The sequence below is a fragment of the Gymnogyps californianus genome, chromosome 1 (genome assembly GCF_018139145.2).
Source record: "Gymnogyps californianus isolate 813 chromosome 1, ASM1813914v2, whole genome shotgun sequence".
Taxonomy (NCBI): Eukaryota; Metazoa; Chordata; class Aves; order Accipitriformes; family Cathartidae; genus Gymnogyps; species Gymnogyps californianus.
In genome coordinates, this window is record NC_059471.1 from 78217763 (window position 1) to 78289851 (window position 72089).

Sequence of the window (72089 nt, forward strand, 5' to 3'; positions counted from 1 at the left end):
AGTAAGGTGAACATATTAGTGTTTATTATTTTTGGAAGTCAAGAATGGTTTCAGCATGTGTGAATTTTTTGCTATTGAAATTAGAACCCTCACCCTTTTTTTCTTTCCAGAAAAGTGTTAAATTGAACTGATATAGTTGACCTCCAACTATATGTTGTTCATAATCAGTGTAGATTAAGTATGCTATGGCTGTAAAGACATATCTAAACCAGTTTGAGTTCAGGAACGGCATATTCATGTTTAGATCAAATTCTTCAATGTGGATTCACTGTCTCAAGTAAGTAACATACATCACGCTTAAGACAATAATGGGCCGTGTTTGTAACAAGATGAGAAATACCATGCATCTTTAGTAAGGTTTTTGAATTCCTATAATTAAAAAAAGGAAACATCATGTCAATGGAACTTTTTCAGGATTAATGTAAAGTTGTTAAAAAAAAAACAAGGCCACATTAAAAGGATAGTTACAATTCACCATGAAAATGAAAGGAATGTAAAGCTTTTTTTCTTGGGGAGAGGAATTTTCATTAATCCAGTTTCTATTTGATATTTTCATTAACGACATAGATCATAGAAGAGGCAGTGTGAGCATTAAATGCACAGATTAGAATTCTCCAGTGGCCTGAGTCTACATTTAAACAGGAGTCCTGTATTCAGCACAGAGCATTGTACTACCAGATCAACTGTGGATCAACTTAAGAGTGATCAGAGGAAACATGAACAGAACAAAAAAATCTTAAAGACTTTATAAGAAAGAATGTATAAACTGGCATTGCTTAGAAAAGAGAATATTAAGCAGATATATGATAAAGAACTTAAAACGTATAAATATGTGCTAAAGAAAAAGTAAAAAATCTTTTCTACCTGTTAATGGCAAACTATCAGATGCAGCGGGTTTAAACTATAACAAGGAAGGTTTAGATTATACATTAGGGCATTTTTAAAATAGTAGAGAAAGTAGATTACCAGAATAAATTACCTGGAGAAGGTATGCTGTCCCTCACACCAGAGGTCTTCCAGAAAAATTTAAACAAAAGTCTGTCACAAATAAGATGAAAAGAGATGTAGGAAATGAGAATGTCAAAAAAAGGAGGACGCAGGAACATAGATGATCTCTCTTTGTTTCTTTCAATCGTACGACTCTAAACACAACTCCACTATAGTCTTTTCATAGCGACAGGATTACTTAGATTTCTAGAGTAAGTTTTGGGAGATATGACTGTAAATTCTTCTGTCTTACCAATTCCTTCTGAAATTTGGGTAGCTCACTTAGCCAATGTACCTAAATTGGATGACTAGTTGACTTGGCACAGTCTGTAGTCAATTTAAAGAGAAATGCCCTTCCAGATGATTAGTATGGTTACACGAAACTCACAGAAATGAAAACAAACTTTCAAACTTTGAAAAAAAACTTTCATGACTAACAAATATATCCAAAGAAAAAAAAAATATTTAATGTTCATGTGTAAATGTATGGTAAAGATATAATACATTGATAACGGTTTATAATAATCTGCAGTCATTGGAAGGATCAGGCAATTTATGTTAAAAAGTCATCCCATTTTGCTGAAAAAGGTGTTGAAATATCAAAACAAACAAAACCTCAAAAAAACAGATTCATGGATGATTGAAATAGTCATTACTTATTTGGCAATCCAAACAATTTTCAAATTAATTGTCTTGTGAATACACCTATGCATACTAGAAAGGCAGGACTTAGTTTTAATTGGATGAGCCCACAATAGACTCAAATACTTCATAGGTAAGCTAATAACATACTCTGCAGAACCGTGTTTAAGTCAAAGTCAGGGAATGGACAAACTTCCACTGATTTCCACACAGGGAAAACTTGCTTCTCTGTTTGTTTGTTTGGTTGTTGTTTTTTTTTCTCGAGTAAAGAGAAGATAATTGTTATAGACCTTTGATAATATTCTTACAAAAGACATCTAATAACTCAAGAAAACTGTAAAAGAACACTATGCAGTTATTTGTGAGTGAAGTGAGAAAAGCTGTCATTCATAACTGCAGTATTGCATGCAAATGATGGAACTGAGCGGAGTAGTACTTTGGTTAGATTTGGATTGCTTTTTGGAAACTAATATGCAACTAAGGTAATGTATGCAACAGAAACCAAACTACATCCCTAGGCATTTTCTTTCAAAGAATTATCAAAAGCATCATGACACGGGCTGTAATATTTATGACAATACAGATTATAGTATGATGCAGTTTGTTAAAATGGAACAGTTTATATTCCAAGTAGAGAGAAAGGAACATGCAGCTATTTAAAGAGACTTGAGGCCCTGAAAATAATTCTGCTATTCAGTAAACTGATTTTTGCAGCTATGTTTAAAAACACAGAGCAAATATATTTAGAAATATAAATGGAAATTTCCCATTGTTAAGAACATTGCTACAGTATGTGATTATATTACATCCTACAAAGATCCAGTTCAGAGCATCCAAGCTTTCCCATTCTGAACTTCTGGAAAGCATTGATCTCAGTAGAGCTCTGCTCAATTTTACTGTTAAAGTAATCTATCATAATTTTAGATGTCTCTAGTTTTTGTGCATGAGTTAAGATAAATTTGCAGTAGTAGCCCTCTATCTTTTAATAGTCCTTATATATGAAGGAGAATTATGAATACTTATGAATTCAATATCTAGTCAAACAGTGCAAGTTCTTACTATTAGTTACTACCCTTTGAAGCAGTATATGATACCTATGTAGTATGATATCTATCAAGTGCTTTTTTTTTTTTTTTAAGGAGTAATAGTTCTACAATATGGCACAAATGATGTTAAAATTCTCTGAAATAACTTTATGCATATATATAAATGTGTTTGTATGCACGTAAAGCTCACAAGGAAAGAGCTCTAAGGAAAATTTATACTTCTGCTACCATTAATCAGACCCTTCAGAAGGAAACATCCAATTACTGTTCAGTCAGTTCTCTTTGGGACCTGTTTCTTTTGATCTTTCATAGTAGCCTCTTTCCATTCCAGTGCCCATTTCCATATCCTCTCTGGATTATTTTCCACATCAAAGCAGGTCTTTCTTGCCTCTGTAGACTTCTCAATTTTGATCTTTCTACAGTCATCATAAGAGAGAGAAAGCAGAAAAAGTAATACTAATTATACACTATGTCAACCTCTACTGTATACAGTATGTTTACTAAAGCTTCACAGAAAGCAGTATCAACTAAACTAAAATTTTGGTTTACCAAAAGTTTTGCTGCCAAGAGAATTGCTATGAGAAGAAATAATAGATTACTCATCATGAATCTATCAATTCCCCTCCATATTTAACCAACTACTGGTAATTGTTCATTCGAGAGGTCAGTGCCATGAGAAGGAAACCTAATAAGTATTTTCACCTCTAACGCTTTAATAAATAAACCCAGTTCCTGCTTACTAGCTGACAAGTATGGAATTGCTGTGATTTGTTTAGCTGATTAATTCTGATGGACTGTAATTTTAAAGAAGTGGAACAAATAAAATGTCCTACATTTTTAGGGAGAGATTTGCAAAGGAACAAAAATAGCTATTATATTCTCAGTGCATTATTTGTTTATCTTAGATTTATAGTAAGCCAATTTAATTTATGAAGAGGGGGGAACAAAAGAGCTCAAGCTCCAGTTCCAACTTTACAGCAAAAGTTATACTCTCAGCTTTCTAAGGTTTTTTGTGACTATTCAGTCTGTTCTCCAAGTCATCAATCCCACATATTCAGACAGAATAATTGTTATCTCTGGTAACAAAACACAGCAAGTTACAGCAAATTTAGATAAGCCCAGTGACATGTACAATTTTACCAACTGTGATGCATGTGTGACCTTTCTGATTTCCTGGACAGAATGACTTTAGTACATCTATATGGTTGAAGCAATCGGCCAGTCCATTTCTTATAACATACCGGTTGTAATTTCAAAGCTAAGCCCTAGGTGTCCTTTGTTTAATTTTTTTTCGTACAGTAAACTCTTTCAAAGCAAACATAAGATAAAGGAAGAATATAATGAGAAACAAGATTAGGATGTACAGCATTTGATAAAGTGACAGAAAGCTAGTTCAGGAGAAATAAGAAAGGAAATGTGGGATATGCTACTGTGCGACTCCTGTTTTTCTAATATTCATGCCTCCAATTTAACATACAGCATTCAAAAGAGCTTGCTGTTATGTGAACGTGACAACAATATTGCTATTCCATCACAATAAAAATGTTTTATGTTCTGCTTCTCAGTAGTTCTTACAAGTCATGTCTCTATTTTGAGCAAGTATACCTTGACTGAAATTCACAGAGTTCAGCAGATGTCTATTTATTTTTATAGGTTTTGTTTGTTTGTTTGTTTGTTTTAATCAGAAATCTTTGGACAAAAGTTGAAATCTTGGCTATATAGCAGTCATAAGAGCTTTGCCTAACTTCCGAACTTGGGAAGGACTAATATCTTTGGACACTTTCTATTTAACCAAGCTGAGAATCATCTGGAGTCACTATCTCTGCATACTTTATTATAAACAATTATCTTTGGTTTGATGAGATAGTCTCAGAAATAAAATCAGAAATAGCATCACAAAGTCATTGGAATTAGAGTAAGAAATTACATAAGCCTGGGAATCTATTTATTACAGTTACCAGCATACAGCCACTGTAGCAAAAAGCTAATGGAAAGATCAAAAATGCTTGGATTTCTAGAGTAGTTGTTTTTCTCTTTACTTGTAAAAGAGCAATGCTTAGGCAACTTAAAAATTGATCTCAACTTCAGAAGTCGAAAACAGAAGTAATCCTAACCAAGAAGGAGCATTGACAAAATTCTGCAGAGACACATTATTTGCTGTCTTTATACTTTACTCAAAAATTGAAAATAACCTTCCATAAAAATAGTAAAGAAACAAACACACACACTCCACCCCACCCCAAGAGCTGGCATCGAGAATTAAATAGTGTTCTCACCACAAGAATAAAAACTTCAAAACTTATGGGGGGTTATGTGGAAATGCTATCTAATTAAGTGTTACTTGAACACTCCTTTTGGGAAGACAGAATCAGATTAACTCATTTAGAATCATTTTCATTGCAGTGGTATAAATTTAGCCTTTCTGTCTAAATGGATAGTCAGAGAACTTCAGAGCACTCTTGCTAGATATGCTATTTTAAAATATTTTAGATTGATTTAGAGTCAATAGTGTATTAAAGCGTGCCTCTATGAAAGATGATCATTTATCCATTACCAGTTGAATCTGTTTGAATGTGATAACAAAAACAATTTCACATGGTAAGACACAACCAAACACTTTTAGCACAGTAAAATATTTAGAAGGCATTTCTTATAAGCAGTCTTTCCCAATGAGTACTATAGCTGTTATAAAACTGGTGCAGGATTACTATCCTCTCAAGTAGTTTGTGCTGGGAAAGCAGACATCTGATAAGATGCAAAGGGGGATGGGTTGGGGGGGTTGTTGTTTTATAATTTTTAAAGCTATTTGGAGAGCACTAAAATAAAAGGCAATCAGGAAGGATTAGAGAAATTAAGAATATGGTATACAATTCTAAAATCTGTGACATAATAACAAACCTGAGCTAGTAAGTACATAAAATACTAAATATCTATATTTTGGATCTTAGCCTGAAGTGAGAGAAAAATGAGATTAAATAAAACTAGGCTTGTTATTTAGCTTTTTTTTAAGGAACAAGTGTGTAATATAGGAAAGCCTTGGTGTCTTTTTTGGCTGTTTCATAATCACTTTTGCCCAGTGATGAAATAAGGCATTGAAATAAGCATCAATAATTAAAAAAATAACTTGTTTTCAAAGTATAATAATGTGATCCATGATGTGATAATATGATCCATATTTCTAATAAGATGATCCATATGTCTTATCCTCCCTTTAACTCCATTGTTAGCAGTAGTAATGATGCTTGTCGTAATAATGATGCTGCTCAGCCCCAGGAAATCTCTTTTTACAGTTTAGCATCAAATGACCTTGCAATAGATTTTTTACAACTAATTGTTGCAGATGTATCTTTTTTTATCCAGCTAATAAATTCTCTCTAAATTTTGTTTCTTATTTTCATTCTCATAGGATAGATTGGAGTTCCTCAGAAGTTACTATCTGGGAATAATTAAAGGAATTCAGTTTGTACATTTGATTGAAAAAGTGCATAAGAAGAAAAAAAATAAAACTATTCCAATGCTTTATTGAATAGACTACTTGATAGTGTGTTTGTTGATGCCTGGTAATTCTGAATGAGAGTACGGTTTTCACCATAAAATTAAGATGATATTCACACATTTGCAATAGGTAATAAAGTAATTTTGACATCAAATATCTTTATGGATATCAACAAGGACTTATGTAAATGTTATAGCAGATGGCTTTATGGGTTTAATTTTAATTTCAGTTGTGAAGTAGAGTATTAGAAACACTATGGTAATGTTCAAATTGTCTTGTTTGGCTATATTTGAATACTGGTGAGAACGGACTTATATGTACTCTGCTGGACTGCCTGTGTTGACTATATGTTCACTTGATATATTATAAAATTAATACATCCTATTTGAAGTCTCAGACACAAGTAACAGCATGCTGGAATAACCTATGTTGTAAAATATAGTTTCCTGAAGACTGATGAGGTTCTACAGAAGTGACAGAAATGGAAAAATAATAGACATATCTTGATCCTATCAGCAATGTTGCAGAAGCATTATCTTCTCCACCAGATATGTATGTGTATGTGTGTGCATGTGTGTGTATGTATATGTATGTACACATATATGTAAGTGTCTATCTCTTCTCAGGTAAAAATGCTTTAATCTTAAATTATGGAGGTTTTATACTTTGTTTTATTTTGCTGTGGTTTTTAGCACCATAGTATACTAAATCAATGGCTGAAATGATTTTGAATTAAGGATTAAGATTTTTAATTTTTTTTCAGTGTGAATTTTTACATATGGTGTCCTACCACATCAGTACCTAGCCAGAAAATACAGGAGATGACCATGTGATTTCAGACTGAAAAGTAGTAATAAGAGACCTGTAAACCAAATTCACCTACAGAACTCTGTGTGGAACAAGCTATATGAGAGCAGACACACTCTGCGTGGTCTATTTTGAGAAATCTGTTACTGAGAAAGACAAAGAGTCTATAGTGAAGGTATGCATCAACCTTCATTGTACTTGCTACTTGATGGACTATTTTTTTTTCCCACATCTTATCCAGAAGATGATACTGCAACATGCCCACTCCACACACAAACTCTGAAGGAACAGCAGATACTAAATAATATAAATAACATCGAAAAAATAATTGAAAAGAATGTGTTTGACCTTTTTTACCACAATTTGTTAGTGTTTTTTCTTGTACAGAAATTCTTAAGAAATTCTTGGATCCAATCATATTTTGTATATTCACATTTAATTGTTATTGCCTGTCTTCTGTTACCATTGTATAAAAGGAAGTATTAGCAAAATATTGGTAAAATATCCATGGTAATTTGGAGTACTGCCTGAACTATTTGTTAGTAATGGTACCTGTTAAATATTTTGCTACCTATTTCCTTATTTCCAAGTTACTGGAAATAAGACAAATAGACAAAGCATTTGGAAAACATGCTGGTATTCAAAAATTATGTATTGCATATGCTGAGAACATATTAACTGCAATAACAATAAATGGCATTTGTATGCTGCCTTTTATACATTGTGCTTTTAAACTATAAATTATAACTCACTGACATAATCTTTGCAGGAGTCAAGTAAATACTGTGAGATCCTTCTTTATCAATCCAGTTTTCACTAAGAGACATGAGGAACAGTTTTAAAGGGTTTTCTTAAAGCGAAGGGGTTGTTCCTGGATTAGAGTATTAGATTAGGTTTTGGGACATAGAAGTTTAATATTCCAGATCATTCCTGAGTTTTCCCATGACTTTCTTTGTCCTCAGAATTCCCTATTTCTATATTGGTGTGTCAGACTGTAATTATCATGCAGTCAGATTTTGAAGGAGACTAGTGTATTATGACTCCTGTTCAAAAAAAGAGATAATTGTCTTTAATGTAGTAGAAAAAGTTGAATTTAGGTAATGTAAAAAGAACGATTACTGATGTTACTCAGTGGTGTGGACACTGATGAAGGCAGTCATTTTATTGTGACACAAGGCCATGTTCATTATGCTAGAAGTTTGAAATCTGGATGAAGCTCCAAAGTTTTGTGGTCCATGGAGGAATTACGGGCGCACATGCATGAAAGTGATGATTGCAACTACTAATCAATTCCTCAAATTTTGGGTGAAATTTAATAGCTTTAGTAGTTCTTAGTTACCACATTTCTTATATTTGATACTCGTGTTTTATATACACATGGAGGTACAAAAGTTATCCTGAATAATCTCATTTTAAAATTGAAAACATTGATTGCAAAAGCACAGCTCAGTTAAAATTAGCAATAATCTTGTATGTAGGAAGAAGGAGATGCAGGGTTTGCTTGCATTTTCAATTTTCTGCATTTAAAGTGTGAACCTAGTCATACTATTATTAAAGTTTTCCAGAGCTTTATTGATCACTTAATTCATCAACAGCTTTGAAGAAGAAAGCCAATAAAAATCCAATACTCATGTTCGTAAACTTATGTATGGTTTTTTAATACTCAATTCAAGGAGCATATTAATTTTTTATAAAACCCTCCCAAGATGACAAAGATTTTATCTGTATTAAATTTGGAATAATAGAGAGCATATATTTAAATTTTAATATGAAATCTTGAATTTGTACCTCTTTCTAGTAGAAACTGTAAAATGTTTGAGGAGTAGTTTCTGTAAGCATTAGGCAAAATAATATTTACAATACAACCTCTGACTACATGGCTTGTAAATTAGAGATGAAAGAGTCTTCTCATATTAGACCTTTTTGTTTGCTTTACTGATAATGAGATTATTTTCCACAGTTAAAATTCAGTGTATTATATTGTATATTAGTTTGCAGTTCAGTGGATTGACCTAAGCAGATTTGATGCTGAGGTCCGTTACAATGTTAAAATGCATCATACATTCTCATGACAATGACAATTGTCATCCTGTGTCAATGACATTTCAAAAAACAAAAGCTAGGAATAAACAAGAATTAGACCACATATCAGCTCAAAATGCATGTTAAAATGCTACTGTGACATGTATGCAGGTGTGTGGTGATACTGTCAATGCTATGAGACCAAGGCTTGAGATCCTTCTCTCTCCAATGGGCAAGCAGACAAAGAACAAAAATGAGACCTCAGTGAAAATGTGGGACACCAGGACTTGCCGCTACAGACTGTAAGGAGTGGCTGGGAGAAGAAGTCAAGGGTAAAAGGATCTCTTCTCTCTAAAAGAAAAAAGCTAGGTTTTTTTCTAGGGAAAAGGAAAGGGATTTTTTGTATAAAAGTTTTGACATTGGTGCAGCTGATGTGTGATAAACACAAGACCCTGACCAGTGGGCACTTCTCACACCATGGCTTTCTTCCACCTTGACTATGTGAAGTTTCCCTTCCCTGGAAACAAAAATGTTACTGGGGAGGGCTGGTGCACATCTTTCTGATGTTTTGATGCAGGATCTGGACATGTACAGGGTATCTATTGAGAGTGAAGATGTAAATCCAAAACCCTGTTCCAGTAACAACTCTACAATTCGAAACAAGGTACTGTCTGAATACTACCTGTGTGGATCTTCCTCTGGTGGCTGCACAGCACACAGGAATATGGAAAACAGGCCATACCTTCATTTTTCTCTTAATAATTTCTGATTCCTTTCAGCTTGCACTACATTTCCATAAAGAATGGTTTCCAGTGAAGCTGTGTAGGTCAAAACACATAAAAACGTGTTTCTGTGGAGTGCTATTGTATTTTATTGCACCAGAAGATAGAGTTTGGAAAAGATAAATGAGTTTTTAAGCGTCTTGTCTTTTCAAGTTAATTCTATGATTATTTATATCACATCCCTCTGCAATTTTAAAATAAAATTAAGATTTTGTTTAAAAAATAAAACAAAACAAAACTCTCAATACAGTTCTATTGTAAAGAATCACAAATCAATATTTTTAATGTTTTTTTCAATTAAAGAAAAGGGGTTTGAGGTGCGAAGTGTTAGCTTATGAATTCCACTGGATCCAGGACTCTTCCATGGCGGGGGGGGGGGGAAGTCTCCCTTTCAGATTTTTTTTTAAACTCTTTATGTTGACAATTTTTATTTTATTGCCACTGGAATAGAGATAGTATGGTGAGAGCTAACACATAGCAAAATTTTTGTTCTAGAATAACCTTTTATTTTCTACTAAAATTTCTGAGAGATATCCAGAAGCTAAAGTTAATTTAAGTATTATGTCTTGCTTTACACCATATATAGAGTTGCATGGGACATCTTACTGCATTGCGTTATGTGTGTGTTCCCTGAATGAAAACAACCATGCACTCCTTCCAGATATCAAACTAGCTCCTTTTACACTAAAAATTCACTTTAAAATGTATTTAATTTAAAGTGCTGTGTTCAAGCCTAGTTTTTTAAGTTCTTTTACTTTTTAAGTCATTTGTATTTACTGGCAGGCTGGGTTTTTTTGGTTTTGGTTTTTATTTTTTTTATCCTTACTTGGTATACGTAGCGGATGATTGTTTCAGTGGCTATTGCTCCTGCGTAAGCATACACAATATTTCTTGGTATTAAATATATACATTTTTTTCTGGAGGAAACATAAAGACACTTCTGAAGAAAATAGGAATATGTTCTGCCCAAATTGTTTATGCAACTAATACTATATGGATTCTTGTTAGTTGCCCTTTTTTTTTTTTTATTCCTTCAGCAAGTAAATGTTAATATTCCTCTAAAGAGGTTGTTTAATGGTGCAGAAAATCTTGTCATTAATAGTCTGACTCACTGATACTGGATTCAGTAGTAAACCAAACAATTGGCCTGCTGTTAGCAACTTATCTTACCTATTTAAATGTAAATGACACTTCAGATGAATAAATGCATTTTTTCAGTTAATCCAGCTCTCATTTTTTAATTACTGGATGCAGAAGATGTTGGTTTTGTTTCCAAATCATTTTATCTTAAAGCTCTAATGATTTATTAAAATGGGATCCCATAACTATCTACATAAGCACAGAACTTCTGAATCTTTCAAGAAAATTCCCTGGTTATCGAAGAGCTGTATTGTAGCTTTTGCTAAAACTTTGACTCATTCCTGCAAATAACAACTATAATGCACATTTTATAAATAATCCCATTAGAGTAAAGCATTGAGAACAAAATTAGTGCTATTTCTAGATAATCTTTTTTTATTATTATTTTAGGAATACCACTGGAGCTGACATAAAAAAAGAGACTGCTTTAGAAAGGTGAGGGTTAAATGTCTGACATGCCAAATGAGCTTTTGAGGCAGAAAGCATGGTATCATCCTTTTCTGGAGTATTTGTACTATGGTGATATCGGGGTTCCCAATATGGAAACTAAAGAAAAACAGAACTATAATTGCCCCCTTTTTAAGACATGAAGGCTTTTAACCTTAGTCCGAGTTCAATGCACCTTATCAACCATCTCCACCAACACGCGACTATCTCAGGTAGTCTTGATCAAGCTATGGAGTCACTCACAGTTTGCTCTCTCGTCTTGTCCCCAGTAATCCAAGAATTACTAATGCATAAATGAGAGGACTTGTTGTTTAAATTATAATTTCTCTTACACTGTCTAATAAGGATAAGTATATGAATCCAAATAGGCTTTGCAATAATTTTACTTCATTCAGCAAAAAAAGAAGGGATGACATCCCACTTGAAAAATCCCCAAACATTAAAAATAGTGTCCTTCACCCTGTGTCTTCTTCCCCTTCAGATTCTGCTGCCATCAGCAACGTAACTCTTATTCACTGACAGAAGAAAAATAAATTAGGAGTTTTTGCTTTCCTTTTTGTTTTGTTCAGTTCAGTTTTGTTTTGTTTTGTTTTGTTTTGTTTTAATTGTAGAGGAGAGGGATAGGTTACTGGTGACAAGAAAGACTTTTCCAGCAGAATATTTTCTTTTCCTCTTTACAGTCTTTATTTGTTACCTCTGTTTTGTTTCCACAACTTTCCTCTTGTCAACTTTCTCGTTTTTTTCAGATAAGAAGAATCAGCTTCTTGTCTGTTTCAGCAAATGCGACACCCTAAGATGCTGTTAAAGTGATGATCTCCTGTGAAGAGGGACAGAGGAACTTGAATCTATGATGAGGAGATCTGTTTCTGGTTTAGTCTTTATTACTGGAAATTATTTGAAAAACATAGAATCACAGGAAATTCTTAAGCAAACAATTAGTTTGTGACTCCTTTCCCACTGTGCTTTTAAATCTGGTGAGTCACACTTACTTAGTTAGACAACTATCTTCAGAAAAGGTCTTCAAGATCCGTTTTTTTGAGGGAACACCTAATACATAGTCTAGACACAAGATTCCTGCTGAAAGCAGGAAATTTTGGGGAAGTTTTGTAATCTCTCCACTGACTGAATAGAAAGTACAGATGTCTAATATTTGGAATTGGTCTACAGAGACAAGAACTTAAATTTTAGGTGTCGCAATGCTTAAGAAGAAAATGTTTGAGTAGATATTCTATATTTTAATTGATAGCAATGACAAAACCACAAAGTGTTGCTTCTTTGATCCGAATATATTCAAGGCAGGGAGCTTTCGTACGTCAGTAGATTTTCAAAGCATCCTTTCAAATATATACACAAATCTATTCTTCCAATAAAAGATGCATTTTGGGGGGCTTAATTTTTTTCCATTTCTGGTCTTACAAAAGCAATTAGAGGTCCAAATGTTTTTTCTTCCCCCCCCCCCCCCGTGTTTCTAAAATTACTGTTTAAAACAAACTTCATAACTGATATGTAATGCTTTCAAATTTTCAAAATGAGTAATGCTGTCCTATTAAAGTCCATGAGAATTTAAAATAGTGATGAAACATTATGAAGCATAATAATTTTAAATTACTTTTATTTCTATGTGAATATATCAGCATGTTTTTACTTTCCATATCCTTTTTTTCTCCAGTAATTTCATCACAATTTGTAGACTTTCCACATCTAACTGTTTAGAAGTTCTGTCTGTATTTCATTAGAATTAAAATTACTATTTCATTGCTTGAATTCAGTTTTCCATCCTGTAGGTAAAAGATGCTTAATATAGAGTCTTAGTCTATCACCATAAACTTTTGCACTTTCTGGGCTGCACATTCATGTCCTCAGAAAATTAAAAGCCTAATTAAAATCATATTTTGTTATCTATACACTTTATACTTCAGGCAGCTTCTGATGCACTTTGTTAAATGTCATTAGATGCTCTACCAACAGACTAAACATGTGTACAAAGAAGAATTTCTGAAAGCTTATGTAGAGTTTTATTACATTAATACAGCCTTTCATAAAAACTGAACATCCCCTGAATTAGCTTTTATAAATTGTTCTTCAGGAATGTGCTACGGAGTTGCCAAATCTGGTAGCCCAATGGAGGCAAGGATACCACTGCTCTGTGTCCCTAGGTCCAGCCAGTAGCGCAGTTGAGTGCGTATTCCCAGTAGGCACACACATATACAATACATATATACACATATATACACAGCCAGCCATACAGAACAACACAAACAGGCATGCTCAGCACTCAAAAACAAACAGCACCAACGGCTTCACCTTGTTCCCCTCTCTGATCAGGATGAAGGTGTGTTAGTGGGAATATATACACGTGTGTGCATATAGGTGTAGTGTGGATCCCTCCAGCAGCAGGGCTCAAACACTCAGTCTGGCCAGTAGCTGCCCCTGGATCCGTCTCCTCTCCACCTCAGGGCCCCTTGGGCTCCTGTCACTGGCACAGGAATGAGCCGGAGCAGGGTACAATTTGGGCACCCCCATCTGGCGTCATTCCTCTGCGTTCCTTTCTGTGTGTGGAGATTAATTCTTCTTTCATATACCCTAGCAGAATGTGCAGGACATATATTATACTTTGATTTTTTTTTTTTTTTAATAAGGCTGAAGAATCTAACCCTCTGGTTTATTAGGAATATTCAGGGCACATAATAACATATTTCAAAATAGAACTTTATTTATTAAAATTACTTTTCATTTGTACCTTTGATAAAAACATAGGAAAACTACAGTATAAGCCTAAAATAAATGAAAAGCATAAATTTAAAAGAATTTTGCTGGCAATATTAATATCCTTTTAATGTTATCATTTAATGATTTTAATGTTATCCTTTTAATATTATTTTTAAATTTTAAAAGTGTACAATTCCAAAAGAAGCCATTCAACCACCACCAGCACACACACCCCCACTCCAAGTTAAAAATATATTTCATGATATTATTTAGGAAAGGACTTACAAGATTTTCTTTAGAGATGATAATCTTGTCAGGCTCAGAGTTTGTCAGCCACCACCTTTTTCAGGAAATCCTTTAGAAAAGTACTGTGAACACTCCTGTTTGAATTGCTCCCATTGATTTTGGTATGCTTTGGATCGAGCCCATAGATGTCTTATTATTACAGTAAGTCTGCTATTTGATGAATAAACCCTGTGGACAGTTTACAAAAGCAACCAATGTGTGTGTCACTCACTAGCTGTGGAGTTGTCCAAATGACCGCAAAAAACGAACAGGCACTGGCTGTGCCACAACAGACTATGTGGAAATCCCCTTTAATCTGTTATGGATTAGTGTTATGTATATTCTGACACAGTGACAGAAAATAAAACATTTTTTTATCTCCTTCATCATTTAGAGGCTCTATTTTGCCTTATTCCCTTACTCTCTCCCTTTACCATTATCTCTTAAATGAAATGAAAAACATCCAATAGAATGTAATTTTCTAGATTTGTTTACCTATTTGTTCTATTGTCTTTTTACTCTGCCCCCATCCTTTATACTAATCTGAGTCTTTTCTGTCCTTGTTTCTCTATTTAATTTTTATTTTTGCTTTATAAATCTTTTGTGATGTTATTTCTTGTCTTCCATCTGAAACAGTCATTTTTACTCAGCTGTAAGTTTCCAGTGCAGTCATTGGAAAGCTAAAGCAGTTACTATTCTTTTACAACAAAAAAACCCTGTTCACTTATATAAGTTGGGGGCTTTTCTCAGGACATATAAATTCATACGTCCTTGATCCATATGAACTAAAGCTTTTCTGTAAGTCCCCAGAGCATTTTATTCTCTCTACAGAGTACTTTCTGTAAGTGTGCAGCTTGTGTTTACAGAAAGGCAAATTGGGCAAATACATGTTTTCATGGAATCATAAACTCATAGAATGGTTTCTGTTGGAAGGGACCTTTAAAGATCATCTAGTCCAACTCCCCTGCTGTGGGCACGGACATCTTTCATTGGATCATAAGCCCCATCAAAACCTGACCTTGAACACTTCCAATGATAGGGCATCCACAACTTCCACAACTGGGAAACCTGTTCCAGTGTCTCAACACCCTAATTGTAAACAATTTCTTCCTTACGTCCAATCTAAATCTACCCTCTTTCAGTTTAAAACCGTCAACCCTTGTCCTGTCACTACAGGCCTTGGTAAAAAAGCTCTCTCCATCTCTTATAATGCCCTTTATTTATTGAAAGGCTGCAACAAGTTCTCCCCGGAGCCTTCTCTTTTCCAGACTGAACAATCCCAACTCTCTCAACCTTTCCTCAGAGGAGAGGTGTTCCAGTTCTCTGATCATTTCCATGGCCCTCCTCGAACAGGTCCGTGTCTTTCTTGTGCTGGGGACCCCAGAGCTGGACGCAGTACTCCAGGTGGGGTCTCACCAGAGTGGAGTAGAGGGGGAGAATCACCTCCCTCGAACTGCTGGTCACGGTTTTTTTGATGCAGCCCAGGATATGCCTGGCTTTCTGGACTGCAAGTACACATTGCCAGCTCACGTCCAATTTGTCATCTACCACTAGCCCCAAGTACTTCTCCACAGGGTTGTTCTCAGTCCATTCATCCCCCAGCCTGTATTGACACCAGGAATTGCCCCAACCCAGGTGCGGGACCTTGCACTTGGTCTTGTTGAACCTCATGAGGTTCACATGGGCCCACACCTCAAGGCTGTCTAGGTCCCTCTGGGTGACATCCCTTCCCTCTAATGAATCAACTGCATCCCTCAGCTTGGTGCTATCTGCAAGCTCGCTGAGGGTGCACTCACTCCCACTGTCTCATTGATGAAGTTATTAAATAGTATTGGTCCCTCCCATGCACACAGACCAAGGGAGTCAGGGGCCTAGAAACCCCCTCAAACACTGCACGGGGATCTCACAACCCTCGCACTCTTCTCAGCACGTGGCAACTGCTTTATGGAGGGAGATGTTAGCTGAGAGTGCTGCTGCTGAAAATTGGTGAAACCAGCCACTACTTCTATTCTCATAAACTTAGCCTATCTTAGCTACAGACAAGGGATGTAATATGAAACAACACCAAAAATAAAATGGAGGAGCTAATAAGACCCTCGAGAGTCAAGTATTAAGTTTGCTTGGGTTTTTGTATAAATGAGAATTTTAATTTAAAAAAAAATAATCACTTTATACCACACTTTCATTTGCAGTTGTAGTCTAAAGACTGACAGTTTTGATGGAAAAATCTTGTTTAACATACTCATTCCCTTTGCATTTACAAGACTGGTTTTGCCACTTTCGTGGCAACACACGCCCCACCCCCCCAAATGGAGTGGGGAGGGGAAAACACGGCCTCAGACCCACACCCCCTCTGGAATTAAGCCACAACTATTTCTCTTAACTGCTTAACCTGGACCTGCTGCGGATCACAGGGAATCTCTGTCTCAGTGGCAGAAGATTCCTGGCCTGATGTCACCATATAAAGACATACTGTAACCTTTTTTTTTTTTTTTTGGCAACAATAAAGATGAAATTTTTAGATACTATTAGAAATCACAGAACAAGATTAAAAAATATTCTACCCATTCTAACAAGAACATCTAATGAACATCCTTATCAAAATTGTTCTAGCAGGATATCAAAGTAGAATGGCAATTTGTATAAATCCCACGTGCACCAAAGTCATCTTTAAATCAGGTTGCTTCTGTTAACAGAAATCCTTTTATTCGCTCTATAAATGTCAAACTTTTAGGATATTAATTGTCATTTATCTTTACAATGTCATTTATGCCTCCTGTTGCACAGTGCTGGGCAATGTATTTAACAACCATCCCATCATTACATATTCAAGATTGCAAATGTAGTATCGGAAATTGTTTGTGCAATACTTCTTAACGATGCTATTAAGAACTGTTCCCCTGCAGTGAAATGCTTAAATAACAGCGAAATAAAAGTCAACGCTTCCAGAAAGCATACCATAAATGTAGTAGAATGATGATTCTTTGATTCATTCTCTTCAAGGTGAACATGCTTTTTATGCATTCTAAAAAAAACCAACTACAACTTCAAAATAATTTTATCTTCTTTTGGGATTCCTCAGTAGACCATATCCTATTGCTATTAGGACTCCAGGTATTTCTCATATGCTGGAGATCTGCTGGTGGTTCAGTGAAAAGGTAAGATCTTTTTTCTTTTTTGTTGTTAGTTTGAGCTGTTATCTTCCGTCTCTTCCTTCGTTAAGCTATTGAGTAAATTCATACAGGCCACAATATAGTAAATAATAGCAGTCATTGTACTGTTCCTTAATTGTTGAGAGACCAACTTATTTATCTGTCATTCTCACATCTCTGAATTGAAATGCCAGTTTCCTTGACTTCAGAGTGGCCAAGATTTTAGCCTCTATCTGTTCTTTCAGAGTATACAATACTGAGAAATACCTTGAAAAAAGTACTACCTCCTCCTGATTTTGATTCCTATGAATTTAGAAAAAAGTATAAGGTAAAAATAGGGCTAAAATGCTGTAGTTATGTTATGGAGGTGCTAAGAACTTCCTTTTGGGTACCCACTATGCTTAAAGTTAGAAAGACTGAAGGACTGAGACAATCTAGCTACCTAAATAAGTGCAAATGTAGAAAGAAAGGAAAAAAATAGAAATTCATACTTGCTAAATGAGAAACTGAGACAAACATGGATTTTTCTCTCCGAATTTCAGACATCTAAGGAGTAGACCTACATCAACGATAATTGCCCAGACTCCTATGGGAAACTGCTTTGACCTAAAGGGCTTCAATTTCCAGCTTTTTAACTCATAACATTGCAGTCTCCCCTTTCAGTTCATAACCTTCCACCCACATGCCCCTACATACCACTGTAACTACCTTTTACCCTCATACTCCAAAGTATATTTAATCTTCTTGTTTTGCACTGGCAGGTTCTGAAAACATTGCTATGGCCATAATGTCATTTTGAAGGAGGTGGTTGCAATTAATGTTTGAATTCCCTTTTCTTTTTCCTCCTCCATTTTACACACCTTGCTTCATAATTTTTAGTTTATAATCTTATACTAGGGAACAAACAGAACTTAGTAGATAGCATTAGTAAAGTAGCCATTTAGAGAGCCATAAGCATTTCACAATAATGCACATGTAGACGGCTTTAAAAGTCAATTAGCTCTGCAACATCCACAACTGATCAAAGCATGCCTCAATTTAGCACTATTACTTTAATAAATCAGAGCAACAAGATTGAGGTGATCCTATGGAAACTATGCAGTTCCTTTGGAAAAGGTTTTTGGAGAGAGCATTTGTTGCACTGGAGAAGATGCCAAGAAGAGGATATTAATCTGGAGAGATTTCCTTTTTTTGTCTTCATTACTGGTCACCGGGAAGATATTTTCCTTTCCTTTCTTCTTCTCTCTTTCTCCTTTGTTTTTTTCATTGTCCTTGAAGGTAACTTTTACTGCTAGAGTTGATGGGTGCCATCAGCTACAGGCCCCATAAATAAATTGTTGTACATGTAAGCCTGTCCCAACATCCTCTGTGGAACATTCCTTTTACAGTTGAAGGAGGGAAATAGGCACTTCTAGGGCCTGAGTCATCTTGTCTTAATGTAGAAACCTAAACCAGATCAGATGAATTGCAACAGAAATGCTTATTTTTCTTCTTTGATTTTAAAGGAAATTCTGGGTGACTGCTCAAGATATAAATATATCCACTACAGTCATCTGAACTTACATATAACGAATATAGAAATGTTCTTCAAATTTATGTAGTGTTTCAATTGTAGTGGACGGTTAGAACTTATGTGTCCTGCTCAAAATAATCTGTAAACCACTTCTATGGTTTATCTCATAATGTTTATGATAGATATAGTACTACACATACGTGTTCTATTGTTTTTTTCAAATGTATGCAAACAAACAAACAAACAACTTTGAAAAGTAACAATGTATACATTCTAGCTAAAATGTAAGGGGTTTACTTTTTCTCAAACCAAAACTTTGTTAATTGGTACACATTTTTTATTACATAGAAAACTATATTGGTGCTAAAAATTTTAAACTTTGAGATTTTTTTACAAAGAAATTTACTTCTTTATCCATGGACAGCTCTGATTTTTTTCTTAATACAGAATAAAGCTCAGATTATTTCCTATAATGTACTTTCATATATTTAATACACTCCAACCACAAGTTTTTTATCTTTTGTGATTTAATTTTTTTTTTTTTCCCTAAATGAAATTAATGATATGCTTTGTTATAACACTTGATACTTGGCGAACAACCAGTGAGGTACACAACATTTTGTCAGATTAATGGCTATTTTATTCTTATTACTTTATTTACTTAATATCTATTTTTTAAAAAATATAAATCAGTTAATCATGAGTTAGGGAAAAAAAAAGTGTCACCACAATTGAGGATATTTGTAATTGATGATATCCAAGAAATGGGGGTAACAGCACATGCCTCTGTCCATATAAGCCATTTAGGAGTGTAGATCCTGAGCATTATGAGCAGCACTTTGGAATTTATCAAAAGAACAATGCTGTAAATTCTGTCACAGTCATGTAAAAATTACTACTGACATTAAAATGATTTTTCAAAACATAGTTATTGATTTTCCTTTTGTCAGAAATAGTTTCTAGTGCCAGGACAGAATATCTGGTCAAAATCATATAAAGATAGAAAACATCCTAAAAAGACCAATATCACGGTGGTAAGGAAACTGATATTGGACATCGCAGAAACTTGAGTTCAAATTTCTGCTTTGCCAGATTTAAACCAAGCCTAGACTTCTGGCGGTCATAGTGGAAGAGTTCCCCTGATTTTGACCAGAATTCCTGTACTGAGATTCAAAAAAATTTCCTAATAAGTGTTATAGATATGGCGAACCAAAAAGTATGTCCTTGGTCCTGAGCAGCTGCCCAGAGTACTTGAATTTTCACCCCCTATATTCCAGCTCAGTGCCTTTACCAAAGGCTATAACTTTGGAGGCAGTAGGACCTCTAAAATCCTCTTTGGACTCTCTGTACATGTGACGCTCACTTTCTTTTCACATTCAAATTAAGACCAATGGAATATGAGAAAATCAACTCTATTTTTAAAGAACTCATAAGGCACCTGGAAAACACTAAGTCATGTAAAAAGCTATATCTAATCTACTTTCCATGCAGGACATGAGATTTAACTAGATTTTTGAGAAATTCTGTATGAGTGACTGGTTGAACAGTCCAGTCAAGCCTTTCAAAATGGAAGTTTGGATCCTGGGAGTTCCTTGCTTATACCAAGTTATAGATCTGACAGTGACCTCCATCCAGTTTCCTCTGATACCTCTACTTGCCTCTCAACTATAAACTCAGTACAGTTTTTTTTTTAGCTCAGATGTTGATATCTGAATTGTACATGTATGAAATTAGGAGAGTCCATATCTACCCTGTTGTTTATGTTTGGGTAGATGGGCTCATTCTATTCTTTTCTTCATATTCTGATTGGAGAAATTTTGAAAGATCTTGATTATGTTTCTGTAGAACGAGATTTTTAATTACCAATCCCAAAGTCTTAAAGGTCAGAAAAAATATATCCAGCTTTAAAAGAATCCAAGCGTAAAGGAGTAGGAATTAGGAGAACTCAGCATAGATTTAGGAATGGCAAATCATGCTTTACTAATTTGATTTGTGGTAATCCTTCCAACAATGAGGAAGAGATTGGTTAATTTAATGAGAGGAGCATGGTAGACGTAGTAATATTCCTTATTTTAAGTAAGGTTTTTGATAATCTCAGAAACTGGGATGGATGAGCAGTCTGTTAATGGGCTTTAAAATTGACTGGACTGTTCCACTCTGAGGGGAATGGTCAATGATTTGACTGACTGGCAGCCCTCAGTGAGCAAAGGTACACCAAGAGTCAGTCCTGGAGCCCAACAACATGTTGACACTGAATTAGAGGGAACAGTTAAAGTGAGAAATGCCAGAGTGTCCATCCAGAGAGACCCTGATCAATCTGAAGACTGGGCTAGCAGAAATCTCATTAAGTTCAACAAGGAAAAGTGCAGTGTTCTTACCATTTCCCTCTTATTAACTGTGGAGAAGCCGTGCCTGGAATAGAGTCCAGTTTTGCTGTCCTTCCTCCTACCCAGGTTGGTGTAAGTAGGATGTTGGGTGTCCAAGGCTCAGTTGCTGAGGTGGTCAAGAACCTGGAGCATGTGACCTAAAAGGAGAGAACTGCTTAGCTCAGTGAAGCAGAGGCTAAAGGGCAATGCAAAATCCACCTAAATGTTCTTGAAGAAATGAAGATGATGAAGCCGAACTGTTCTTGGTATTGACAAGCAAAACAGAAAGGGGCAGTGGACACAAGTTGTGGTTTGTGATGTCCAAAATGGACATTAGGAAACAAAAAATTATTCACTAGAAAGGGAGTGCAGAAGTGCTGGAGCAGGTTACCAAGAGAGACTGTGGAGATCTGCATCATTCAAAGTTTTCAAATGTTGGCTAGAAAGTCCTGGCTATAAAGACTTGGCTAAAAAGTCTAGTCTTGGCTAGACTTGGCCCTGGCTGAAATGATCTTGAGTGGTGATCATTGGTGACAGTCCTGCTTCAAGCAGAAAGTTGAACTCTGAGATCTCCTGAGGTCTCTTTCAGTGATCATTTATATGCTTCTATTATTTTATGATTCTCTTATTTGTTGTTACTTTTTTCAAAACTATTACCTCATTGTAAGGTAACCTTTCACCATCAGTAGTTACACCTTCACCTTCATGCAGTGAAATGTATGAAGTGGTCCTCATAAGGGGAGAGAGAACACAAGAGAGAATTAAGGATAGAAAATACAAGTCCTTTACAGTACGACAAAATATTTTATACAGTACTGTTTGGAAGAGAAGAAGTAGAGTACAGATGACAGAAAAAATGTTGTCCGAAGGAATTCCAGATTGATTAGCCTAACATCAGGGTAAACGAACAGTTAATTAGGAATTCTTATTAACAAAGAATTAGAAATTAAAAATTACAATTAATGTTTTTCAGAAATATTTGATGAAAATTAAGCCTCATCAAGTACACTTGCTATCTCTTTATTTGTTTCTGAACAGATTATAAATATGTATAATAAAGTGTGGTGACATAGAATACATCTAATTAGAAATACGCAGTGGTTTTTTTATGTATCTATTCAATTGAGTTAATCAGTACTTTTAGGTGAAATATAGGCTCACTGACAGATCTCCAAATGCAGTTGTTGGTGGTAACACTGCTCTTCTATCTTTCCCAATGCTTTCACTGTTACCCAGTTTATAAAATGCCTTTGCAATAAAGTTTTCATATGACACACATTTATAGGCTAGTAAATAAAAAGTAGGTATAAATTTTACAGAGTAATCCAAACTATTCTGATAAATGAGCACTGTTCAGCAAAACATATTTTAGTAGAAGAATCTTGATGTAATAACTTCTTTGGTGGAAAGAACGTAAGCAGTGTTTTTAGGACAGGGAACTACAGCTCAGGCTAGCAATGACTCAGAGAAGGATTTGAGCGTGTTCAGAAATGACCATTTTCACACAAATTCTATGTGCAGTGCTGTAGCTGGTGTAAAGGTTAATGTAATCCTTCTGAGAATAACTAAAAAAAAAAAAAATTCAAGAGGAAGAGAACTGGAAAAATTGTTACTAGAATATTATGTCTGATTCAGATGACCGAACTTCAAGAAGAAATACAGAAGACAGTCAACAGGAGAAACACAAAAAGTATTTATGCTCCAGGAGAAGGCCTTAGCTGTGAGACTTAAAGACTTCCATCTGTTCATTTTGTCAAAGAGAAGTACGGGAAACATATAACTTGGTCACTACGCACTATGTGTAAGTAATCACAGTCTTTTTTCAGTCTTGCAGATAAAAGGACGACATGATCCAATGTCTTGAATTTGAGGTTAGATAAAATTAACCTTTAAATAAGATATGATTTCCTAGCAGTGAAGATAATTAAACATTGAAACACTCACCATAGGTGGTGGTGGATAAGCCAAGAACTGGAATTTAAAATGAGATCAGATATCTTTCAAAAAATGTAATTTTGACTTTTGGAAACATTTTTTAATCTTTATACACAGAAGGTAAGTTTTGATGATCATAGATTTACTTTTGGCATTGATGTCTGAATATAGGTTTGCATCTGAAGTGAATAGAATTTTGTAAGTAAATATATTGAAAAGGCATTAGGTCACCAATATTTAACTGCATACAGTGCTCCCTTCTAATCTGATCCAAGAAGAGAGTGTCTACTGCTATTACGTTTAAAACCTATTAAGTTAGCTTAGTATCCTGTCCTAAGTGGAAAATCACAGGTTTTATTTTTGCTGAGAGCTTGTTTATAAGCTGAGGGATTTTATAAATTCCACAAGGAATGGAAGTTCTACATAGCTAAAGTACATAGTACTAATGTGCAGTAACAGTAAGCACATACAACTCAGCGACTAAATATGTCACAGTCGCGATTCTTCTAGTTCAGCCAGTCACACTTATTATTTAATGAAGTTCAGCTCAAATATAAAATCATAGAATTATACAATAGTTTGGGTTGGAAGGAACCTTTTAAGGTCATCTAGTCCAACCCCCCTGCAATGAGCAGGGACATCTTCAACTAGATCTGGTTGCTTAAACCCCCGTCCAACCTGACCTTGAATGTTTCCAGGAATGGGGCATCTACCACCTCTCTGGGCAACCTGTTCCAGTGTTTCACCACCCTCATCGTAAAAAATTTCTTCCTTATATCTACCCTCTTTTAGTTTAAAACCATTACCTCTTGTCCATTCGCGACAGGCCCTGTTAAAAAGTCTGTCCCCATCTTTCTTATAAGCCCCCTTTAAGTATTGAAAGGCTACAATAAGGTCTCCCTGGAGCCTTCTCTTCTCCAGGCTGAACAACCCCAATTCTCTCAGCCTTTCCTCATAGGAGAGGTGTTCCAGCCCTTTGATCATTTTTGTGGCCCTCCTCTGAATCCGCTCCAACAGGTCCATGTCTTTCCTGTACTGAGGACTCCAGAGCTGGATGCAGTACTCCAGGTGGGGTCTCACCAGAGCAGAGTAGAGGGGCAGAACCACATCCCTTGACCTGCTGGCCACGCTTCTTTTGATGCAGCCCAGGATACGGTTGGCTTTCTGGACTGCAAGCACACATTGCTGGCTCATGTCCAGCTTTTCGTCCACCAGTACACCCAAGTTCTTCTCAGCAGGACTGCTCTCAATCCCTTCATCCCCCAGCCTGTATTGATACCAGGGGTTGCCCTGACCCAGGTGCAGGACCTTGCCCTTGGCCTTGTTGAACCTCATGAGGTTCACATGGGCCCACTTCTTGAGCTTGTCTAGGTGCCTCTGCATGGCATCCCATCCCTCAGGCGTGTCAACTGCACCACTCAGCTTGGTGTCATCTGCAAACTTGCTGAGGGTACACTCGTTCCCACTGTCTATGTCATTCATGAAGATATTAAACAGTACTGGTCCCAAAACGGACCCCTGATGGATACCACTCGTCACTGATCTCCATCTGGACATTGAGCCGTTGACCACTACTTTCTGGATGCGACCGTCCAACCAATTCCTCATCCACTAAACAGTCCACTCATCAAATCCATATTTCTCCAATTCAGAGAGAAGGAGGTTGTGGGGGACCATGTCAAAGGCCTTACAGAAGTCTAGACAGATGACATTCGTAGCTCTTCCCTTGTCCACTGATGTAGTCCCTCCATCATAGAAGGCCATGAGGCTCGTCAGGCAGGACTTGCCCTTGGTGAAGCCATGCTGGCTGTCTCGAATCACCTCCCTGTCCTCCATGGGCCTTAGCATAGCTTCTAGGAGGATCTGTTCCATGATCTTCCCAGGCACAGAGGTGAGGCTGACAGGTCGGTAGTTCCCAGGGTCCTCCTTTCTACCCTTTTTAAAAATGGGTGCAATGTTTCCCTTTTTCCAGTCACCGGGGACTTCACCTGACTGCCATGACTTTTCCAATATCATGGAGAATGGCTTGGCAACTACATCAGCCAATTCCCTCAGGACTCTGGGATGCATCTCATCAGGTCCCATGGGCTTATGTATGTTCAGGTTCCTCAGGTGGTCATGAACCTGATCTTCTCTTACAGTGGGAGGGACTTTGCACCCCCAGTCCCCGTCTTGCGGTCCATCCACTCAAGAGGTGTGGGAAGAGAGGCTGCCAGTGAAGACTGAGGCAGAAAAATTGTTGAGTACCTCAGCCTTCTCCTTGTCCGTTGTTACCAGTTTGCCAGTCATGTTCATCATGTGGGGTACACTTTCTTTGACCTTCCTTTTCTGGCTGACATACCTGTAGAAGCCCTTCTTATTATTCTTTGCATCCCTTGCCAAGTTCAGCTCCAGCTGCGCCTTGGCCTTCCTGACCCCATCCCTACACAACTGGGCAGCGTCCCTATACTCTTCCCAGGATACTTGTCCCTGCTTCCACTGCCTGTGCATTTCCTTCTTGCCCTTTGGTTTGACCAGCAGGTCTCGACTCAGCCATGACGGTCTCTTGCCTTCCTTTCCTGATGTCTTACACCTGGGGATTGAGAGCTTTTGCGCTCTGTGGAAAACATCCTTAAAGATCTGCCAATATGAGAGGTCTCTCTTTAGGGAATGAAGGTGTTGAATTCTTCTTCTTATTCAATCTAGAAGGAAGAATCTTCCATTAGCCATGGACTTGGAACTGAAGACTTATTCTGCCCCATATTTTTTCTCATTTTTTTTTTCTAAACAATGGAACATCCAGCAAGGTTACCTTCAGAGACTATGCCAAAATCTAAAGAATCTTAAATACAAACATTTCTTAACATTTAACTTAGAATTTTTATTTTATTTATTTAGTTTACTTTTTTGGGCTTTATTTCTATTATAGTGTCTTTTCTGTGTAACACTGAACTGATTTTTTTCACTTTTCATCCAGTGGATAACCATCAAGAACATTCATTCTTCTTCTCCATTTGTATTTTTGGTAAGCAGTGTGAATCATTACTACTGAGACACAATAAGTGCGGGTGTCATTTTACTTCATTGTAGATTTCTAAAAGTTAGATGTTCAGGGCATGATAAGGATCTCAGTTCCCTGTGAGTGGTGGAGAGATTCAGGTGATGCTTCAGTTCATTGAAATCAAGGTGTTTGTTTCATTCTTGTAGTAATTTTTTCAACTCTGAAATGACATGAAAATGGTTAGAGACTCTTATGAGCTTAAAGTATATCCACAAAGACATAGAGTTTGTTGTCTTTTACAGAGATCAGATCTTTTGATAGAATCTGACATTTGCTGAATAGCTCATTTTAATTTTAATTTTTAAATCATGCATTGTTATTCTATAACTGAATTAAATCTGAAGTAATATATCTGGCAGGCCTCCCAGGGTTTCTGAATACTGATAAACATTAGACTTTAACCAGATTGGTTTTTGTTCCCATAGGCTGATAGCTTTTTACTGAAATCCTAATTCAGAGAAAAAGACAGGGTGCTAAAAATCATATAAGCAATTTGGCATTGTCAGAGAACAGCAGGACTAATGAAATGGATATAAGGAGAAAAGGAATTAAAAAGAAAAATGGGAGTAGTTTTCAGATTAAAGAGAATTTCTTAATGTTTAGTGGTATTATAATACACAACTGATTTTTTTGTTTGTTTTGATTTGTTTTGTTTTTAAGAATTTTGATGTCAGATCTGTGCAAGCAGGAGGGACAATGGAATGCAGTCTTAGGCCATAATTGGTAAAAAGTTACAAACTCTGTGAAACTAAGAAAGCACATAAACATTTTATGCTCTAATGTGACATTTGCATGAGTAGCAAATAAATGTTTGATAAATGTAAATATTTCAGAATAGTCTTGCTGTTAATAAATGCACATTATTGTGTAACTAAAGTTGATTGTCTTGTAGATGTTGCATTTTTGTCTTAACTTAGTTCAAAGTTTCAGTGATCTGAAGTTTTTTAAATGAATAACTGATAAGGTGACTGTCCTGGTTTCAGCTGGGATAGAATTAATTTTCTTAGTAGCTGGTACAGTGCTGTGTTTTGGATTTAGTGTGAGAATGATGTTGATAACACTCTGATGTTTTAGTTGTTGCTAAGTAGCGCTTATCTTAAGCCAAGGACTTTTCAGTTTCCTATGCTCTGCCAGCAAGCAGGTGTGCAAGAAGCTGGGAGGGATCACAGCCAGGACAGCTGACCTGAACACGCCAAAGGGATATTCCATACCATAGAACGTCATGGCTGGTATATAAACGGGGCGGAGTTGGCCAGGACGGACGGATCTTGGCTCAGGTATCAGTCAGCAGGTGGTGAGCAATTGCATTGTGCATCGCTGTTTTTTTTCTTTTTTTTCCCTCTTCTTTTTTTTTTGTTATATTCCTTTTCATTACTATTATTATTATTATTATATTTCATTATTATTATTGTGAGTATTATATTTAACTTTAGTTATTAAACTGTTCTTATCTCAACCCACGAGTTTTACCTTCTTTCCTGATTCTCCTCCCCATGCCTCTGGGAGCAGGTGGGGAGTGAGGGAGCAGCTGCGTGGTGCTTAGCTGCCGGCTGGGTGTAAACCACAACAGTGACTTATTTTACTTTATTTCTTATGCAGTGTTTCTTAATAAAGTGCTCAGAAAATAATCCATTATTCTTACTATCAAAGGTTAATGAGTTGGCAAAAAATATCTTGACTCTGAATAACAGAGCATCAAAATTACACATAAAAGAGAGAATCATAAGAATTGATGTTAGAAACATTAAGGGTTTTCGTGGCCATTAAAAGATAAAAGAGATTAATCTTATATACACATGAACAGCAGAAGTACTGAGATATAAACCTAATAACAAAAACAAGTATATGACAATATTCAAGATTATCCTAGATTTACAGAATTATTTCAGGGGGAAAAAAAAAAAGAAAAAAAAAGCCCTCTATGCTTCAGTGAAACCATCTGGATCAATGTACAGGCTAAACACAGATATGATGCAAATAGAGTGATTGGAATCACCTACCAGTATGTTCTGTGGTCGGTCAGATTCATCTTATCCTTTGCAGCAGAATGTATTCATATGAAGATGACCTCCTAGGCTAATTGCTGCTCAGGGAAATGAATCATGTTTTTCTTTAAGGATTCATAAAAAGCCACGAAGATAAAAAGTGAGGCCATTTTTCAGATAGTCAATCTTTTGCCCAGCTCAGCCTGGATGTTAAGCATTCCACAGACCATGTCTGAGTCATAATGTTTTGATCATCTTTATCCAAGTTTCCATGCATATTTTGTATCCTGAGCTTTGGATGTATTTTCTAATGGTGGTATATACTGTGTGTACTTCACATATAAGCTGACTGGGGCGGGGGAGGGGGGAGATAAAATGATTTTTCCCTTTGCCTAGAAAGAAATGTAGTATTTTTGTGAATAGAATTCTGTATACTTAAGTTAGACATGTGACTGTAAGAGACTATAGGACTGGCTTTAACCTACTAATCTCCAGCACAGTCTAAGCAGAATGGTATAATTAATTTTACCAAGTCCTCAGTCTGTGTTTGCAATCTAAACTCCATGTTCTTGCAGCTAGATTTCTACTGGAATCCAAACCAAATTAGGTGTCTCCTGCATGGATGTCAGTATCTCATTTCCCTTTAATGTAACACTTTCTCTTGTTGTGTTAGGAAGCCTCTTCTATACTTATATCAACCTTCTAAAAGACAAGGAAGCTTTTCATTTGCTCAGAAAAAAGTATAAGGTAGAGAGGTGTTTTTCCCAATAATTTGCTTGAACAATGTTGTATATGGAGCCTAGAGCACTATACCAGCATGTGTGTTCTTTAACTCTTTCATAATGTTAAAGATGTGTGTATCTCAGGAACTATAGGACACAGAATTATTCTGATTTAAAGAAATGAAAGAAAATAATTTACTGATCTACATTTCAACTTCACAGTTGCTCTCATTTTGTCAAGAAACTATGGTTAGCAAATCTATTCTAAAAAGAAAGATTCTTATTTAGTCATGGTCCTGTGGAATTGTTGTGGTTTAACCCCAGCCAGCAGCTAAGCACCACGCAACCGCTCGCTCACTGCCCCCCACCCAGTGGGATGGGGGAGAGAATCAGAAAAAAAGAAGCTTCATGGGTTGAGATAAAGACAGTTTGATAGGACAGAAAGGAATGAAAAATAATGATAATGATAATAATAATATGACAATAGTAATACCAAAAGAATTAGACTATACAAAGCAAGTGGTGCACAATGCAATTGCTCACCGCTCGTTGACCGATGCCCAGTTAGTTTCCGAGCCGCAATCTGCCCCCCCAGTCAACTCCCCCAGTTTATATACTGGGCATGATGTCATATGGTATGGAATAGCTCTTTGGCCAGTTTGGGTCAGCTGTCCTGTCTGTGTGCCCTCCCAACTTCTTGTGCCCCTCCAGCCTTCTTGCTGGCTGGCCATGAGAAGCTGAAAAAACCTTGACTTAGTATAAACACTACTTGGCAACAACTAAAAACATCAGTGTGTTATCAACATTCTTTTCCTACTAAATCCAAAACACAGCACTATACCAGCTACTAGGAAGAAAATTAACTCTGTCCTAGCCGAAACCAGGACAGGAATGAAGAATATGAATTCATTACACAGTAAAATGAAAATTTCATCTAGTTATTAGTGAAAAGAGTATACACAGGTAAAGAGGAAAACATTATTTGTTGAATAAGTCACCAACTCTTTATTATTTAGTGCTTTTTGCTGCATTCACCATCTACTGTGAAGTCTATTTTACTTTGCCTTTATTATTATTTTCCCAGCTTCTTTCTCTGCTTCTCTTCCACTTCATGGTCTTGGTGAGTATCTTCTCTCTACATTTTCCTTCCTACAGTTTCTGTTTCCATTTTTTTCAGGAAACAGAGGCATTCACTTCTCCAAAATATTTTCCAGGTGATTTGTAGACTCTGACAGACATCATTAAATCAGTAATATTCCATAAAAGTATGAAGTCTTTCTTCATGTGAACAAGGTCATATTTACAGTAATTATTTTGATTCCTATTAAATTAAGATTTGTTCTGCTTGAACCCATAAAACATTGGCTTTTTATTGCACTGTATTGAAAATGCTTCCCTCAGCTAAATTTACATGGACTTAGCTATCAATGGGTTTGTGTCTCTTCATACTTTCTCCTTAACCCTATTTTTATTGAAGGGTCCTTCTCTGGAAAGGTCTATTTCTGGAGAGCTCTATATTGAAGGATCCGTGAAGGAGAGTCTCAGAGCATTCTACTATTTTCAAAATAAAGGCATTAGTACAGCTATCACTTTTCCATTTTATTTTGCCTTATTTTTAAATAACTCAGCTTCATTTCTGTAGAACATTTATTGATTAATTAATTTGTTGTCTGTTAACTGTTAACCAAGACTTAGCATCAGTTAGAGCCCCCTTGTTATTGCATACGAATTTGATTTTACTTCCATTTCTTTTCTACTTTTACTATGCCTTTGCCCTACATTTCATTAAAAGCATTGCCCTTTTCACATCTGGTATTTAGAGATTATGAAGGATTGAAAATGATCAACATAAGAGATTAGAGATTTCTCTTGTCTCGGTTTTCTTTGCTTTCTTCATCTTTCTTGTGCTCTCTTCCTTCCTTCCTTCCTTCCTTCCTTCCTTCCTTCCTTCCTTCCTTCCTTCCTTTCTTCCTTCCTTCCTTCCTTCCTTCCTTTTCCATGACTTCAGCTATTTTGGACTTCAGGCAAAAATATGAGCTTGCTTGGAAGAACCCAATGCAGAGCTTAAAATAAAAAAAGAAAACACTGTTTTTGGAAGATGGAACTCTGGTGCCAATTAAATAACCTTAAACATTTGCTTAACATCATTGGACTGATCTAATTACCTTATGGCAGAAGAAGAAGCTCTGAAAGGTCATAATATGCACAAGTGAAAGGAAACCACCTCATGGCTCATCTTAGTAAGCTCTGTCACTGATTTAAAAATAATGCCTTATGCATTCATGTGATTTGTGCATTCTATGACTTGAATATTATCATAAATTATGCAATTAACCCATTTCCAAAATGCCCAGTTATACATATGTAGTGCAGATTGTATGTACCATGAGCGCCATATAAAATGATATTGGCAAAGTTTCATGAAAACAAGGGTAAGAAGTGCTGGCAGCAATCTACATATAAACTGAGATAGGATGGGGCAGATCTGGAGGTGCAGATAACGAGGGCTCCAGCTTTCGTTACTGAAGGAAAGATTTCTTGATTTCCAAAATGTGAGATTTTAGAAGCTGCATCATCTCGCCTGATGAATTTGCAATCCCTATGCCATTTAAAGGAATGAAAAAGTATCATGTGTCAAAAAGATGGGCAACAAGTTGGGTAAAGAATAAATTAATAAATCATAGCTTATGTCTGTGTCCTGAGAGCTATATTGCTACTCCTATTATGCCAATGGCTATACTACTGGTTTGTAATACCCAAATGCTACTATGTACATTTCTTCGATATCATGTTCAGGGACTTAAAAAATTTCTCTTCACAGTCCTTAAAAGTGTAATCTGTAAATAACCTGGATCTTCAGATGATAGAAGGCAGCACAGTTGTTTCAAAATAAATAAGTAGACCTGAGATACCTAACTATGTCTCAGAATGTGGTCCAGTGTTTACCATGTGGTAACCTGTGAACCTGATGATCTCTCCAGAGCCTTTCCAGCTCTATTCTCCTTGATTTTGTGGTTTATGTATTATCACAGTGCCTTGCTAATGTATGAACACATTCAGAAAGATACACAATCACTTCCTGGGGAATGAGCAGCCTGACTAAATCAGGGGACACTGAATGGTCAGAAGAGCTGCATAGTGATATAAAGCACATCAGGAGGTAGTTATAAAATGCATACCAGACTCCACATTATTTGTATGTGATCTCATTATATTGCTTAAGCTGTGCTAGCAAATAAGCAGCAGGACAGTCTTTGTCATTTATTCTGCTTGTAATCTTTTTCTGCAGTTAACTAAGGTTCTTATAGATCATGTTAGAATTGTTTGGGTGCAAGTAAGTATTACTGCTTTGCTGTATTCGCATTTAGCTTAGTCCATCTGATTCTTAGAAATTGGTCCTTATCCTGAAGCAATCTGGAAATATTAGAATTCTTCTTTAAGGATAAAACAAATCCTTATTTTAGCAAGTTGGAACATGATAAATGTTTTCCACTACTCCTAATCCCACACGGGACTCTGGAAGATTCTGTGTGAACACCATGCTTGAGCAAGGGAAAAGGAAAAGACTGTGGTGGGTTAATCTTCGCTGGCTAAGATTAACTTCCCCTTCTAAGCAGGACAAGGCAGGAAAATAAGATGAAAGAGCTCGTGGGTTGATGTAAGGACAGGGAAGTTGCTCACAATTACCATCATGGGCAAAACAGACTCGACTTGAGGAAATTAATTTAACTTATAGTCAGTTAATAAAGGAGTAGGATAGTGAGAAATAAAAACAAAATTAAAAACACCTTCCCTCCACCCCCACCTTCTTCCCAGGTCTACCTCCTCCTCCCCCACCTCGAGCGACACAGGGGGGATGGGGAATGGGGTTTGCTGTCAGGTTGTAACACTTCACCACTGCCACACCTTCCTCCTCACACTGTTCCCTGTTCCACGGGACACAATCCTTCATGAACTTCTCCAACATAGGTCCTTTCCATGGGATGCAGTTCTGCAGGATCTGCTCCAGCATGGGTCCTTTCCACGGGGTACATTCCTTCAGGAACAGACTGCTCTGCTCTGGGTCCCCCATGGGCCACAGATCCTGCCGGAAAATCTGCTCCTGCGTGGGCTCTCTGTGGGCTGCAGTGTGGATGTCTGCTCTGATGTGGTCCTCCATGGACTGCAGGAAGACAAGCTGCTTCACCATGGTCTTCTCCCTGGGCTGCAGGGGAATCTTTGCTCCGGCACCTGGAGCACCTCCTCCCCCTCCTTCTTCACTGACCTGGGTTTCTGCAGGGCTGTTTCTCTCACATTTTCTCACTCCTCTTTCTCTCACAGCTGCTGTGCAGCATTTTTTATCCTTTCTTAGATATGTTGTTACAGAGGCACCACCAGTGCCGCTGATGGGCTCAGCTTTGGCCAGCAGTGGGTCTGTTTTGGAGCTGGCTGGAACTGGCTGTGCCCAACATGGGGGCAGCTCCTGGTCTTTTCTCACAGAAGACACTCCGGCAGCCCCCAACTACCAAAACTTTTCAATATAAACCCAGTACAGGACTGAAGTAAATGTTTTGGACTGATGAACTTTAGTGACCTGTCCTGGATAAGATGAAGATGAGAAGAATAATAGAGTGCTAAGAAGCAAAGCTATTTAGAATTGACCTATCACTATCTCACTGCATTCTTCACAGTTCACTTCCTCGTTAAAGATAAGGAAATGTGAAAAGATTTGCACAGCCTGGCTTAGTTTTGCTGTCACTGAGCTCATTTCTACAACTTGCTAAGGTTTGTGCATGCGTTGTGCTGAAGAAATCCAGGATCATTGGGAAAGTTTTACTTCCCTTGTATCAAGCTCCCAAGACTCCGGCTTTGCACAGATGAAGCCTAAGGAGTGGAAAGCTCTTATAAATCCCCATGGGTCAGGTTTTGGTACGAATTTACTAGAGAAATAAATGCAGGAATTATCTTCAGGGCAGAATTGTAGTTTCACAGACATATATTAAAGAACAAATGCTGTCAATAAATAGTAGGGCCCAGTTATTCCACAGTGTTGTGGCATATTCCTTTATCAAATAGTTGTTACAGTAAAGGGTGATACATTTTTATACATTGTTTAGGTAAGTATCAAAACTGTAACAGAAAAGCTGGACAAAAAAGTAGTTTTGGAAAATGTGATTAGATCACAGTCAACAGAAATAGACATTTTGCAAAATATTTCAGATTAAACTGGGGAAAAAAGGAGGGAAAAAACAAAAAAAGAGACAGAACTAATTAATGAAATAACTGGCTAAAGGGGTGAAGGGTATGATTAATAGACAATATTAATGATGTCCTAAAGCCAACAATTCAGTGATGACTTGCAGCTAACGTTCCAAGAAAGAGAAAAGTTTGCAAGGTCACCTATATCAAGGGAGCTGCATTTAGACTGGAATAAGTCCACAGAAGGCTTACAGAATAATAAGGATAATGGAGAGTTTATCTTGCTGGAAGAAATAAAAGCTTTGGCTCATTAAGCCTGAAAAATTAAGGTCTAAGTCTAATATGACTGTTCAATCTAAATATATTGGGGGGCTGGAAGAGTGGAAAAGATAAACACTGGGAAGACAGGTGAGCTATCTAAACTACAAGTAATAAGAACAAATGGGTATCAACTGGCCATGAACAGAAATTAAATGCCTTCTTTACTATCAGAATTGTTATGGAAGTTTTCTAATGGATGGGAACATGTTCAACTATTGTTAAGAAGCTTGCTTAGCTTATAAACAGCATTGTATGAAATGCTTGCCCATGAAAGCAGAGGACTACAGTCAGCATCTCAGGAAGCCTTTCCCAGTTCTACATCCCAACCATCTGACAGGAGAGCAGGTCACAGTACTGTAATACCACTCCCACCCCCAACATATAGGCAAAAGTAAGGACTTTGACCCCTTTCCCAAAGCATGTATACGTCTCTCTGGAGCCAGTAAACAGTGAGCATCATGGGTACTGCAATTCATTCATAATATTCCTGCCTGAATTATTTGTATTTAATCTGATTGAGACTCATAGTGCATAGAGTTTCTTTGTGTATCTTCTACAGCCAAACTATTGTGTTACGTGGGAGGTAAGTTGCCTTTAACTTGGTGTAGACAAAGTTTTTCTTCTGCAGCTCTGTGCAATACCTAGTGTATACTTGTCACAAATTCAAAAATTCAGCAAAGAATTAACAAAATCACAGTCTGTATGTAAAATATGAAGCAAAATTAAAATCATATATTAGTCACCTTGTAAATCTGTTGTGGGCAACCCATAAAATTATTTCCAAGACTGGAAAAGAGTTTTGTGGTTTATGGATCAAGGATTGGTTCTTAAATTGGACATACATTCATAATAATGGGATGAAATTTAACAAGTGAAATGCTGGATTCTGCACCTAGGATGGAGTAACGCCAGGCACAAGTATAAGTTGGGAGACAAGTGGCTGGAGAGCAGCCCTGCAGAAAGGGATCTGGGGGTGCTGGTCGACAGCAGGCTCAATGTGAGTCAGCAGTGTGCCCTGGCAGCCAAGAGGGCAAACCTCATCCTGGGGTGCATCAAACACAGCATAACCAGCCGGCCAAAAGGGGTCATCATCCCGCTGTATCCAGCGTTGGTGCGGCCTCACCTTGAACACTGTGTACAGTTCTGGGCCCCACAATTTAAGAAGGATGTTAAAGGTCCTTGAATGCATCCAGAGGAGGGCAACAAAGCTGGTGAAAAGGCTGGAAGGAATGTCCTATGAGGAGCAGCCAAGGACTCTGAGTTTGTCTAGTTTGGAGAGAAGGAGGCTGAGGGGCGACCTCATTGCTCTCTCCAGCTTCCTGAGGAGGGGAAGTGGAGAGGGAGGTGCTGACCTCTTCTCCCTGGGATGCAGTGATAGGGCATGTGGGAATGGATCAAAGCTGTGCCAGTGGAGGTTTAGACTGGACATTAAGAAGCATTTCTTTACTGAGAGGGTGGTCAGACACTGGAACAGGCTTCCTAGACAGGTGGTTGATGCTGCAAGCCTGTCAGTATTTAAGAGGTATTTGGACAATACCCTTAACAACATGCTTTAACTTTTGGTCAGCCCTGAATTGCTCAGACAGTTGGACTAGATGATCCTTGTGGGTCCCTTCCAACTGAAATAGTCTATTCTATTCTCTTCTAGCCTAAATCTGTTTAGTATTACATAAATAAAAGGAAATTTTATATCAAATCAGACACTTCAATTTGCTTATTTTAAAACCACACTTGTAAACCAAAGCAGAGCACTATAGTCAACTGGAAACTGATTTTTTTTCAGTGTTACCAAATATCAGTATAGGACGCATCAAAAATAAATCTCCCAAGAGTGTTTGTGTAAACTAAAGATTACAGTGCAGCTGGAATATGAGGTATTTGTCATGGTTTTGCTCTATTATGTTCCAGCCTACACATCTGGCCAACAGACTGCAGCTCTTGAAAGGATGGTGCAAACTTCTTGAATCTGTACCCTCCCCTACTTTTAGACTAACAAGAAAATTGGAGGGAGAAATTGTCTGCTTATGGTATATGAGGACAAATACTGCAACTTGGCCTTAGCCAAAAATATATGTTCTGATTTTTAGGAGTATGCAAATAGTTTTCATAGTGCTAACAATCATTTAATTTCTCATAAAAGCTTAAAATAATTTCATGTTTCTCTTCAATTCCAGTTAAAAATATAGTTTTCTAAGGAGTCGTGTAGCAAGCAAAGAAAATGATTCATTATAAGCATAGCAAATGTAAGACAGTGTCACAGCAGTGGAGTAAGTCATGGATGCCTGAAAGAAACCGAGTGCTTAGAACCAGATGTACTTATCAGACATTTATATATTTAATTTTATTATATACAATTGCAATTCTCTTTGAAAGTCATTATCAACTTTAAATTCCATGAGCTAATCTGGCTCTATGAAGCAACTTTTCTAATGCTTTCGTTAATCCTCAAGGGATATTTTCTGCTTGTCTAGAAGTTTCAGAATTTCAGGAGACTTTTCTTATTGAGTAAATACTAATATAGCAAGAGAGAAACTAAATAATACAAATCCTGTATACCTTGTGTCTTTCAGTATAAAACCCCATAGTTTAGCTTTCAGAGAAGGAGCTCAGTAATTAGTATTTCTTCTCCTAGTTCTCAGCAGAAGAGCTCATGACCTTGGGGTAGACATTTATCTTCTCTACCTGAGTGTCCCTAGCCATAGAAAGAGAGATTCTGTTTATTCCCTTTTCTGCAATCATGAAGACTAAATTCCAAATAAAGCACTGCATGTAGGCATACAGTAGGACAAATTATGCATGTGTTTTGTTGCTTGGGGACTTGATTATTTACATATTTGCACTTTTTTTTTTCTTGGTCTTTGTTAAAGTAATCTAAATGTTGAAATTTTCCTTTTCTTTTTAAGGACAGGATCTGTCAAATCTGCTACTGAACTTGCAGCAGAACTGAAAAGTAGCAGAAAAGCCGTCACAGAAGGCAATGAATTTAATTTCATTATAGGCAAATACAAATTCTACCACTGAGGTAATGCAATAAAGAAGATACTCCTTTACTAGCCTTAACAAACAACTTTTAATGTAACCAAACACTTGATTGTACATTCACTGAGATTCTCCTGTTTGTTCAACAGCTAGCTTGGTAATGGCACGTGGACTATAATCAAAGCTGACAAGTATTGCTGCTGTGCAAATAATAAATGTGTTTGCCACAGGAAGATTTGAAAATGGGGTGGGAAGAATATACCATAAAAAGTAGGCATCATGATGATTATGCTGTCATGTTTTGAGCCATCAGTCTTTGTTTTGGCCAGCTTTTCTTAGGAAGGCAAATTTTGAAAAGCTCAACAATCTAAGAATGAAACACTTTTTCTTCTTTTAGTGTTTGAAAGAGCAATTGGGTAAAATCATATATTGTTTTTCTAAATTTTGATTATATAGTAATTTGTTTCAATTTTTATTATAGCTCAACTTTAATCAGATTCACAAACTTCCAAATTGTGCTACAGACACCACAAATTTAATTACAGCAAAAGTAATAAGTTTCTTGCTTTACAAGAGGAGTAACTAAAGGTTTTTATGGATCTATCAATGTTAAAATTTTATTTTGGATCAGAATTGTGCTTTCAAAGTAAATCCCTTAATTGCCTCCACTCATCATGGCTGAAATCAAATTAAAAGGTGCACTGAAGGGTACTCTTTAGTGCTCCAAGTGCTAAAGGACACTCAGTCCATGGGATCAGACCAGAGATACCACAAAATAACTCCCATGGTATGCCTGTAGTGTGTCAGTCTGCAACACCACCACAATTGCCTCAAACCCCAAATTGTCTGCAGTCTGCAAGACTTTGTCACTGGTTAGCCATCCTCAGAAAATCTCACTCTGAACAGAAGTGCAATGCCCTGATAGAACATCTTCCGGTTCGCTGCCTGCCAAAGAGCACAGTAGCTATCTGTTTCTGTGTTAGTATATCACAACTATTTCAAGTTCTTGTGTGCAGTAATTTGAAGCAACAGAGGAAACTACTTTTTTGACTTTGTAAAACTGTTTGAATTAGGTCAGACATTTTCAGCTTTTTATCCAAAGCTCCAAGACCATTGCTAAAAATATGATGTTTTTGTTATATTTCGATTCATGGAGTCTTAGCATACTGACCCATATACAGGGTTTTTTCACATATTTCACCTCATTTGATTTGGTGTTATGATTTCTGTTCGATATTTGCATTTTGCTGGCATTTATAAGACACAGCTAGAGTTAAGTGTGTTAGCTCCATAAATATGCTGTATAAGTTACTCACTGTAGTAAAAAAAAAAGACATATGCCTCTCCAACCTGAATCACAGAGATCTGTGCTGAGATGTTTAAGAAATTAAAATTTCCCCTTCCCACCATCCTCTTAGAGTGTTAGAATCAGGACTTCCTTTACTCTGCAATACTACTCTTAGAGTTGGTGCATGTGACTTGCCTTTGAGAAAAATGAAAACTCTTTTTCTTTTGAAGTGCTGGTGCTGCCAGTTAGGAAATTTTATTATTGTTGGCCAATGGCTAACTGATCGTAATTCTTTCCAGTAAGTGAAAACCTTCTTCTGTCTGAGGGGACTCATATTCATGTCCTCCACTTCCCAAGAACATATCCAAATGATCCATGTATTCTAGCCAGGAAGTAATTTATAAGTGATACTGGACCATTTCTGTCTGTCAACCTTTTGTGGCCAATTTTTTTTTTTTATGGTCGGATACTATGAACGGGTAAGTTTCAGACATCAGTTTTCAACTTAGGTGCTTAACATCCAGTTTGGGCCTTTTTGTGGAATATTCGTGGTATCCTTAGTGATATTTGTGGCAGTTTGTAAATAATGTTAAATTATAGAATTTCATAGTGCATCAACATGCTGAAAGAAAATTTGAAAAGAAGCCAATGTTTGTTCTTAGGTGTACTGGTTTTGGCTGGGATAGAGTTACTTTTCTTCATTGTAGCTTGTATGGTGCTATGTTTTGGATTTGTGATGAAAACAGTGTTGATAGCACACTGATGTTTTAGTTACTTTTAATTATTTAGTGCTTACACAGCATCAAGGCCTTTCCTGCCTCTCATGCAGCCCCGCCAGTGAGTAGGCTGGGGGTGCACAAGAAGCTGGGAGAGGACACAGCTGGGACAGCTGACCCCAACTGACCAAAGGGATATTCCATACCATATGACATCATGCTCAGCAATAAAAGCTGGGTGAAGAAGGAGGAAGGGGGGACATTCGGAGTGATGGCGTTTGTTTTCCCAAGTAACTGCTAAGTGTGATGGAGTCCTGCTTTCCTGGAGATGGCTGAACACCTGCCTGCCGATGGGAAGTGGCGAATGAATTCCTTGTTTTGCTTTGCTTGCATGCACAGCTTTTGTTAATTTATTAAATTGCCTTTATCTCAACCCACAGGTTTTTGCACTTTTACCCTTTGGATTCTCTCCCCCATCCTGCTGGGGGAGTGAGCGAGCGGCTGGGTGGTGCTGAGCTGCCTTCCAGGGCTAAACCACATTAGGCAATTGTGTTCCTTAGAGTTCAGTAAAGACATTTACTGTACAATACCCAGCATGACTTTTTTTTTTTTTTGAGGACAGCTATCAAGGGAAGCACAAAATTGCAACTGCAGAAACAGATGGTCACATGATGAAAAGTAGTTACTGAAACCTAATATAATACCAAGTACATTTTAAATGTAAATCCTGATTGTGTTAAATAGTGATGCCAGCTGTTTCAGCCTGCAAACTATACTTATTGCTGTACCCTTGGAATCAGCAGGTGCTATTTGCTCTGCTAGTATCAAATTATGGACAGATAGTTTTACATGGACATTTCAGCTGTCTGTAGCTCTGAGACTAGCAACATATGAGGAAATGGAACATGAAAACCTGAAGAAGGAAGTGCGCTGAAGGAAAGTTTTAGTTTTACTAAATGAAAAAAAGAAATTGTTCAATTCCTTTCCCATTCATCTTTCTCCAACCTTTTCTACTGCACATTTACTTGTGCATATTTTTACATGTAAATATGAATAGACTTTTTACAATAATCAGATGTAAAATGCTATGTATAATTTGCTATATTTTCTATAAATGCCACAAACACAACTACCATTTTTCTACAAATGCCATAAAATCTGTATTGTTTTAGCCTGATCTAATTTCCACAAATATTTTAACTTATGTTAATACATCAAGGTATAGTAAAAACCACACAGTAGCTACTCAGAGACCTAATGGAATGTGAATAATGATATGAGGGCAAACGGGAAGAAAAAGGAAAAAAAAAACCCCACATCCAAAAAACCCACCGCATTTTCTCTTTGAAGCAGGTATTTGTCATTGCAAACCAGCAATTCAGGGAGATTCTAAACAACAGCGTTAAGAACTTTTTTTTTTTTACCCTGTACAGTATTATGTCTGGTAATAACGCTCTTGTATAGCTCACTCGTTTTCTTAGGAATCATGAAGAATTCACTAGAATATAAGTAGAGGTATCAGAAAGTGAAACTCCTGTCTTAATGAATGTTACAGAATAGCAATGCACTTTTCAGTCAAGGATAAAGTTTCATATATTTTATCTCTTCAAAAAAGAAATACGGATTTCTTAAATGTAACCTCTGTCAAATGGAATGTCTGCTTTTTTCCAGCAGAAAAAAAAGAAAAATTGTGGCTAAGAACTTTACCATTTCACAGCTACCTCTTCTGGGATGCATCGGGGAAAAAAATCCCAGAACACAAACACAACCTCCTCTTCTCTCTCAGTCATTGTTTAAGCAGCTTGCCTAGTGTCATAACAATTTTGTCTCATTCTTTATGACTTCAGTGTTCTTGTCAATCACATTTAAGCACAATACAATAGTGTCAGCTTTTATTTTTAGAACCTTCATGCCCTGAAGTAGTGTATGCTCCAAATATTTTATGCAATTCCCTAGTGATGCTGTTCTGAGAATCTAGATCAATCTGTATCTAGAAGACAGATCAATCTTGGATCCATCTGGAGGTGACACGGAGGTTTTGGTAGCGGAATCTGTTTCTACTTAGATCTGAGCATTTGCTTATTTGTCTGTTCTTTCGCATGAGCAAATATGGAAAAATGTGTTTTAGGAGGGACGGAAAGCATTTTTGAATAAAGACTGAATTTGACTAAAATAGGTTCAGTTAAAATAAAAATAATAAAAAAGTCAGTACATCTTTGCTAAAGGAAATGTTTCAGAAATGTTGAGACAGTGTGAAACCCAAATGAAACTTTTGAATTTGAATTAGTATTTTCCTCATAGTAGAAATAATTAATTTAACAAGAGAAAAAGGGAAAAAGGGGAAAAGGGGCAAGTTTTCATGGCTTCCAGTATGAAACAAAATACTTCATTTCAGTTCAGCAGTGATATGTGACATCAAGATAGTATGTGTAAATACACTTTGTAAAGATTTTTTTTTTTCCTGTTTGTTTCTTCAAGCTCTTGGACGTACATTTGGTTTGACCAGAACTATTTTCTGTGATTTGGCCATTACCCTAATAAATCCAATGTTTGCTCAGCTTCACAACCAGTAAGTTTTCTGCACAATGAAAGAAAACATTTTCTCCACAGATACCATTAACAGCCCATATTTAGAAATGTTGTATTTATTGTTTCTTTGCTTAAAATTAGCCTATGGTTAAATCAAGTCGTAAAAGGAAGGACTGCAGAAAAAGCGATTCACTTATTTTCTTCATGCAAAGAACATCAGTGATGCCATAACATTAGCAGTAACACCACTTTTCTTTCCTCCTCCTCCCCACACTGCAAACTATGGCTGTCATCCTCCCTCTGCTTCAAGAAGAGGACTGTCTTCCCTACAGAGCACATCATAACAGAGTCATAATCTATTGGTGGTATGGTTGTCAAGATTCACTGTCAAAAGTTGACACAGCTCCAGCATATCAACTCTTCTAGGAGCACTGGGTGGTTTGATATAGAAAGTTCTTGAAACTTGTTGATTTTACACAGCTGATGCCAGATTGGGGAATTTAATGTTGTTTTACTGGTATAGATAATTCAATTTTATTTCCATTGCACAAGTAATTTTTTTTCCAAAGAAACCCAAACCAATGCAAAAAAAAAAAAAAGACCAAAATCAAACTCTGGAACATTTCTTTCTGCATATTTTAGTGCAGAGATCTCCAAACTATTGTTTTCTTTCATTTTTTCGTACTATTTTTCAAGTGAAATTTTAATTGAGCCAAATGTATTTAAGACGTATTCAAGATCAAATGTCTTTGTGAAGTAAAAGATACGCTATGAGTCACATTAAATGCCTTTAAACTGAACAGAAAAGGACCTAGGAATTATCATTTTCATTGACTGGTATGATTCCATGACATTATTTGTCAGAACTTGTAACTAAACAGTATAATATGTAGGAAATCAAAACAGCCTCTCTGGATATTTTTGCAACTTCTTATTTTCAATGGCACCTTTCAAATATGGGTATTTATTTTGTTTATTTTTTTCTTATTCTTTTAAATGTTGACTAATTTTATCTCTGATTCTTGTGTTTCATTTTGATGGCTAGATATCTGAATGACTTTTCTATCTAACCAGATCCTTATCATTTTTATTGTAAATACAATCTAATTAAATCCTTACTATTGAAGTTTACATGGTGTTTTTTTCTCCCCTGAGTGAACACTTGAAAGAATCCATTCTTAAATGGGTGTATTTTTAAATTATCCTTAGTTTCTCATTCTCATGTCAGTTTTCTTCCTTTCTTCTTCCTCCTACATTGTGAGCAAATTTAGTATAAAAGCTGAAATGGAACACTTTTATAAAATAATGTTACCATAGCAGCAAAAAGTAATTTCAGTTTATCACCTACAGTAAACATAAAAGGAGAGTTATGCGGGATTCTTATCAACTACAGAGAAGGTAATCAGACAAAATCAATCTGCATCAGTAATGAAAGAATTACTCACACAAAGACAAATCTATATGGTGAAGAAACCATCCTGTTATTTCCTGGGAAACTAGAAGCTGCTTGAAATACTAGCGAAGGTACTGCAGAGCTTACAGATAAAATGTTCTTATTTGTAATATATGATATTTCCAACAAAATTTTGTTGATGCCCTTTTGTGTTCATCATTTGCATAATAAACTAGGGCTTTCTTGCTGTAGTACCTCAGGAGAAGTATCATATTTGTTATATGCTAATTTGTCTATCAATATAGTGAAAGGTTATTTTTCATCGGTTCTTGTTAGTTAACATGTATAACTTCAGTGACTGGAGATATATTTGGAACAAAGCATCATAACAGTTTTTATGTTTAATATATTCTAAGAAATTTCTATTCTGCTCACAGAGTTCATTTCTAAAATTCAGGCATTAAATTCCAGCCTAGGGTTATCATCCAAACAAGGATAAGTAATAAGACACTACTGAGCAAGTGGAGGTACATTTTGAGTGCCAGGTGAATTAATATAGGTTTATAAATGAAATACAAACTTGCTGTGAGAAATAATATATATTTCATCCATCCCTTCTTGAAGTTTCTACTGGGATAGTGACATGGAAACTGTAATATATCTTTAGTGGTCAAAGAGACCTCATATAGAGGGGATACTTTAAATGAATGCTAATTTTGCAAGGAATCATTGGATTTCATCCATTTTTGCCAATTACAGAAATTTGAGGGTGCATGAATTACAGTGTCAGATTCCCTATGTAGAGACTTTCAGTCTTTGATGATCTGTGGGGAGTGAATCAGGCCCCAGTTTTGTCATTAAGAAGTTTTAAAACAGATGTGTCATGGTTGAATACATGTTACTCAGAGCTGCATACATATGTGTCTACTATATAAAGCAGAAACAAAACCATACATGGAGTTTTGTTCATAGTTCAGAAATATTCAAAGATTTAATTATTCAGTACCTTTGTGCTGGAGTTCTTTGTAGAGGTGATGGATTGGGTAAATATCCTCTTCGGGATTGTTAGCAGAAAAATGATTATTCGGGTCATCATTCATTTGCTTTCCAAACACCACATATTTTGATTTGGAACTTTCAACTGCTATTATATTATTACTTTTCCCTGTGACTTGGCACTGAGGAAGGTCTGCTGCTAAATAAGGGTTGCTAGAATTTAAGGACAGCTCTTACAGGAAGACATAATGAAAATACTCAGTTACCATTACTTCCATTCTACTGGGTTGGGGGGTTTTTTGGTGTTTTGTCTTGCTTTAGTTTGGTTTTTTCCCAACTTTTATTTGGTCATAATAGGTTATCTCAAATATAGGTTCATAGCAAATAGTGGTTAAAAAAACCCTCTGGGATCAAATAGTCTGGCTGATTTCCAACACCCTCATCATATAATCCCATCCACATTTTCATCAACCTCCATCTTAGAATAAGATAAGCTGTTAGCCCTTGATTCTTCTCCCCTCTCCCTTTCATATTTATTTTACAATCTTGGTCTTTCCCTCAAAAAAAAAGAAAAAAAAAAAAAAACTCACAAAAACTGATTTCTACCAGGAATGTTAATCTTGCTTGATAGGCAAAGTTAGTAGAGACATATAATTTCAATTACATAAAAATAAATCCACAACAATCTTATTACAGGAAGGAGAGTTGAGATACCTATATTAAAGATTCTTTCCTCATGGGAGCATGTTTCTGTGATTTTCTAAAAAAGTACAAATGAAAAAAAAATAAAAAATTCAAATACAGAAATGTAATGGTAATGAAAACAGCGAATTCTTTCTTCTTTCCAACTTCTTAAGACTCCTTTAAATAAACAAAAATTACTCCTCTGGCCTTGTTTCTTTTGAAGACTTATCTCAGATTTTTTTTTTTTTCCTGTTGCAAACAAGCTCCCAATTTCAAATATAAGCTCTAAACAAAAACAAACCCCAAAATACACTGCCCATCCATTCTCTTCTCTGCCATTTTTACACCCTTTCTCCCTTTCATCTTCAGATCCACTGATTAAATCTTTGACCTGACTTTCTCTGTACTGAAACTCTCTTTCATATCCTCTCTCATCTGACATCTACTCTCTTGGGCTATCATCCATCTCAGCCTGTCTGACGTTTTTTTCTGGATGGTTCACTGTCAGCTCAATGTGAGTATGCTAGAGACAGAAGTGCCCATTACTTTTCCCGTCTTTTTGTATTTATCTTATGCCTTGAAATTATAGAATCTCTTTCTATTCTAGCTTCCCTGCATTAGATAAAACCTAGCAACTCTTTCTTAATTACATTTAAGTATGAAAAAAAAAATCTCATTAAAAGAAAAATAAAACCAAAATATTTTTCTACATGCTGACATTTTCTAGTACTCAGTATACTGCTCTAGGCAGCCCTTCAGGCATTCCAAAATGAAGATGACTAAATTTTTCTTGGCTGTCTTACCCGCATTTCCTGGAATCTCTGACTCGTCTCTCATTTCTGTAGGTAACTTCTCATTCTTACCTTCAAAGTCCTTCCCAGTTTCATTGTGTTTTCGTATTAGATTTGTCCTTTACCATTTCACTGTTTTCTATGTAAACAAAACATAAATTCTGATTTTTTGGCCTATTTTTCCAAACTGACCAAATGTATTTCCAGAGTATTATCCTAGGCTTTCCCATTGTTATATAATAGCTGGAAAGTGGATGACTGGTCTTCCAACATACTTCCAAGAATTAGACTTTAAACTGGTTGATATTTATGATTTCAAATTGACCCTGGTTATCTGATATTATCTTAGTCCTTTTTTTCTGCTTAAACTATCTTGGATTGAATATTACAACATGTTGTTAATCTACATTTCAAAAAAATTAGAGCTTTGTTTTTATTAACCTTTTCATATTTTATTATAGTCACTAATTTATAACTACCACAGATCCCTGGTAGTGTAATGTAGTAATACATGACAAGACTTCTAACAAGTTCCTGTTTCAGAAAAGTCCTTTACTTCAAAGAAAAATCCAAATAGGGTATTCGCTGAATTATTTTTTTTATATTTAACTAACTGGAAAAATGCTGTAACAAATGTACTTCATCAACGTACGATATTAAGTGTTACAGTGAAGGAATTTGTCTTTCACCATCTTTCAAACTGATTTATTGCAAAACACTTTCTATTCCTGGAATCTTATCACCATCTTTCGTACTGAACTGATATCGCAATAACATGATTCAACACTACTAAGGTACAACATACTTATGGTAAGTTTTAAATTTTGACATCATACCAGAGATATGAAGAGTTGGGTTTTTTCTCGTACCTCAAGTAACATTCACTCTGCTGGACTAAGCTAGGCTTCCAAATATATTTCAGAATTTCTTTGGTGGATTAAGTTTGTGCATACTTTCAAAATTTTTTTTTTTCCTGTCAAGAACTGAATATGCAGACCTATTTTTTCAGAAATCATGGGATATCTGGTAATAAGAAGTAGTGGCTGATTTTTGTTACTGAGATAATCTTTGTGTGAAATGGAAATAGTCTGTTTAAAAATCTCATTCCTTTAAATTATTTTTAACAGATATTTACATTATGATAGTGCATCAAATTTTCAAGTTTCATGTCCATCCTGATTACATATACCCTGACCATTTATGGAATGCACAGATTGTTAGCTGAAATATCACACTAGTAAGCTTGAAAAGTCCCAATCTGAAAAAACTTCTCTCACCTGGGACAGGAATTTGAATGAGAGGCCTCACTCTTGGAATCCCAGCCATCCCACAGAATATAAGGATATAATGAAATATAGACTCTTTCTGAAGCAGAGGATACTTGTTTCTTCCCTGATGAGCATAACCAACAATGGTGAAGTCTCAAAGGTGTTATGACATGATACTACTGGAACACGTACATCCAGCCTACGCTACAGTTAACCTTGAATTCTGCTGAACAAACTGCTGTAGACCTAAAAGGTCATTTGAAAATCAAAGATGCATGCTGAAGTTTTAGTGCAAGGACAGCTAAGTTCTTCTACTTATGCCCAGCATTCATATGCTGTGTAAACACATGCAGTGCCTTCAGGCCCCAAATCTATCCTTCTCTAAAGGGCATTTATGACACTGTTTCTCTATTGACTTTTTTAGAACTACTGGTTCCTCATATTGTAAGAAGCTATTAATCTTTAAAATTTGAAAATTGCTTTGAGAGTTTTGCATGACAGCTATGGAAACCCTGTGCTTGCACAATTGCTATTCTTCTGATAAAACATCATGCAAATGAGCCCATGTCCTAAGTATTGTCATGTATACGTTACAGTCTGAATTGCAAGCCGTTTTCATATCACTTTATACTTGAGAAATGAGATACAGAGAGTCAGTGTAAGGGCAATTTTAACACTGGTTTTTTGGCTGGGAAACAGAAGCCACGCTCTGAGAAAGTCTTTTAATGAGAACTGATCCTTTCAAATGCCACCATTGTTATTACATAGTTATAAAAGCAAATTAATGACAAGAAACTTTTCATATATTTACTGGGAATACACTTCCCATTCTGGAGCCACTGGTTCACTCATGCTTCTTACTTCACATTTGAATTCCCAGTAATGGTTACACTCATGCTTTTTACTTGAAGTAGTAGCATGATCAATTATATATAATATTGGATAGTAGGAATTACCTTATCCTGCCTAATTTGGTTACTGATATCTCCATTTTCTCTTATGTTCTCTACATCCTCATGTGTTTCCTTAGTAGAGAATGGAAAGAAATCCTTCCTAAAATCTGACTCATCTGACCTACTTTCAGCTTTCAAGTGATGAGAAAAATCTACCCAGTAAAAAAAAAAAATTCCCTTCATTACGACAGGTGTTTAATACTTAAGTTTAGATGTGGATATCTATATTATATTTACTATAAATACTGGCTTCTTGACACTTCAGCTTTTTTTTCTTTTTTCTATTGTTCTGTGAAATCTTGATTTATGTCTTTGTAACTATGTCAAAATTTTGCAACTTTATAGCACTGATATTGTTTTTGCTAGATAATGACATAACATCTGAGTTATAGTTGTAGATTCCTTACTACTACTTGCATAAGCATAGCAAAATCATTTAATCTGTGTCTGCTTCTTTTTCTATGTTTTATTTTCCAACAGTATTTAGACTTGAACAGTACTGTAGGGAGGCTTCCTTTGTGAGATTAAAATACCTAATACACATATTTGCAACATACATTTAAACTAGTATTGAATATAAATAGTAGTAGTAACTAAAATAATCACTGCAGATATGCAGAGATGTTATTCACCTACAATTCGAACTTTACGATAATCATTTAAAACCCTTCAGAAAAGCATGTAAAACAACACTAAAAATTGAAGTAATTTCTAACACAACTTTGTAGCTAATTTCTCCATACAATTAGCTTCATATCCAGAAGCCAGCAGAGACGTAATTATAAGTGAAATTATAGTTATGATTTTTGTATTTTATAATGAATTTTGTTTCTATTACAATTACTATTGTTGTTACCATTATTATAGTTATTATTATTTCTTGATACTCAGATATGGATAACCAGAATTTGACAAAACACTGCAACTTTTTTTTTAATTAGTAGAAAGAGAATGTTATACTTAGAAACAGTTTCAACTTAAATACTTAGAGGATTTACCTTTGACAACAATGACCATGAAATTCAGAATTTAGATCCTTAGATGAACTCTTCTTCTGATTGCAAATCTTAGTGTCAAAGAGAAAAGATACAGAATCATAGAATCAATCACAGAATGGTTTGGATTGGAAGGGACCTTCAGAGATGATCTGGTCCAACCCATCACTATGGGCAGAGACACGTGTTACTAGATCAGGTTGCTCTAAGACCTGTCCAATCTGACTTTGAACACTTCCAGGGATGGGGCATCCACCACTTCTTGGGGCAATTTGTTCCAGTGTCTCACCACCCTCATCATAAACAATTACTTCCTTATGTCCAATCTAAACCTATGCCCTTTCAGTTCAAAACCATTGCCCCTTCTCCTGTCTCTACAGGCCTTGGTAAAAAGTCCCTCTCTGTCTCTCTCATAAGCCTTAAGTATTGAGAGGCCGCAACAAGGTCTCCCCGGAGCCTTCTCTTCTCTAGACTGAGCAACCCCAACACGAGTGGCTGAAGGGAAGTCGTGCAGAAAGGGATCTGGGGTGCTGGTGAACAGCAGGCTCAATGTGAGTCAGCAGTGATGCCCTGGCAGCCAAGAGGGCAAACCGCATCCCGGGATGCATCAAACACAGCATAACCAGCCGGCCAAAAGAGGTGATTATCCCACTGTATTCAGAGTTGGTGCGGCCTCACCTTGAACACTGTGTGCAGTTCTGAGCCCCACAATTTAAGAAGGATGCGAAGGTCCTTGAATGCATCCAGAGGAGGGCAACAAAGCTGGTGAAAGGGCTGGAAGGAATGTCCTATGAGGAACGGCTAAGGACTCTGAGTTTGTCTAGTTTCGAGAAAAGGAGGCTGAGGGGCGACCTCATTGCTCTCTCCAGCTTCCTGAGGAGGGGAAGTGGAGAGGGAGGTGCTGACCTCTTCTCCCTGGGATCCAGTGATAGGACACACGGGAATGGTTCAAAGCTGTGCCAGTGGAGGTTTAGACTGGACATTAGGAAGCATTTCTTTACCGAGAGGGCGGTCAGACACTGGAACAGGCTTCCTAGAGAGGTGGTCGATGCTGCAAGCCTGTCAGTGTTTAAGAGGCATTTGGACAATGCCCTTAACAACATGCTTTAACTTTTGGTCAGCCCTGAAGTGGTCAGGCAGTTGGACTAGATAGTCATTGTAGGTCTCTTCCAAGTGAACTGCTCTGTTCTGTTCTGTTCCGTTCTGTTGTATCCTATCCTATCCTATCCTATCCTATCCTATCCTATCCTATCCTGTCCTATGCAACTCTCTCAGTCTTTCTTCAGAGGAGAGGTGTTTTGGTCCTCTGATCATTTTCATGGACCTCCTCTAACAGGTGCATGTTTTTCCTGTACTGGGGACTCCACAGCTGGATGCAGTACTCCAGGTGGGGTCTCATGAGAGCAGGGCAGAGGGGGAGAATCATCTCCCTTGACCTGCTGGCCATGCTTCTTTTGATGCAGCCCAGGATATGGTTGGCTTTCCGGGGTGCGAGCGCACATTGCCAGCTCATGTCCAATTTTTCATCCACCAGAATCTTCAAGTACTTCTCCGCAGGGCTGCTCTGTACAGGGTACTACAGGCAACTCTGAATTACAGAGCCTGTGAAAGCTTATATGACCTGTTTTCCTAATTCTCAAGAAGTAATCTTTTGAATCTGTTTTGAAAATAGATCTATCCTTTGTTTCTTAATTTTCTCACATAAAATAAAATAAAACATAGTGGTTGCATAGTCAGGTTATTTCCACAGAATCTTCTCAGTCTCTCTCTTACTCTCTATCCCCTATGTATATGTCTATATATACACATGTATATAAGTATATTTAGGTACATATATTTGAAAGAGTGATCCATAAAAAGCCAGAAACAAGAAATCTGCAAATTATATTAACAGACATAGAAAGAATTTTACTGAGATCTTTATTCCAATATTTGTAGATGTAAAATCTTGTATAACAAAAGATATTTGGATAAATACTGTAATATTAGAAAAAGGATATCTCCTTTATCCAAATTCTAACTAAACTGCTCTTATCTTTTCCTGCACTGCAAGGCTCTTACACTTGCCCCTTGTTGCCCCTTTTATAAGGAAAGGACTTTTTTCAACGTCTAAAAATGTTCTGGGTTGACAAAAATCAGATATAATGCATAAAAATGTTAGCTGCTGAGCAAAATGAGTGATTGTTTTTTACATGTTTTTAATATAGACTTTTGCGTATGTGTTCATCTGCACCACATATACCTTTAAGTGCCTATTTTAAATATGTCGTTTTAATGCAACCATTACAACATTTACAAGCCTGCAATACTTTTTGTCTATAAAAGAAAATTTGAAAGCACTTTTAACAAATCATTAATTTTTATTAAGAAATCCTTAGTTCTTGTGAGTAGCTTCTCACATATTTGGCTGATTTATCATGTTTATATAATGGTCATTGCAACAAAAGATATTGATAATTATAAGTAAATAATTTGCTCAAATTGATATCCCTGATTATCCAAGATAAAGTTCCATGCTGACATTAATCTGAACTAATATCTTTATACAGGTCTTTATTGCTGTAAGTTGCAATAATTGTCAATTGCAATCCTTACCTTTGCTACCTTTCAATGCACAGTAATTTTTTGGATGTATTGGATTCTCACTGCTGACCACTACTGAAAATAAAATCAGCTTCATTTAATGCCAGAAATTTAGGCATCTAATCTTCATTAGTACCTAGCTGACCCTTTGTGCAGGAAAGTATTTTTAGTTCTCCTATATGTTTACAACTACTTCTTCTTGATCTTCAACCATACAATCAGATTCCAGGAGTCTGAAGATTGCAGCTGACCAGAACTACTGCAAATTCAGGAAATCAGTGAAACACATAGGTAGGAGTTGTTCACTTGCCTAAATATGGTTATACATGCACACACACATTCACATATGCGCATATATATATACACATGTAAGTGTTGGTAAATCATATTCATGATGTTATTTTAGCAAATGACTGGCCAGTCAAATACACAATTTACAAAAAAGTGACCTCTGAATAAAAGGCACCATCCCCTCTGCCGTTATTCCGTACATCTCTACTCCTAAATAAAGGTGATTAAAATTTATTTGGTTATTGACTTGACAAAGATAAGAAAATGCAATTTTAGATGGACCAAATGGATGCGAGTCAAATTTTAAAAATACAATTGCTCAAAAGTTCAGAAAAGTTAAAATAGTTTTACAGAAAAAACCTAGATATACGTATATAAAGTTACATTTTCCAGGCAAGATTCATAGAAAAGAGGAAGAATCAGTAATAGGAATAATGATTTCAACCTTCTTTGGGAAAACACGTTTTCACTGAAACTGTTGGTGTAGTTGCTGTCTAATCCAAGTCTTCAGAAGCTAATTAATCTCATATTTTAAATTACTGCTGCAATCTACAAACTGTAGATTATTCTTAATTTATCCCCCACTCCTGGTGTTCTCCTGTGGATCTATTCTTCCTCCTATCACACAATTTAGAAGAAATTGAAGCAGGTGTGACCTTTCCCAGTTGAGTCTCAGACTCACCAAAACATAGATTCACTTTCTGTTTGATTCACTGAATGCTATAAAAGTGGGTAAAATACTATAAATTTAAATGGAAGGCTTTGACTTGTGTCAAGCAGTTTCATTTAATTAAAAACTTTTTTTTCTCAGCAAAACAGAAAATACAGTAATTTGCAAGGTTTTATATATGCTTTACTTTTCCCTATATCCTTTCACATAAATAATAAAAAAAAAAAGAAGTTTTTAGTTATTAACCTTTTTGTATGTATGAAGGGTCAATCAAGGATTTATTTACGCAGCAATTTGGAACAGATCACATGCTGTCTGTGCTGTACCTGGAGACATTTGTGTGTTTCTAGGAAAACCAAAACTGCCTCTTTTTTGTTTCTGCTTTCTACTTCAGTGAAAGAAAGTTTATATATAGCGTCAATTTTGAGAAGGACCTCAAAAAGCTAATGTCTTAAAAATTGATCTGAATGTGTAGGTAAATGAGGGACATACAAGATCAATTTTAAGCATCAGGCCAATTTTATTAACAATTATCCAGAATGGCATGTTCTCATTCATTCTGTCATTCTGGACATTTAATTAGTTCCAGTGTACAAGAACGCACTTCCACCACATAATCAATAAATTATGGCATATCATCTTTAGTTTAATTTCCTCAGGGGTCAATTAATTTTTTAAAATTACATTCTCTACTCTGGAGAGTCTACAAATCCAGTTCTTCTCCCTCCTTCAGAGCAGAAAGTCCTGTTTTCGTGTGTTTCTGAAATGGACTATTTAACCCTTTTATGCTCCAGTAATTGAGCAAAATTAATTAATATTTGTCATTCATTCACCATCCTTTGTTTTTAAACCAAAAATATGATTCCACAGTACTTCAAAGAATGATGGTGAGGTTGGACTTGTGGTTGGTGAACCCAAAGCCCACTTCTAGATGAGTATTTATTTGAAAAAATGGGGGAAAAAATCTTTCAGAGTGTCAGAATAAGAAGTCTGCCAGACCACTGAATCCTGAGAAGATCCATGTTTAAGTTGTCTGCACTATGGAGATGATAAGGTAGCAAAGTAGCATACAATCATTAGTCAAGGTAGAAGGTTTTATGTCTCCCATGGTTAAGTAAATATAAATGCAAAAGTGTGTAATTGCTTTATGCTACGCTTCTAAGGAATGAAGCGATATCTCCAGTAATTATGGTTATTACCTTCAGTATAAAGTATCCGATCTCTTCATAATAATGTAGAAAAGTTTTCTAACTCCATTTTATGGAAGATGCAAAGAAACTAAAAGTAATCCTACGTCACACGTATCAAAGATTCCTTCACACGTATCAAAGATTCCTTATATGTTTATGAATTAGTAGAATAAAATCTTGAGACAATAAAACATCTTGCAGCAAGTCTACATTAGTCAACATTTTCTGGGTGTGGGGTTTGTTGTTTTGGGTTTTTTTGTAATATATACCTGCAGTTCAGTTATTCCTAGTGTGCAAGTATATGGATATATGTATGTTTGTCTGTATATGTAGGTATTTTTGAGTGATTTTCTAGAAAGTTACCTCTTCAGAGATTTTCACTGATACCTTGGACCTTTACAGTGAAATAAGAGTATCATAGAATCACAGAATCATAGAATACTTTGGGTTGGAAGGGACCTTTAAAGGTCATCTAGTTCAACTCCCCTGCAATGAGCAGGGACATCTTCAACTAGATCAGGTTGCTCAGAGCCTCATCCAACCTGACCTTGAACACTTCCAGGGATGGGGCATCTACCACCTTTCTGGACAACCTGTTCCAGTGTTTCACCACCCTCATCGTAAAAAATTTCTTCCTTATATCTAATCTAAATCTACCCTCTTTTAGTTTAAAACCATTACCCCTTGTCCTGTCACAACAGGCCCTGTTAAAAAGTCTGTCCCCATCTTTCTTATAAGCCCCCTTTAAGTATTGAAAGGCCACAACAAGGTCTCCCCGGAGCCTTCTCTTCTCCAGGCTGAACAACCCCAACCCTCTCAGCCTTTCCTCATAGGAGAGGTATTCCATCCCTCTGATAATTTTTGTAGCGCAGTAGCGGAGCTCTTCTGCTTTAGCTGAACATTTGAAAACCTACGAAAGTAGAGGCACCTAAAAAATAAAAGTCTGAAAAAAAACAAAACCCCAGGATTTCTTAGTTAAATCATCTCATAGTAACATTGCCTTATTTACAGCCCCTAAGAATCTGGTTTATTACTCCTCATACTGGCAAGCAACAGGCCTCAGCTGAAGGTGTAAGCAAAAAACGGATGGCACATTCAAAAACATTGCGTCTCAGGAGACTTTCTGTCTAACATCTTGAAATATAGGAGTTTATACTCATTCTGGTTTTGCTGTTTCACCTTCTTGTCGATGTTTACACCATTATAAAAAGCTTAGTGCTGAAAATTAGACTTCTCCAATCTGTCTGAAATTCTGCAAACAAATTCAGGAAAAAAAAAATCTTATTTCAAAACATAGGCAAGTAGTAACAAGCAATTACAATTCAATCATAATATTTATATGCTTTCTTGCTATCTGCTTTATTTGAAATTAGATGACTTCTTTCCTCAATTTCTGTTCCAGCTAAGCAATTAGTCTAGCTTTTAAAATGCAATTGTCTTCAATGATAAACCAGCTTATTATTGTGTTTCAATTCTACTTATTGATAATTGTTATAATAAAAATTGTATGCAATACTTGGATGATGCAAAGAAACATGAACTAAATGTTGCAGAACCAAGCAGGTACTTTCTTATTTTCACTCAAACAGAAATTGGTTTCAAATTTTACCTGGGTGTATTGGCAACACAAGGGTAAACAGAAGTTTTCTGACAGACTCATATTACTGAAATACTGAGCAACTACTCAAAGGCAGAATAGTTTCTGCTGTGAGGAAAATAATACAGATTTTCTATTTTGCTTTTTCTTGTCTTGTTTCTTTCTCATTTAAAAGAAAAAAAGAAAAACTGTAGAGGTAGATGACTGGATAATGGGTGGCTTGAGATCTGCTTCCCTTCAGATAAATGGACTGCTGATGAAAATAGTGAAAATGTTGCTGTCAGAATCAACTATACAATAAATAATATCACAGCTGCTGAGACAACCCATACAATAGTTTTTAGTTAATTATGTGCGGTGATTTGATTCTAGTTTATTGCACCAAACAGTCTGGAGCTCTGAAAGAACTTTGAAGGTTGTACCTCTACATAAAGAGAATAATTTACAGGCATAGTTTTGGCAGCCTTTGGAAGTTAAAGAAGTTAGCAACATGCCTGCAAGTATTTGGTCTGGACATTGTAAAAAAAATAGATAAAGGTAATATATCTAATTATGTCCCAAGAATAAAAAGCAGAGACCCCACCTGGAGCACCGCGTTCAGCTCTGGGACCTCCAATATAAGAAGGACACGGACCTGTTGGAGCAAGTCCAGAGGAGGGCCACGAAGATGAGCAGAGGGCTGGAACACCTCTCCTGTGAAGACAGGCTGAGAGGGTTGGGGTTGTTCAGCCGGGAGAAGAGAAGGCTCCGGGGAGACCTTGTTGCGGCCTTTCAATACTTAAAGGGGGCTTATAAGAAAGATGGAGAGGGACTTTCTACAAGGGCATGTAGTGACAGGACAAGGGGTAGTGGCTTTAAACCGAAAGAGGGTAGATTTAAATTAGATGTTGAAGAAATTCTTCACTGTGAGGATGGTGAGGCACTGGAACAGGTTGCCTAGAGAGGTTGTGGATGCCCCCTGCCTGGAAGTGTTCAAGGCCAGGTTGGATGGGGCTTTGAGCAACCTGGTCTAGCAGAAGATGTCCCTGCCCATGGCAGGGGGGTTGGAACTAGGTGATCTTTAAGGTCCTTTCCAACCCAAACCATTCTATGATTCTATGTTTCTATGAATAACCATAGCAATCCAACCAACTCCTGATAGATTTCTATTTTAAAATCTAATTTGTGGGCACCAGACACCTGTATAAAGCACACATTAAATCTCATACAATATCACTGTATGTCTTGTTCAGTCAAACTGATGTTTCATGTTGAAACTGAATTCATTGAAAATTATCTGCTTTCTTCAAGGAGTTTTTGCTTCATATGTTACTGATATATTTTGCTGTTTGAAAATATATTAAATAATATAATCAAGGAACCATAAAATAATTTAGCTATGACAAGAAAAATTGTGGTAAGTGGATTGAAATAAGTTGTATATTTATATCATGCTGTTCTCATCTTACTTGCTATCAACTCAGCCACATGAAAATAAAACATGCACAGAATTGACAAATTTGACATATTTTCACAGTTACTCTAAAAAGTTAGTAGTTACAATTATATATTACCTGGGTGGCATTTATACATTTTTGAAAATTACTTCTTGACAAGTTAAGCACCAGTTTCATTTTACAGTGAGTTACATTACTTTGTGTGACAACTTAAAAGCTTTCAAGAGCTAAGGCATGACACAAAAGTTTTACATCTTGCTAACTTTGCTTTTGTAAGTAATGTCTTTTTACCTTACTCTTCAATATGGAAGGAAATAAAGAATTCCAGGTTCACACTAAAGAAGAGTAAGTATTTCCAATATTAGTTACACTTCCCAAAATGCAACACCTTCCCAGCTACAGCTTTTAGCAAAACATAATTGCATTATAAAAACTACTTACATGTAATTAATTCTCAGTTCATTTTAAAACTTGAAAAAATTCTGAAGAAGACAATGTTATGTTATTAATAGGAGGGGGTGGAGGGGTCGGTTTGTTTTTTTTTTTAATAAGCCTAATCTTATAGGCTTCTAGAGATGCAGTGTCCAAGCATATTTTATGAAACAATATTAAAAAACCACAAACCAAAAGAAAATAAATTTCTTGCAATGAAAAAAATGTCTAGGTTTTGTCAAAGGAACATATATAACTGTGGTATTCCAGTGGCGAAACTGTCTGTGAAGCCTTGTAAATATCCTTCTGTACGCTTCTTATGAAACCACTCTCTGCATAATCCACTGCACAACATAAAGTATAGTCAGAGAACAAGAGTTCAATACTCTTTTTGTTGTGGTGGTTTAACTTCAATATATAATGTCATACATTTTTTTCTGAATGTGTAAATCTGAAATGAGATGTATATTTTCAAGCCAGGGAGATCCTTCAAGGATTTCAGTGCCAAATACTAACTAGTTAATTACTATTATTATTATTATTATTAATCTTTTACTTCAAGATTAAAACTTAACAAAAGCTACACCATCTTTTTTTCCTAGAATAACCGAATGCATCAAGGGCCTATCAGTTTTTAAGTACATGCTCCAGTGCCCTAAAAAATTTATGTTCCCACCCTCCAAAATATTGAAAACATATATTTAAATATAAGCAAAAGAACATTACTCCTACCCTTATTCTCACAGTTAGTGAATAAATGTAGCTAAAAGGGTCTTCTTGCTATAATTGATGATGCAAATTCATCTTGAAGAGTTCAAGTTTGACAAAGTAGTTGTTCTGTAACTTTAACTACAGGACTGTAACCTGTTGTTTGTTATGCTGCTACAGCTGTAATAAAATAGCATATATCTAGGAGGAGCAAACAGAAGCAAAAAGCAGAATATGTATCTTTGTACCTTGCTGAAAAGATAATATTAACCTCTATAATTACATTTACAGATGTAACTACAATATACAAATATATATAATAAACATCCTTGCTGTGCAATCCTTTTAGACATCTGCTTGGTATGGCCCTTGGGATCTCTTTTGTTGATGTCTCCAGTCTGGGAAGCAATCCTTGTGCCTTGCAGAACCTGGTCACATCATTAAACACACTGCAGCAGATTTTCTGTTTGGTAGTCTACAAAAGAATAACAACCTACCTTAATTTGTACCTTAAAATATTTCCCTAAAAAAAAAAAAAAAAAGGCATATTTCACAAATGGGGTGTAACAAACATTAGTCCTATAAAAGGACTGAATAAAAGTGGAGAAAGCAGGAGAAAGCATGTTTGAGGACTAACATCTACCAGTCTGGGAGTGCACAGATGCAATTTTCAGCATCTGCCAAGGGTCACAGCACAGTGGCAGAGTCTAATTGCTTTTGAATCTTCCATTCCCTTCACTAGTGCTGAAGAAAATGCATCCAGAAATTTTGTTTGCTTATCAGGCTGGTCACTGTTAGACTACAACAGTGACATGTGAGAGAGCTTGAGAGAAAACAGACTGGAAACCATTTGCCACCAAAGCAAATAACGATGTGCTACTGACTTTTGAATTTTGAATGCTCTGTTATGACTGGTACAGGTTCAAGGGCAAACCAGTTAGATTAATGTCGTGGTTTAACCCCAGCCAGCAACTAAGCACCACGCAGCCGCTTCCCCCTCCCCCCTCCTAGTGGGGTGGGGAGGAGGAGGGGAAAAAAAGTAAAACTCATGGGTTGAGATAAGAACAGTTTAATAACTAAAGTAAAAATAAAAATACACTACTAAGAATAATAATAATTGTATTGAAAAAGAATACAATAAAAAAAAAGAAATAAGAAAAGTGATGCACAATGCAATTGCTCACCACCCGCTGACCGATGCCAGAGCCAAGATCCGTCCCTTCCAGCTAACTCCCCCCAGTTTATATACTGGGCATGACATTCCATGGTATGGAATACCCCTTTGACTAGTTTGGGTCAGCTGCCCCGGCTATGCTCCCTCCCAGCTTCTTGCACACCTGCTTGCTGGCAGAGCATGGGAAACTGAAAAGTCCTTGGCTGAAGATAAGCGTTACTTAGCAACAACTAAAACATCAGAGTGTTATCAATATTATTCTCACACTAAATCCAAAACACAGCACTGTACCAGCTACTAAGAAGAGAGTTAACTCTATACCAGCCGAAATCAGGACAATTAAAAAATCACACTTTATACTCAGACAGTGTGAAGGGTGCACTTGACCAACTTTGTGCAAATCTGTTAAATACTTAGTAAGTAATTTCCTCCATGTTTTTAGTCTATTACATGCTATCTTTGAGAGTATCCAAACAGAAACAGGGCCTGAATTAGCATATAGGTGATACTGTGACAAAAACACTGACAGTGATTTTTTTTGACAGATAATTTCTATTTATTTTCCCTGCACAAACTCTTTGGCAGAACGAAATATCATAGAATTGAGGAATTATAGAACAGCCCAGGTTGGAAAGGACCTCAAACGAGCATCTGTTCCAACCTTTTGTGGGAAAGGGAGCCTAGATTAGATTATCTAGCACCCTGTCTAGTTGCTTCTTAAAAGCCTCCAGTGATGGGGACTCTACCACATCCCTGGGGAGATTTTTCTGGTGATTGACTATTGTATCCGTAAAAAATTTCTTTCCTATATCAAGATAAAACCTCTCCCTGTGCAACTTGTGCCTGTTGCCCCCAGATATTCTTTTTTTTTCTGCTCAGATGTAGTGCAGTCATTTACTTTAATGGAAGAGCAGAAGTATTTTCACTATAGCTAAGTTTAAGTTTAGATTTGGCTCTTTCATTTGAGATCATGTCTTTAAACAAAATTGTGACCAGAGTAGATCTGAGTATTTATGCAGGCTTCTACCAGACAGGCCTCGTTTATACTTATAACAGATCCACCACTTAATTAAAATCACAATAAAGTTAAACAATAGTAAAATATGTTTTCCTTAAATATACTTGAAAGAAGGAATAACTAAACACTTAATTATTCAAAGGGCATTCAAATATCGGGGCAGTTATTTAGACCCAGTTGCTAATGACTACTGGAAAGGGAGATTTGTTTGCTATATTTCCGTTATTGCATTTGCAGTAATTTATTTGTAGCATGTATTACATTACGGTTTTAAGTGGTAAGTACTGAATTTCCTACATAATCCACTAAATCTATCTGCAGTAGGATGAAGACATCTATTGTCATTGGATTTATAGCTCACAACTTGAAACTGTGTCAATCTAAAACAATTATATGATTGTATTTTTTAAGGATCTTGCCACTTGGATCCTGATTTTCTATTAACATTTCAAGTAACAGTTTGTGCTTAGAACTTGTTTGAAAGTAATTTAATAGTTCTTTAGCACTACAGATGAGATTTAATGCATGCTTCAATGTGCAGTATAAATTTGTTTCATCAAATAAACAAATTTCTTATATGTAAAATTTATGTTCAAGCTATCATCAAACCCAGCATGTGTTCTAATGGGAATAAAAGACACTAGTGAGCTGGCTTACTATAAAAATGCAATATTTAATAACATTTTAATTGTTTTTTTGTCAAAGAATAGTGGCACTGACATTTCATAAAACTTTAACAATCATGAACCATTTCTTTGAGTATGCGATGCATATACTGAGTTTACTTTGGCATAATAGTTAGCACTAAACACCAGGAAATATCACCAATCTTGTCAAAGCCTTTCTGTGTGATTTTATACAGATCACTTATATAGCTTCTCATTCTGCAAGACTTTAATTTCTGGTTGTTTTGAATTCCTGAGGTGATGTTACAGAAAAGTAAAATACAGATCCAGATATCAGAGAGCGTTAAACTACCTGCAGCATGGATTCTTTCAGCAGCATTGCATTTCTCTTTTAAAATCCTGCCTGATTTCCTTTTAGGTTAAATTACCTTTATGTATATACACATATATAAAGACTCTAGTGTTTACTGTAACCAAGTATTTTTTTAAAGAACTGAGAACAAATACAGCTTCTAATCTAATTGAGCTTCACTGAAGGTAGGTGTCCTGGTTTTGGATGGGATAGAGTTAAACCAGGACAGTACGTTTCAACGTTGTCTCTAGCACCTAGGTAAAGATTGTCTATATTCCTTTGTTTTGCCCATCTCACAACCAATAATTCCTTCAGACTGAGCCCAACCTTGCCAGCCATGCTGGACTGCTCTCTGCCAACAGGAGACATTCAGCATGAGCAGTGTCATCCCCTAACTGTAATGTCTCTTTGTGATCTGTATAATGTACAATTCTAGATTAAAAGCAGACCTGTCACTCTAAGCCATTGAATCTGGTTCCTCAACAAGGATCCTCTCCTAGAGGTGTGAGGAGAAAGGACATTTCTCCTCCACTCTTCCAGAGTGAGCTCCTGTTCCTTCATCCTCACTTCCATTTTCCTCATGCTAAGTGCATAAATATACCACACTGACAATCTATCTGAGGTTCTTCAATTCACACTGGCAGCCACCATTTTGTTCTGACTGCAATATGCCTCTTCCTATACTGTATCCAACGTGGCACTCTGTTTTCTGCACAGGCTTAGAAAAATCTTCCTTCCTTCAGGCCTTTGCTCTTGGGACAAAACTGAGGGCACAAGGTATCAAATGATAAATAGACTCTGAAACTGGTCATTTATATCCATTAAATTAAAATATTACAGATTAATATTAACATTATATGTTAATGGCTTGGAGAGTGCACTTTCAGTGGCACTTCAGAGGTTTTCTGAATGGTCATGTATCTATCATTAGCTATGCTAAGAAACCTGGGAAAGCTGAGACAATGGAGTGTAGATAGTCTTGTTTTGAGAGTGGTTACACAGGAAAGCTAACAAAGAGCTAACTATAGGAAAATTAATCATAGGAAAGCTGATTATGTGAAAGCTAAAGAAGAGATCAATATATTTTCCTGAGCCACCTATGAACTTCTCCAGTAACCCAGAAGCCATCAACTGAGCAATAATAGATAGTCCAGTCATAAGCTAAAAAGAATGTCTAATCTGAACATTTAGAAAGTCTGTCTGATCAGAGGTTCTGATGATGTACAGTGCATTTATCGACTTTATAATTTTCAAGATAGTTCTTGTATCATTGTTACCTTATTTAAAGCCAGAATTTGTTTAGCTTCAGCTTCCTGCCAATAAGTCTCATTACATTTTCTCTGCCTGATTAAATAATGTTTTCCTATTAACATTCTTTAAGTGCTTGAAGGCTGTGATCAAACCATCTGCAAACTTTTTTTAACAAGCAAAATAGATCAGAATCTCCAGTTTTAAATCTCGGGGCGGGGGGGGAATCACTCTGTCAATAATTCCTATGACTGTTCCTTCTCATCTTTAATTTTTCACAGCTATTTAGAATTGGAGAAGTCAGAATCAAAACTAGTGATCCCATTTTGGTCATACACAGAAGTGATGAATTTTTCCCCCTGTGAGGTTACGTTCTCATTCATAAATTCAAGAATTGGACCAACTACTTGATAATAATGTCACACAGAAAGCTTGTGTTTGGCTGATTTTCTTAATGATCACAAGTCCTCTGCAAGCCACTATTTTCAGAGATAAAGTTACTGTACAGAAAGTACAGCTGGTAATTCATTAATTTTACATGCAACTTTATTGGGACAAACCTTGTCCCCCTGCAAACAGCTTACTAAATCACTCGGAGCACTGTGTTATTAATTTTTCCCTATTACTGAACACATGCATCATCTCCGAATAAAGCGTGTGGATTATTTGCTTTCATGTCATTATTAAAAATAATTAATGAATGGTGAAGAACCAATATATCAAGAACTTTTAAAATGTCGTGCCTTCAGTTATGATGTCGTACATTTACTTTAAGACACAAGTCATTCAGTCATTTTTAATCCATACAGGCAGTGCCATTTTAAATTCCATTTTATTTTTTGCTGAGATATTATGGGTACCAGATCAAGTACCTTGTGATAATGAAAGTGAATCACATCAAACCTACTGCTGTTACCAAAAAAATGTGTAATTTTGTCAGAAATGTTACCAAAATAGTTCTAAAGGATGTTTTTTTTATAAACTATGTTCACTGAAATAATTTTCATTGATGTTCTTTAATCCTTTATTCATCTTTTCATTTGTAAGGTGTTCCTTGTTTTGTCCAAGATCAATATTCTGGTGAGTCAATAATTAACTAAGTTGTCTCTGTAAGCATTTTCAAATACTGCAACATTAGCTGTCTTCCAACTCCATAGAACTTTTCTACTGTCCTATGACTTATTGAAAACCAATAGAAAGGATTCAACTGATTCTTTTGAAGCTCTGAAATGTGAATTATTGTACCAATAAGAATGTAGTGACACAAAATGTCACATGGGATCATGGTAGAGGAAGATTTAGAGGGGTGTTTGTTGTTGAGTGGCTTTGGTTGGTTGGTTGGTTGGTTTTGGGTTTTTTCTACAGAGGAAATGAGTAGGTTTATTTCTTTTCCAGGTACTGAAAAGGATGCAATCTAAGATAAATTGTGCCTCAAAAAAAAAAAAAAAAAAAAAAAGACTTATGTAACAAAACATGGCAGTTGATGAAGACTTCCAGAGTAAATTACTTGCCTCATAATCAGAAGGTGTTCCGCTATAGAATTCCATCAAGATAGGAGTCTACTCCTTTATACAGTAAGATTTTGACGTGTGAGACAGTTTACTTCTCTATAAATATATAGGAGGTTTTTTAGCACTTTCGTGTATTCTTTGTTCTCCAGCTTCTACAACAATTTGTTAGGAGCTGCAGAAGGCCTGGGACGAAGCTATATATATTTCATACTTGAACTGTGAATTCTACTTATTGGAGACTTTTTTGTATTTGCATTGGTTTTGTTGCATTTTGTTTGTTTGTTTTCAAGCATATTGCTAGACATAAGAGATCTATGTGCTGCAGAGATGTTATTTCCTTCTGATATATTTACTTTGCAAAATGATTATAATAATTCAGTCAGTTATACACTTCTTCAAAGTAGTATAGATTGCTACAATACTGAAAAATTATCAATGAACTTACTCTCATACCATTACAACTCAATGAATGTTTGATTCTTGATGTCTTAATTTTCAGATTGATTTCAAACTACTGCATGATGAGAACAGGGAATTTAAATTATAATGATAAATTCTATGGACAAAATTTAATAACTGTTCCATAAGACCACTAATAGTAGTTATACCCAACCAGCTATCTGTACCTGGCACTCAGTTTAGTCATTATTTGTCTAATCTAATGTAGCTACTTTGACAAAAATCAGTTAGTAACTATAATTTAAAACAGTTTTATTTAATATACAAAATTATTTCATTAATAAATTTCATACAGAAGAGATTATTTTCTGAGATTTTTACTAAACACAGACAGAGAAACAAGATACCTTATCTTAAAATAAACAGCTATTTAGCCACAACTCAAAAAAAAAAAAAAAAAAAGGATGTTCTTCTGATATCTGTCATTTCCTTGAAAACAGAAAAGGGTATGAAACTACAAAAGATCACAATATTTTTGCATTTAGTATCTATTTGCTTGCAGGGTCATGAAAAAAACCTATATTTAGAGACTGAGGTGAGTGGAAACTTTCTAACAACGGAACTGAAGGTCACAACAGATGATTTAGTAGTTTTATTGCCAGTGGGAAGAGAGCTCAGTGTAATGTCAAAATGAAACAGCAGTACAAGTGAAAACAAAAGCAATTATAACACACATAATTTAGGATCATGTTCCTGTGCTACATTTCAATTCAGTTAAGTTAAACAGCCCTTGGATAGTACCCATTCCAAACCTAAAACTCCCTAAGGCTAGTCTGACAAGCCTAGAAAGAAATCAATTCATAAGTAAATGACAGTTTAAACATAACATTCAAAATTGAATAAAAAGTGTATAATTGCATTATATTAATTCAAAGCTACATTTTTGACAAGAAAAAGTCTTCACAAATTCAACTAGACTATAATCTTGTTAAGTTCAAGATAAATATATATAATTATTTTCTCGCTTTGAAATAATGCTTTAGTTACAAAATCCAAGTATGGACAATTTGGAAAGTTTTCTTTAAGTGATGATAATTCCTATTGGATTCTAAGTAATTTCCTTGAAATAGTCATCCAAAACTAATTTAGAAAAAATGAAGACCCAGCCTGGCCCTTGAACAGACTATAAATATCTCAGGATATTTGGAATCTGGACAGAGCCAGGTTCCAAAATTTAGCACATATGTATATACATTTTCAGAGCTAATTGTTAGGCAACAACTTAAGTATAGTCACCCATAAATTCCATTAAGGTAAATGAGATTAAAACATATACTTAGTATCTATGTGTATAGAATAGATTTTAATATTAATACTAAAGACAGTCTATACGCTTAAATTCTTCCAAGTGAAACTTTAACTTCCTAATATAATCATAATCACTGAGCAAAATTCTTTTGCTTCTCTTGAATAACTTTTCCTGATTGTATCTCGTCCAGTTTAGGAGTTGAGATTCATGATAATAATTCAGAAATGGTGTGACTGTCTTGATTTTACTATGGGATAGAATTGGCCCAGAGCCATCTCAGTTGTTCCTAGGGTACGAGCAGATTAAAATGACTAGTCTTTTGAACAAGAGCTTTGAAGGGAAAGAAGATATTTGTTGGGGAGCAGAAAACAACAGAACCAAGAGTATGTCCAAGGTGACAGCCCCATGACAGACGCAGGACAGGGAAGAGCCTCAGGTTTTTCACCTCACAGCCTGGCAAAGTTTCATTATTCACCCTGTTTCCCCAGCGCAGTGTTGCATTTTAGCTGCAGACCTACTTGGAGTGTGGGCTCTGAGCACAGGAAAAGGAGGCTGCACCAGTGACAGGGCTGGGCCAGGCACTCTTTCAAGCTTTTGGCAACACATGCAACACCTGGGGGAGTGAAAAGAGGTGCAGACAGCTTCCACTAGCAATCGGTCCAAGGATCTTACTCTGTTTTGATAGAAAAATTTTCAACCTGTCATGTATTCCTGGATTAATAAGGGAATCAAATTTGAAGCTTGGAATTTTCTTTTTTCTTAGCCCCTGTGTTATGTTTCCACAGCATTCAGGGTTTGAGAGATTTTATAACTTTGTCTTCAACAATATTTTTAAAATACTTATTTCTGGATCTTAGTTGTGGCATTACATCTTTGTCTTTAGTAAAGCAATTTGTTTAATTTTAGAAGAAGGCAGGAGGATCAGAAAAAATACAGGAAAATGAAACCATGAATAATAATAAACCATATTTGATTAGATAATTAGTTGGCAATATCATACCATAAACAGTCTTAAAATAAGAAATGACAAGAAAAACTCACATAGATGTCAACCTAATTTTGGCCTAACACCATGTAATATCTCTTACTTTTATGCCTACGCAAGTCTTGGTCTCTTCTCAATTCTTTTGATATAGGACTGGAGAATCTTACAATCTTTAAAGTGCTAGTTTAGGTATTCATACACACACAAAATTAAAAAAAAAATAGGAGAGGAGAGGAGAGGAGAGGAGAGGAGAGGAGAGGAGAGGAGAGGAGAGGAGAGGAGAGGAGAGGAGAGGAGAGGAGAGGAGAGGAGAGGAGAGGAGAGGAGAGGAGAGGAGGCAAGGCTGAAAAACTCGATCTAATCATGCCTGATAAGATATACAGTAAGTTGTAAAATAATTTTGGTTAGAAGAGATATCTGGAAGTCATCTGTTTCTACTCCTGGTAAAAACAGGGCCAGCTTAGATCAGGTTGCTCTAGGTCTTGCCCAGTTGAGCTTTAAATATCTCTACTGATGTACAATTCACCTCACTGGAATATACAAATATTCCAGTACTTGGTCACTCTCATTGTGATTTTTTTCTCCTATTACATGGTTGAAATTTCCCTTGTTCCAACTTTTTTCTGTTGTTTCTTATCCCACTATGTGCATTTCCAGGAAGAGATACACTCTGTCTCCTCTATACCTTCATATTAGACAGCTGTCAGCAGCAATAAGGTCACCCATTAGCCTTTGTTTTTAATGCTGAACAAAACCAACTTTTTCTCCATCTGTCCTCTTAAGTCATGTGCTCTTGTCCCTTTGCTGGATTGTGCTGCTGGAAAGCCAATACGACAATGTGTTTTGGGAGCCCAAAATGGAACACAAAACATATAACGGTCTTTAAGGGCATGTGATAGATGTGGAAGTTTAGCTATTGTTCTTACATATTCTGCGATAATTCTTCCCCAATGGTATTATTACACAGACACAATTAAAAAATAATTAATTAACCCATATAGCCAAAAAAATAAAGGACAGAGAAAGGAGCTGGATATAAAACTGACAAGTTGCTGAAGCATTTTAGCAAAATAAAGGGACAGAGGAACGGAAGCCAACCTGATACAAGAAAAATCAATAGACTGCTATGTTCCAGATAAAGACAATCATTTTGGCAAATCTCTGCAAGGAAAAAATTTGAAATGTTCTGTAAAAATGTTCTTTCCAGTATTTCAATCTTCCTGGTGTCAAAATTTAGTTTTATTAGCCTGTGTCCAGGCAAGAAATACAAATAAGCTTAAGATATAGACATCTGCAGAGGAATTACAACAGTCTAATCTAAACTTAATTTTGAAATTTCCTTTACAGAAAGGAAGAAAACACTAGATTTCTCATATGAATATTTAAAAGAGGAAAGATGCATTATGCTCTGGATGTGCTCTCCCCATTCCTTTCTGTTTTCGTTGACTGTTGAGGAACCCCAGACAACCAGTTTCATCTAGATCACTAACATTTAATGAAGACTAAAACTAGGTGAACATCAACCTTAATGCATGGCAGCAAGCAAAGAAAAAGTATTACTTGAATATTGTAGGTTTCTTCTTCCGTCATACAACTTATTTCTCATGGGTTCATAAATAAACATTATTTACTTTCATTTCTAAAACTTAGCAATTTTATACAAAATACCTTTGAGCAACAAGGCAGGAAAAGGAATTAGCAAGAAGGAGTGATGCATTGCTATTGCTTATTCCTCTTTTTTTTTATATCTTGAATCTCCAGAGGTCCTCCTCTGACAAACCTTCTCCAGCTCCCTCCGTTTCTTCTTTTTATTTTTTTTAAGAGCCATGTATTGCCTCTGTCAATAAATCTCTGCTGAAAGTTATTATATGGTCATGTGGGACTTTCCAGAGAGCAAAAGAACTTGCAGAATTAATAAAACACTGATTTTGAGATGACAAATTATTTCAGTTAGTTTAGTGTTATTCCATTAGTTTTATTCTATTAAAATTACTGTCCCCAATAGCCCTTGTACACAGCTTGGGAGATAGGCCAGGAGCTACTCTTAGTAGGCAGTTTACATGAAGCCATGCTTTTCTGGGGTCTGAAAGCTTAATAGCATGGCTGTGAGCCAGTCTGTGACAAAAGGCTGCAGTGCCAATGAATGGCCTCAGTAACGTTTTAGTTACTAGTGCAATGGTCTAGCCTTAATAGTCCAAAAAGATAATTTGTGAGGAACTTCACAGAAACATGCATCAAAGATTAAAAAAAAACAAAACCCCCACTCTAACACTAAAGGAAGAGAAAGAAAAAGCCTCTTATCTTAAAAGACATATACATTGAAAAAAATTATCTTAAAAGACCAAGTTTAGAGAAGAATTCCTGCAGAATAAAGAACGGAGAGAACTGATCCCATTACCTATTGTTTTCCATCAAGTCCAGCAATCCCTTCAGATAGGTATTTGTTTTGTGTAGGGAATCAAAATGTAGATCAACTTTTTGAGTTTTATGTCATTTGATATGTGTATGTGTATATATATGCATATATTATTAGGTATGACAAGATCTTTGTTTTCTAACATTTATCAAAGATAGTTAAAAAATAAGTCTTAACAAGAAAGGAAACTGTGAGGAAAAGGTGAGAAAGATAGCTGGAGAGAAACAAAGGAAAGAAAGATCAAGTTTAGGAGAAGTTCCATGAATTTCTTATTTTTTGAATAGGACCCTTTATTAAAATCATATAAATAAGATGGGGAACTAGTTAAGAATCCGAAGTGTAAAGATACAGCAGATTAAAAAACAAATCCAAGAAGATGTGTTGTAAGATTAAGGGCTTCTCTTCTAAAAATCTTCAAAGGGAGTACAAATTATTAGCAGATACAATGAAGATATGCCTGCATTAGGAAGGGGGGGAGCATGTAGATGAACGGGTAGGGAATCTGTGCCTGAAGATGACTATTGAAGAAGAGCATTCAAAAACTCATTAAAATGCTCAGGCTATTAAAAAGCCACCAGTAAAACTAATGTGATTTTTTCAGGGTCTCAGCATTCTATGAAGGAGATGGGAAGGGTAAGATCCCCGAACATTATTTAATTGAGAAATGGGAGTCTCTGTCCTAACTGCTGTTGTCCTCAGACATGAGTGTTGATGAGCAGAGGAAGGACGAATGTACGTGTTCTTTTTTCCTACCTCATAACACAAAATGGGAGTGTCTTTTCCATAACCACATTATTGTCACTGTTGGATGAACTTCCTTATGGTCATTCTCCACTGGAAGCATTGAAAAGTAATTTTTGCTGAAATTGGTAGACTATAAACATTTTCTGCCAGGACTGAAAATGGGTTAAGGGTACAAAAAAATCTGTAGAGTGATGGAGTAAAAAGGGATTTGGTGGTAGAGAAACTATATGAGAAGTTACCTGTATTTTCATTAAGAATGTTATAGTCAGGAGAGAGAAGACCTGTTGAAAAAATTGGAAGATTCTGCTTAGAGTTCAGCCTGTTTTGAGGTAGAACTGACCATCTCTCCATTCATCAAAAGACACTGAAGACTTTCATCTCTAAAACTTATGTATGTGAAACTCCTTAAGTAAAACAGGCTGTCCCTGTACATTTTTATCCTAATGCATGTATCTTTACAGATTTGATGATTTCTGTTCTAGCTGTTCCCTTTACTTTATCAATCTTCAAAGTTTTCCCTGTATTGAACTAACTTTACACCAGATGTTTGCTTTTTTTCTTTTTTTGAGATTCCTCATTTACCCACAGATTAACCTGCTAGGCAACAAGGAAAAGGCAAATATAGAAACTTTCCTTTTTTATTTTGTCTACTTAAGCCATAGCACCTACACAGTGTAGTATTAACCAAAGGAACGAAAAAAGGTAGTTCCACTATGGATGCTTGTAGTCCTAGGTAGGTAAAGACTATTTCTTCTTCAAAACTTTGCATATACAAGAAATGTGATTTTTCTGTTTGTCTTCAAATCAGTTCAGCCAAAAATGTAGCATTTAAAAATTGAATAAAGTTAATAGGAACCATATTAACTATCTTCTGGGCAGTATTAAAGACTTTTTTTTTTTTTTTTAATCTAAATTTACAATCTTTACTGCAACATACCTGCCTATTAATTCCACATGTCCATGTTTGTCATCATGGATAATGCTTGTTCTCTTGCTTCTTTTATATGTCCTGTTTTATTATGTTGAACCATGAATAGCTAGATTAAATAACAGTATGATTTATATATTAACTTACATGGTACACTGAAAACAAGAAGTGGCTGATTAGATGAAATTTCATTCAGATCAAGAGCTAAATATGCGGACGATTTTTGAAGAATGGGATTCTTGATCATCCGTACATCAAAGATGAATACTACCAACTAATGATAGGATACAGGGATTATTCTCTTGATCCAGTTGCTTTTGCAAGTGCTAATTAACTGGCCATGTTCTGTTAGTGGAATCTCAGGTAGAGTTATTCTGTTCACTGCTATATTTAACTACTCACTCACAGTTACACCTACAGTTTTTGTTATACTCAAACAAAAATTTTGTGAGCTAAATCTTTTTTAGAAAGAAAACTAAAAGCTGAATTCCTTTTTAGAGTTAAACACACACAGGAAGCCTTTTAGATACATAAAGAGAAATAGCTTACAAAGAAATTGTCAACAGATGCAGTCATTTGAAAGAAGAACTGAGAAAAGGCTTGAATGATTTTCAAGAACAAGCAGTAGAGAACATTCCTGTCTAAAAGCTCTGAGACAATCAAGCACTAAAGCTTGCAACACTGGATGAGCACCTGAAGTTGGGCATTAAAACTGAAGTATTAAATTGCTGAAACCCCAGGAAGCCTGTGTCATCTTGTTAAGTGCTGGATTTGTAACTATTTTTAAAGATAAATCTGCCAGAATCTGTGTGGAATCATTTGGAGCAGGTTTCTCATCAAAATGCAAGGTTTCAAACTAGCCCAGACATACAACTTAAAAGAGCATATTCTTTAACTGACCATTGGAATAGCTGTGAAACCCCAGAGTGTGTAAGATTTGAGCTGAGAAGGGCTAGCTGTGCAAAAGATGGAAATGAAAGAATGAAAGAGTCCTTGACAGATGATTTTTTTTGTACAATGAATCATAAACAAACAGCAGAAGTTTGCAGAAATGATTGAAAGGAATAATATGACAATATCTATCCAAAACAGATATAGTCTTTTGGTAATGAAAGCGTTAAAACAGTATAAACAAAGTAAAAAAAAAAAAATTAAAAAAGGAAAAAAAAAAGAAACAGTGCTTAATGGATAGAATTTCCTTTACTGAATATTAAAATTTTTTTCCTGTGGTACAATATAAATTGGTGCCATTTTGAAGCATTTTCATGGAATCAGAAAGTAAACTAACAAAACAGAACATGCTGC